The 72,089-nt window shown below is 36.2% G+C and overlaps 1 pseudogene; it reads left to right on the forward strand.

Moving 5' to 3' along the window:
- Positions 1–19,202: 19,202 nt before the first annotated feature.
- Positions 19,203–20,806, forward strand: LOC133048644 (elongation factor 1-alpha 1-like; annotated as a pseudogene).
- The last annotated feature ends 51,283 nt before the right edge of the window (positions 20,807–72,089 follow it).

The raw sequence follows: 72,089 nt of genomic DNA on the forward strand, positions 1-72,089 counted from the left end.
GACAAAAATCTCTCCTCACCTCAGGAAAATGGAGCTGGGATTAAAATGAGGGAATTCGATCCCCAAATTCCTCCTTCTCCAATAAGAATTCTGCCCCTTCATTTGCATGCCCCTCATAACAGGCTTGCCAAAGAAACCCAGAGCAGCAGCTTCTCACCTGTACACCCTATCTCCCTCTGAGGGCATATTCTTGGTTAAATAAATGCTTGCTTTATTTCCTTAACCTCCTTGCTTTGTCTTGGATGTCTTTGATAGTGAAGAAAGAACTTCAATTCACCAGGAACACAACCACTTTGGTTATAAGGGTTTTTATACTCTAGGCCAATTGCCCCAGAGCCATGTACCGGACAACTAAAGGCAGTTTCTATCTTCCTCCTCCAGAAATTACTCAAATTAGTCCATCCACAGGAAACCCACAAAACCCAACTAACCCCAGCCTACTTGTCATACACAGACGGTCCTGTACAGTTGCCCCTTGATGTTAGCCTATCCCTGAGTGCTTCCCGGGGATAGGGAGGCATATGCCTGCAATGCAGGAGACACGGGTTTGATCCCCGGGGAAGTGAATGGGTACCCTCTCCAGTATTCTTGCCTAGAGAATTCCATAGACAGAGGAGTCTGGTGGGCTACAGTCCATGCGGTCGCAAAGAGTTGGACTTGGCCAAGTGACTATCAGTATCCCTGGGTGCAATCCACTGTGTGTCCCTGCTTGTGTGTGTGTGGGTGATTAGTGGCTAAGTCATGTCTGACTCTGTGCAACCTCATGAACTGTACCTGGCCAGGCTTCTCTGTCCATGGGATTTTTCAGGCAAGAATACTGGAGAGGGTTGCTGTTTTTCCTATTCCAGGGGATCTTCTCCACCCAAGGATTGAACCTGCGTCCCTTGTGTCTCCTGAATTGACAGGCGGATTTTTTACCACTGCCCCACCTGGAAAGCCCTGTGGCCCTGCTTGGCAGCTTTCTTTCCTTTGAAACTGTAAGTTTCAAAAGGTTCTGTCTTTCATCTGTTCAGTGCCCCTGTCCTATCTCACTATCAAAAGAATCTTTACATCTTAAAAAAATGTATCACCCAATGTCTGCTTGTGGAATCAATTTACAGCTGATTAAGGAAGGACTGATATTGAAGCTGAAACTCCAATATTTTGGCCACCTAATGCTAAGAGCTGACTAATTTGAAAAGACTGTGATGTTGGGAAAGATTGAAGGCAGGAGAAGAAGGGGATGACAAAGGATGAGATGGTTAGATGGCATCATCGACTCAATGGACATGAGTTTGGGTAAACTCCGGGAGTTGGTGATGGACAGGGAGGCCTGGCTGCTGCGGTTCATGGGGTCCCAAAGAGTCGGACTCGACTGAGCGGCTGAACTGAACTGAATTGAACTGAAGCACCTACTTGTGATTTTCAATCCATGAGGCAAGTAGGACTCAAATTCCTAGGAGTATCAGGTATAACTACAGGGAATGTAGCCTTTGACAAGGAAGCATGGGATACCAGTGATCATTTTTCCAAGGGCAATGAGTTGGAAAAACCTTACCCTCTTACCATACAATCACTGCAGACATCACTACCCAAGACTGAAGGTTAGAAAGATTGACCAGTGCTTCAGGGTGTGCACAGTTTAACAAGAGCTTTCCATTGTGAAATCCTGCTGCTGCTTATTGTGGCTCCGGTGGAGTTCACTTTTGTGCATATCTTCCTGTGTGCGTGCCTTGTGTGTGTTCATGCTTCCAAGTGTGCTAAGTTGCTTCAGTTGTGTCTGACTCTTTGAGACCCCTGGCCTGTAGCCCGTCAGGCTCCTCTCTCCATGGGATTCTCCAGGCACGAATACTGGAGTGGGTTGCCACTTCCTCCTCCAGGGGATCTTCCTGAACCAGGAACTGAACATGCCTCTCTTATGTCTCCTGCATTGGCAGGCAGGTTCTTTACCATTAGCACCACCTGAGAAGGCCACAAATCTGCATATACATTTTTAAAGACTTCAAAATATTGTATTCAATGTTTTCAAGAGGTAGATTTTGTTTTCTTTTGGTTTTGTTCCTTTTCAATTGAAAAGGTTTTTCAGGATATTTCATTCATCTTATTGAGATAACTCATATCTGCTAACATAACTAATAATTTTACAATGCAAGAAGAATGGGACGGGCCAAGTATTCTATAATACACTGATCAAATCCTATTTTAAGATCATTGCCAAAATTGTATTGTGGTCCAATTACAATGTAAGATTAGGCTTTCTTAAGGAATTAGTTATATTTAGCAATATCAAATAGTAAATTTCAATGGGACATGGAGGCCTATCTAAATTTTTGATATGGTGATTTTAAAAAGTGGTACTTGTCCTGCTTCTGTGTTTCTACATCTTTTCTAAATGGCATGCCACTTGAACCATTAATAGAACCAAAGTTTCCAACATACAACATTTTTTATAACATGTAATGATACAGAAACTTTGTAAAGCATATAGAGAATGTATTGCACTTGAGAAACCTTACTTAAAATTACCTTTCACTTATAAGTCATTCGCCTCTGAGTATATTATACAAATATTTCTCTCAGTATGTGCATGTGTGTGTGCTTTTTTTTTTTTAGTTTTGCTTTCAACATAAACCAATCTACTTTTGGTTCTACTAATGACCATTATTTTGCTATAGGAACCCTGAAATAGACTCTCTTTACTAGATACAAATAAAAATGCAAAAGGAAAAATGTATTTACACAAGAAGTTTTGAATTGTTTCCATAACAATACTGGCAATAAATTGTCCTATATATAACACTGTATTTGTAGTACACCCATAAAATGTCTTGGTTACAAAACTCAATAGAGTGCTTGATTCCCTGCCAGCTGGCATCTGTTCCTAAGAAAACCCATTTTAACGTGCTATTGTCTACACACAATCATTTTTTAATGCACCCTAAAGCCCACTTTTATAACAAGTTTCATTCCTGAGGTTATTTCATTGGTGCTATATGCACTGGAAGTAATAAAAGAAAATTAGTGATGTAGACACAGAATGAAAAACAAAATTCATTTTGTTTATAAATTTTGCCCTGTTTGGTTGAGATAGATATTTATGCATGCTTTGTTGGATTCAGGTGTGAAGAGAACACATAATAGAGGCAAAATACCTTCACTTTTTATTTATTATTCAGTCTTTTTGAATTCAATCTTTTGAACACTTTCCCTGACCTCAGGTGTGGCATCAATAGTTTTATGATACTTAAAAAAATAGAAGTGCGCTTATCAGTGTGTTTGCAAGGATGATATTCTTGAATAAGTACAGATGTCTGGGATTTATAAGAGTGAACTGCTATTACTTTGTAATGTTGTAAACAAATATGAATGCAGCCTCTTTTCTTTCTTATCCACAAGTAATATGATTGCTAAATGGTCACTGGGTCATGATGCAAACCCTCTGCCAGAATTCACTTTTAGTGATTTGCTAATATTTTAAAACTGAATGAAACTGAAATTTCTTTCCTTCATAGATAATTTCAACATTTAAATGATCGTGATGTGTAATATTTTATTTCCAATATTAAAAAAAAAGAAACACACATACACACACCCCAGATATATAAACAAGCATGCTTTATAGGATGTAGTATAAATGAAGCTATATTTTTAATTCCAGTGCCCCTTAACATTTTTTGATGCATTTCTTCTTTCTCTTGTCCCTAGATGAAAATTTGTATAGCCCTCATTATTTTTATGCTCATTGTTAGGTAATTTAAAAGCTCTGTAATCCTTTAAGTTAGAGAACATAGTCTAACATTTAAACAATTACAAACGTCCAGACTCATAAAATAATCACTTCGTTTTTTATTCAAACCAAAACTTTTCTTCCCTCTCCTTTCAAATAACTTCTGTAGTCAGGAAGCACGACACCCTGAAGCATGAAAGAGGACTTTATTGACTTTTTCTTCTTTAACGCCAGATCTTTCTCCATCCCTATTAAGGATAGGACTGGGATAAGAGTTTAGTCTGATCAAAATCACTCTACGGTTACCGGTTTTGTAGTCTCTGACCTGGCACATACCTAAAAACTGACTCATTCTCTCAATAATTACTTTTTTTTTTTTCCATTTATTTTTATTAGTTGGAGGCTAATTACTTTACAATATTGTAGTGGTTTTGGCTGATTCATGTCAATAATTACTTTCGATGTTTCTTCTATTTTTGTTTTTGAATTACACCCCCTATAACTAGCGCTTTTTACCAGTTGTATCTATGATGACACTGTATTCATCCCCCCTACCACTGGTTCCTTACTCCTGTTGAATGCAGGAATCCAAAGATAACATTTCTCTCGGGCTTGTGTACTAAGTTGCTTCAGTCACGTCTAACTCATTGTGACCCATGGACTGGAGCCCACCAGCCTCCTCTGTCCATGCGATTCTCCAGGCAAGAATACTGGAGTGGGTTGACATTTCCTCCTCAGGGGATCTTCCTGACCCAGGGATGCAGCCCAGGGACTGAACCCATGTCTCCTGCAGCTCCTGCATTGTAGGTGGGATTCTTTACTTCTCTCTCAAGCCTGTTTCACTCCTTCAGGTGGTCCTCTTCTGTAGGATGAAACACTGCTGCTTCAGCGAGCTGTCCTCATTCTTGACTATATATGCCTCCTAAGAGTCACCAATATATCCATTATTCTAAGAATATCCATTGTCAGGTTTATCCGGGATTCACTTACCTACATAACAATATTTGGATTTTTAGGCTGGATACACAAATTCCTTTTTCTTTGCATAACTGCAATGATTTTGTTGAAGTTCCATTTCCAATGCCAAAGTAAGGACAGGCAACTATTCCTGATTTCTTGGTAGTTATCTGTACTTTCTCCTTCAAATATTCACTCTCTTGACCATTTTACATCCTCCACATACTTGGCTGAAGAACACATTAACTTCTTAAAAGTCACCTATTTTGAAGTACCTTCTTGGTGAATGATTAGAATATAACTATATTAATCATCAAATTCTAACTGTGATAGGAGTAGCTGCCTTCTAATATGGATTTATGTAACATAAGAATTAAGAACAGAGTGTGTATAGTAAGAGCTTCTTACATTGTGCTGTATTAAATGTGAAAACTGCTTCCAGATTTCTTGTCTTATTTAGGCCGGCAAATCAAGATCAGGTTGCTAGAACATAAAAAACATTAAAAAAGCATGTGCTCCAAATAATTGGTGATGAATATAGCCCAAAATTACTTCTGATTCCTATCTGCTGAATGGTTGAAATGATTCATAGTTAAAAACTCTGTTCTGAAAGTATGTGGTCAATCACTTTCTCTACAGCAGTATCTTTCAGACACTCTTTAGTGCTTATTCATTCTCTAATCTGTATAGATCTACAGAGTAAGATCTGTCAAATATTGCTTTGTACAATATTTATTTTTTCAATGATATAAGTATTAAATATGGTTTCAAAATGCATTGTACCCCTTGGAGATCATGATATCCTTTGAGGGAGTATCTTCTTATGAACATCAAAATTATGGAACATTTGAAATCTCTCCTCTTGTTGGGGAAGACCATTAGTTAATTGTGCATATAGGGTGTGTGCATTGATTGTTGGTAATTTTATTTAACGAAACTATGCTCTGACACATCCTAGAACTTACAGTTATAGATGGTATAAGGATTGCTTGTAGGAAACCCATACATATATTAAACAAACTTTTATCTCCACTATTGTATTGTTTTCATAATAATTCTTTCATGAAGTTTCACAGGGAACTATTTTTCTTTTTGGAAACAAAACTTTTAAAAATTTTAAGTTTTAAAAGTAACTGTTATATTGACTAATCCATATTGTTTTGTTTGGATTTATGAATATTGTAGATAATGCAACTTGTCAGGCTTCCTTATCTGCAGTGTATTCTAGAATATTCAGAATATAATTTTGAGAATTTGGGGATCACAGATAGAATGTACGTAAAATATAAAGACAATTTTTTTCTACCTCAATTCATTTTGGGGCTTATTTTATTTTCACAACTTGTGCTTTCCTTTGATCTTTCTTTTGTTTTCATCATTGCATGGAATGTATTTTTCACAATTTGCTATATATGCTTTATGGAATGCAATAGAATTGCTTTTAAAAAATACATTATATTATATTTGCATGCATGTGTATTCAGTCATGTTTGACTCTTTATGACCTCATGGACTCTAGCCTGGCAGGTGCTTCTGTCCATGGAATTTAGCACGCAAGAACACTGGAATGGGTTGCCATTTCCTACTCCAGGGGATCTTCCTGACCCAGGGGTTGCATTCAGGGACTGAACCCAGGTCTCTTGTGTCTCCTGCATTGACAGGTGTGTATATATATATATATTTACCACTGGGCCACCTGGGAGGCCCATTGTTCCATAAACGTGGTGTAAAATGAGAAATTATTAAGTTCCATATTATTATTACTGGAGCCAAATCCAAGAAACTCTAATTGTCTATAGTATTTTTTTTTCCAGATATACAGTTACAGATGAATTTCTGCAAACTTTTTGTTTTGACTATGCCACATTTATCTCCCATAAGTTGATGAAGTAATGGTTCCAAAACAACAAAATTAATACAGTTTTACAGAGTCAAGAGACCTGCAACTTATCTGCACCAAAACTCAGTCCAGTTGGAGTCTTCCATTTAGAAAAATGCAGTGGGTGTAATAATGGATTTTTGATCTCTGACCATATCTGAATAGGCTTCTTATGTTTAGAGAATTTTGTGAGGAAGCATGTGGGGCAGAGAATCTGTCCTTATGAGGGAACTAGCAGATACATCCATCTGTGTAAGAACAACGTCCAGTGTTTAGATTGTGTAGGATTTGTGCCCTTTGCCAAGTGTGTCCTGTGTAGGTAACTTGAACACTGTTTTTGTATGCATTAGTCCGTTTCTGTCTCTGCTCCCTACTGCATTTTCTGTGAGTTGCACAATAATTTTAAATTAAAATATTTACAGTGGATATTGTTGCCACAAATTAAAATCCTGGTTGACACAGTTGGTACTAACTAACCTGAGTCTCTCTTTTGTATAATTAAAAATATGATACAGAAACAGAAGTCAGAAGAATGAGAAGCAAGGGTGGAAAATTGGTGGAGCAGAGAGACAGAGCAGAACCACTGAAGAGAAGCAGAGACGATACCAGCTTCTGAAGTACAGCCAAGATGGTGGAGCCACAGGAGCGTCTGCAGCGCACCAGAGCTGCTCTTTGTCGAATCCTCTTAGGCAAGCAGCCATCCACTCCACTATTTCATCTGACCATTGGTTTCCATCATTTGGGTACTTCTGCTTCCTTGCATCCAGGAATATTCCTTTAGAGATCCCCCTTACCAGAATACAAGTTTTATGAAGTTCCATGAGAGCAGAGACCAAAACTGTATCTAGTTTTTTTGTTTTTTGTTTTTTTTTTTTTTTCTGCACTGCATATCTAATTTGTGGCCAGTATGTGGCTCATGGTAGACAACAAATATTTTTTGAAATATGTGATAATTAATAAATGAATTCACCTTAAAATATAACCAACAACAAATGACATTTACAAAAAGTAGACTACAAATAGGTCCAATCTCATTTTGTACTAGGTGCGTGCATGCACACACACACACACACACACACACACACAAACAATTACCCATCTCATGTTCTTTTCATTTTTACAATTTGAAATGATAAAAGTATTTCTGATAGCTGGCTAGGGAACGTCAGACACATTTAGTTATTCAGATTAGCAAACTTCCCTCCTGAAAGAGTTGTCTTTCCCTCTCTTCTTCTTTTTTTATTTTTATAGAAATGAAAGTCTTTCTAAAGAAATGTGCACATCATTAAAACATCTATTAGCACCTGGTATTGTTTATCATTTCAATTTTCCATCTCCTGCTGCATTAGCTCTAGATTGAGACAATGCTTTTTTGGTATCTGCTTATGGAGCTTTCCTTCCACTGTTTTCAACAGATCTCTTTTCCCTATGAGGTTTTCTTTGCTTAATAACACCCTGTAAGTACTTAATGTGGCATTATGATTGGTTACAAAGTTATCCTGAACAATGCTTGACCTGCTTAGTTCTGTAGATCACTGTTGATTTAAAGTGACAGACTAAATTCTCTACATTAGCCTGCACCACATTTTTAATGCACCAATAAAACAGAATTACTTCAAAGTAAACACTTTTTTTTTTCAGTGTCTCTATAACAGTAAGCAAAATACAAATATCAGAGTACTTTTTTAAGGAACAAATATATCTAAGAACCAAATTGTACATCACAGAAATCTACTATCTTACATAATATTTTGCAGAGAAAAAGAAACACATTTGGTCTCATACCAGATTTACAGATTTCAAATTATCTAAAATCATTAGAAATAACATTATTTGGTTTTGGTGAAGACCATACATGTTTTTTAAATCTCTTTTGAAAGGAGTGCAAGTTCTTTACAGTGTAGTATAGTCTATCTAAAATTTTCAAACCAAAAGCATCTCTACATTATTTCAAATCAGAAAAGTTCCAAGAGAGCTAACTCCACAAACTGCTGGATTTCCTGTATCATTGTTCACTTTTAAATTAAATTCTTAGGGAAACTGCTGTTGATGGCAGATGGGGATATTTATTCTTTTGAATTTATAATACTGTTTCTTCTTCTCCTTAATGTCATTCCTTACAAACCTAATCCATGTAATCCAGTACATGCACTAAATTTAGGTGGATGATACATTTTAACTGAAATTTAAGGAAATGATGAGCTCTAAATATTTTACAATTTAGTTAAATCTTCAGCCTCATTTGTTATTTATATGTTCAAATATTGAAATATTATCTACTTTTCATGTGTTTGTTAGCCATCTGTATGTCTTCCTGGGAGAAATGTCTGTTTAGTTCTTTGGCCCATTTTTTGATTGGGTCATTTATTTTTCTGGAATTGAGCTGCAGGAGTTGCTTGTATATTTTTGAGATTAATCCTTTGTCTGTTTCTTCATTTGCTATTATTTTCTCCCATTTCTCCAAAGAAGACATACAGATGGCTAACAAACACATGAAAAGATGCTCAACATCACTCATTATTAGAGAAATGCAAATCAAAACCACAATGAGGGACCATTACACGCCAGTCAGGATGGCTGCTATCTAAAAGTCTACAAGCAATAAATGCTGGAGAGGGTGTGGAGAAAAGGGAACCCTCTTACACTGTTGGTGGGAATGTAAACTAGTACAGCCACTATGGAAAACAGTGTGGAGATTCCTTAAAAAACTGGAAGTAGAACTGCCATATGACCCAGCAATCCCACTTCTGGGCATACACACTGAGGAAACCAGATCTGAAAGAGACACGTGCACCCCAATGTTCATCGCAGCACTGTTTATAATAGCCAGGACATGGAAACAACCTAGATGCCCATCAGCAGATGAATGGATAAGGAAGCTGTGGTACATATACACCATGGAATATTACTCAGCCGTTAAAAAGAATTCATTTGAATCAGTCCTAATGAGATGGATGAAACTGGAGCCCATTATACAGAGTGAAGTAAGCCAGAAAGATAAAGAACATTACAGCATACTAACACATATATATGGAATTTAGAAAGATGGTAACGATAACCCTATATGCAAAATAGAAAAAGAGACACAGAAATACAGAACAGACTTTTGAACTCTGTGGGAGAAGGTGAGGGTGGGATGTTTCAAAAGAACAGCATGTATACCATCTATGGTGAAACAGATCGCCAGCCCAGGTCGGATGCATGAGACAAGTGCTCGGGCCTGGTGCCCTGGGAAGACCCAGAGGAATCGGGTGGAGAGGGAGGTAGGAGGGGGGATCGGGATGGGGAATACGTGTAAATCTATGGCTGATTCATATCAATGTATGACAAAACCCACTGAAATGTTGTGAAGTAATTAGCCTCCAACTAATAAAAAAATAAAAAAAAAAAAAAAGAAAAAAAAAAGAAATATTATCTACTGCCTCATCATCATTTCTGTTGTCATATTCCTTTTTCTGGACCCCATGACTATTTTCTACAACTTAGGAATTTTGATTCTTTTCTTTGTAATTGCTCTCTCTCCGACCAAAATCCAGGTCTGATCATCTGTTCATTGATACATTTTAAAATATTTTATTAATGCCACTCCATTTCAGGTTTATATTTACTTTTAGAACTTTTCCTGTGTAGTAAATTTATTTTATTTTTTTCCTAAAGATGCATGAATCGTTGTCAGGAATAAAGTTCTTTTGATTAAATCATTACCTTGAAAATGACCTGTTTCAAGAACTCAGCAGATGTGCCTTGGATGCTCTTTCAGATTGCCTTAACCTTTCTGCTCTCACAGGAGTAGCTATTCAATAGTCTACTTATTTTCTCTGAAATGAATGACCCTCTCCATCCATACAACATCCATTAATTCTACAAACGTGGACTGAGTTCCTATGTTCAACCATTCTAGTTAGATGGATAAGTTGTGTGCCACGCTTTACTACAATTACTTGTGTACATGTATATTTTTTGCATGATTGTGAATGCTGCAAGTCAAGGAGCCATGTTTTTCTTTTTATATACAGTTCCAAAGACATATTACACAAAGGTCATTCGGAAGAATGGCTTAATACATAATTAATTTTCACAGAATAAGAGTGATATTTAGCACATTGCACTAGATATACTCAGAAATCTCTATTCAAAGCCACATGTCCTATAGAAAAAAAATGTGAAGAAAGAAACGTATATATGGGGTTAGGTTACATATAAGGTAAAATAGTGAAGATAAAGTGACTAACAAACCACCTATTGTAATAATTTTTCCTTTCACAATATATACTATCAATCAGTGTATGGTTCATTTTTCTCTGTTTCTAGATTATTACCTATGATATGCTTTTTAGTCTGTGTACAAGTTTACATAAGTCTGTATTTCCCCTTAAATCTTTTATCAAAACCTCAAAACTAATAATATATGCTGCATAACTCAGGGCCTCGCAGATAGCACTAGTAGTAAAAACCTGCCTCCAATGCAGGAAGTGTGAGAGATGTGGGTTCAGTCCCCGGGTTCGGAAGATCCCCTGGAGGAGGGCATGGCAACCCACTCCAGTATTCTTGCCTGGAATATCCCATGGACAGAGGATCCTGGCAGGCTATAGTCCATAGGGTCGTAAAGAGTTGGACATAACTGACTAGACTTAACACACACACAAATGCAGCATAACTCAGATACACAATTTCAACAGGCTCAGTTAGTATGGGAGAGTACAGAATTTACCACAGATTCTGCACATCCCTTTATTTATTCACAGCTCTACTATCACTTTCCCATCTGTCCCATCAAGAAGTAAAGTCTAATTTTTCACCCTTCCTAACTGGGCTTCACCATCTGCCTTGCTATCATCCAAAGGGACATTAGCAAGTGAGACCCAAGTAGAGGTTAGAAAATGTTTGTGCATTGGTTCTTGCTTTTCTACTACTATTTGGAATCCTGTGTTTGCTCATGTAAAGAAAAGTCTAGGATTGCCTGTTGGAGAATGAGAGCCACATGGAGCAGACAGAGGCTCTCCTTTCTGAACTCTTCTAGGCCAAGCAGTCTGCCTGCAGTTATGTATGAGCAAGACCCTCTCGAATCATCAACCACATAGCAGCCGAGGAATAAGAAATATCTATAAATTGCAGAATTAAGGGAAATAAAATAGCTTTAAGCAGATAGTTTTCTTGATTTTACTTATTTCCCTCAAGAAATCTAATAAATTCAATTAGAAAGCGGACAATCCAAGAATTAAGCAAAACAGTACAATTGAAATTAATCCGTCTTATTTTGCTCCTGGTTCACTTATGATATTGGAAGATACTATAGCATTCTCCAATGGCATCAGGTTTTGTATTAGATGTTAAATATTATTGTGAAGTTCATTCTATAAGAGAAATAGACATTTTATGCAGAGTATTGCTGGTAACAAAATCTTTGATGAAGAATGATATTAGTCTTTTCATGTCTTTGAGAGTTCGGTCTTAACTTTTTAAAAGCTTTTTTAAAAATGGTAGCCTAGATAAGGGTTGAGGAATGTTTATTTTTCTCAGTTACCAAAGTTTTTGCTTGCTATTGCACTTAAATATTATTCTAATTAAATGGAAATTCAAAATAAAGATAGTAATGGCAAAGGCACTTAAATTTTTGCTACACAGCAACCAAGTCCTGTGCTAACTGATTTATAAATCTGGCTAATTTAATTGTTACAGAAGTTATTAACTTCAAAATTTACACATAAAGATTATGATTAAGTAATTTATCAAAGGTCATGCCATCATTGAGAGGTATAGCTAGGATTTGAATGTTGCCTGTTTATTTTAAAACTTGTGCTTTTAAATGTAATGATATGTCCTGGATTCTGTTTACAGTAAACTTGTTATTAAGTGAATTCTAAAGTAATAAGCATATCTTTCTTCCTTTCCTGAATATACAGAGAATATATTTTTTTTCCTTTGGTCAGAGATGTTTTATGGACTGCAGCATAGTATATCACAGGGCTACATGTAGCCTAAGACTTGTCTGTGATGACTCAAATGTCCTCAGATGTCCCTTTTCTGAGAAGTTTTCAAAGATGATGCACTTAAAAGTCATACGCATGCCTAACAAAAATTTCCCACACAAGGACCATCTTGGTGCCCATTACTCTTATTTGACATTCTTTGTCTGGATTTCACTCATTACTATTTGGGGCTTCCCAGGTAGTTCAGTGGTAAAGAATCCACCTGCCAATGTAGGAAATGCAGATTCAATCCCTGGGTTGAGAAGAGCCACTGCAAAAGGAAATGGCAACCCACTCCAGTATCCTTGCCTGGAGAATCCCATGGACAGAGGAGGCTGGTGGGCTACAGTCCATGGGATCACAAAAGAATTAGACACAACTTAGCAACTAAACAACAACAACATCCATTGCTATTTATGTTGATAACAATAGTGTTTAATATGTAGGAAATATATCAGTGTTATACTATTTTCATTACTGTTGGGAAATTAACTGGAAAATCAGAAAACTAAAATATAGCTTAGAGACTTGCCCAGGGTTACTCATAAGTAAATATTAGAGCTGAAACTTAAACCAATCTCTGTGACCAAATAAATTTTCTTCTGATTCTTTCTAGAAAAAAAAAAGTCAGTTTAACAAACAGTGGTTGATGCATGTTGATTGTGGGATGGCTTATAGAGTTACCAAGTCATATTTTGAAGCTTAATTCTTCTATTTATTTTCTGTGTTTATTAGTTGTTATGTGTTATGTTAAACTCTTTGAATCTCTTGATTATATTTTCTTACAAAATAAGACTATTAAATACCTATCTTGCAGGCTTAAAAAGTGTATGTAGAACAACATAAAATTCTGACACAACAGAGCCTTGTTAATGGTAATTGTTACTATCAATAAACCATATTTGACAAATATACTTTCTTTGAACTTCTGAAAAATAAATAAGAGAGAATCCATCATTGAAAACAGTGACAAACTTTATTTTCTTGGGCTCCAAAATCACTGCAGATGGTGACTGCAGCTACAAGATTAAAAGATGCTTGCTCCTTGGAATAAAAGCTATGATAAACCTAGACAGCATATTAAAAAGCAGAGACATTACTTTGCCGACAAAGGTCCATATAATCAAAGCTATGGTTTTTCCAGTAGTCACATATGGCTATGAGAGTTGGACCATAAAGAAGGCTGAACACTGAAGAATTGGTGCTTTTGAGCTGTGACATTGGAGAAGACTCTTGAGAGTCCCTTAGACTCAAGATCAAACCAGTCAATCCTAAAGGAAATCAATCCTGAATATTCATTAGAATGACTGAAGCTGAAGCTCCAATACTTTGGCCACCTGATGCAAAGAGCCAACTCATTAGAAAAGACCCTGATGCTATGAGAGATTGAAGGCAGGAAGAGAAGAGGATGTGGCAGAGGATAAGATGATTGGATGGCATCCCTGATTCAAAGGACATGAGTTTGAACAAGCTCTGGGAGATGGTGAAGGACAGGGAAGCCTGGCATGCTGGAGTCCATGAGGTCACAAAGAGTCAGAAATGGCTGAGTGACTCAACAACAACAACAACAAAAACAAATCCATCACTCTTTACTATAAAGAGCTGTTTTTCTTATTGTTTAGTTGTTCAGTCCTGTCCAACTCTTTGTCACCCCATGGACTCCAGCACCCCAGGCGTCCCTGTCTTCACAGTTTGTTGTGATCTACAAAGTTCAAGTTTTTGCATAGTCAATAGGGCAAAAGTAGATGTTTTTCTTGAATTTTCTTGCTTTTCCTATGATCCAACAGATGTTGGCAATTTGATCTCTGATTCCTCTGCCTTTTCTAAATCCAGTTTGTACATCTGAAGTTCTTGGTTCACAAACTTTTGAAACCTAGCTTGAAGTATTTTGAGCATTACTTTACTAGTGTGTGAAAGGAGTGCATTGTGTGGTACATAATATGGCATTGTCTTTCTTTGGGATTGGAATGAAAACTCACCTTTTCCAGGCCTGTGGCCTCTGCTGAGTTTTCCAAATTTGTTGGTGCATTGAGTGCAGCACTTTAGGATCAGGATTTGAAATAACTCAGTTGGAATTCCATCACCTTCTCTAACTTTGTTCATAGTGATACTTCCTAAGGTCCACTTGACTTTGCGACTCCAGGACATCTGGCTCTAGGTGAGTGATCACACCATCGTGGTTAACTGGGTAATTAGGATCTTTTTTGTATAGTTCTTCTGTGTATTCTTGCCACCTCTTCTTGATATCTTCTGCTTCTCTTAGGTCCACAGTGTTTCTGTCCTTAACTGAGCCTATCTTTGTGTAAAGTGTTCCCTTGGTATTTCTAATTTTCTTGAAGAGATCTCTAGTCTTTCCCATTCTATTGTTTTCCTCTCTTTCTTTGCTTTATGGAAAAACCATAAAGAAGAGAAGAAAGAATTATTCCTGGAAATTTGTTTGCTCCTAGTATTAAATACTTTGGCCACCTGATGTGAAGAGCCAACTCACTGGAATGACAAGGAAACCTGGCATGCTGCAGTCATGGGGTTACAAAGAGTCAGACATCACTGAATGATGAGCAAAAACAGTGTCTTGAGAACACAAGATCTTGTATTTGTAGTGGAAACCTTTCATGGATCACATACAGGTTGAGAAGAGGTTATTCTTCAAGTTTAAAATTAACTGTCTTACATTGTTCAGGAGGCATGGTGATGCTCTTAAAGCATGCTCTTATAGATTAAAATCCATTTTATATTCAGTAGAAATATAGCCACTATGATCCAAATCAATTAAGTAGTGTTCATTACTGTCTTAGATTGAATGATAAGAATAGCAGTTGAAATATAATATCTACTCTTATAACCCTAATAGAGTGTTTAAATCTAATAATTTGTCTATCAGCCTACAAAATACACACTCTAGTATTCTTGCCTGGAAAATCCCATGCACAGAGGAGCCTGACAAAATACCCCTCAAAACTTTTACATACGCTATCATAACATCAAAAGTTCCACTCTTTGTATTAATTAATTTTACCTGATTGACTGACTGACTTTTGGAACCACATGGGTTGAATTTCAAGCAAATCATTCATTGGTTGAGAATTAGATCTTGTTGAAGTAGTTTTTAAAGTCCAGCATTAAATACTCTACTTCTTCCACTAACTTTACAGACAAGGGAATTCACTCATGTACATCTTGCAAATATGAAATTATTTGTACCAGGTCACACAGTATAAAAAGGGCATAGTTAGGATGCACATGTGCTCAGTTGTGTCTGACTCTTTGTGACCCCATGTACTGTAGCCCACCAGGCTCTTCTGGCCATGGGACTTTCCAGTCAAGAATGCTGGAGTGGGTTGACATTTTCATCTCCAGGGGATCTTCCTGGCCAAGGGATTAAACCTGTGTTTTCTGTGTCTCCTGTATTGGCAGGTGGATTCTTTACCACTGAGCCATGTGGGGAGCCGATAGTTAGGATAAGAAAGTGTAAACTATCTTATATTTCAGAATTGAACAAGTTGTTAAAATTTGTTATAAGAGAATATTAAATTCTATTAGAAGTTGCTAGAATTCTAAATTAAGAATCCTGTTTTTAAAATGTCAAAAATGTAATTATATATATACATATATATGCATATATATATTGAATAGGTTGCCTTGGAAATGAACAGAGATCATTCTGTCGTTTTTGAGATTGCACCCAAGTACTGCATTTCAGACTCTTTTGTTGACTATGATGGCCACTCCATTTCTTCTAAGGGATTCCTGCTCACAGTAGTAGATATAATGATTTGAGTTAGATTTACCCATTCCAGTCCATCTTAGTTCACTGATTCCTAGAATGTCAATGTTCACTCTTGCCATCTCCTGTTCGACCACTTCCAGTTTGCCTTGATTCATGAACCTAACATTCCAGGTTCCTATGCAATATTGCTCTTTACAGCATTGGACCTTGCTTCTACCACCAGTCACATCCACAACTGGGTATTGTTTTTGCTTTGGCTCCATCCCTTCATTCTTTCTGGAGTTATTTCTCCACTGATCTCCAATAGTGTCTTGGGCACCTACCGACCTGGGAAGTTCATCTTTCAGTGTCCTATCTTTTTGCCTTTTCATACTGTTCATGGGGTTCTCAAGGCAAGAATACTGAGGTGGTTTGCCATACCCTTCTCCAGTGGACCACATTCTATCAGACCTCTCCACCATGACCTGTCCATCTTTGGTGGATGAATATGACATGGCTTAGTTTCATTGAGTTAGACAAGCTGTGGTCCATATGATCAGATTGGCTAGTTGTCATTGACTGTGGTTTCAGTCTGTCTGCCATCTGATGCCCTCTCTCAGCGCCTACCATCTTACTTGGGTTTCTTTTACCTTGCACGTGGGGTATCTCTTCACGGCTGCTCCTTATCTTGGACATGGGGTACCTCCTCTCGGCCACTGCCCCTGAGTTTGGGTGTGGAGTGGCTCCTCTTGTCCGCTGCTCCTGACCTTGGACGTGGGGTAGCTCCTCACATCCTCACATTTAGAACTAACACCTCACGTAAGACATTAGGGTAATTCTACATGTAGCTCCTTGCATTTAGAACTAACACCCAAAAAAGATGTCCTTTTCATTATAGGGGACTGAAATGCAAAAGTAGAAAGTAAAGAAATAAACGGAGTAACAGGCAAATCTGGCCTTGGAGTACAGAATGAAGGAGGGCAAAGGCTAACAGAGTTTTGCCAAGAGAACACACTGGTCATAGCAAACACCCTCTTCCAATGACACAAGAGAAGACTCTACACATGGAAATCACCAGATGGTTAACAATCAAAATCAGATTGATTATATTCTTTTCAGCCAAAGGTGAAGAAGCTCTATACAGTCAGCAAAAACAAGACTGGGAGCTGACTGTGGCTCAGATCATGAACTCCTTATTTCCAAATTCAGACTTAAATTGAAGAAAGTGGGGAAAACCACTAGACAATTCAGGTAAGACCTAAATCAAATTCCCAACGAGTATACAGTAAAAGTGAGAAATAGATTTAAGGGACTAGATCTGATAGAGAAAGTGCCTGATGAACTATGGGTGGAGGTTCATGACATTGTACGAGAGACAGGGATCAAGACCATCCTCAAGGGAAAAATTCAGAAAAGCAAAATGGGTGTCTCAGGAGGACTTACAAATAGCTGTGAAAAGAAGATAAGCAAAAGCAAAGGAGAAAAGAAAAGATATATCCATTTGAAAGCAGAGTTCCAAAGAATAGCAAGGAGAGATAAGAAAGCCTTCCTCAGCAATCAATGCAAAGAAATAGAGGAAAACAATAGAATAGGGAAGACTAGAGATCTCTTCAAGAAAATTAGAGATACCAAGGGAACATTTCATGCAAAGATGGGCTCAGTAAAGGACAGAAGTGGTATGGACCTAGCATAAGCAGAAGGTATAAGAAGAGGTAGCAAGAATACACAGAAGAACTATACAAAACAGATCGTCACGACCCAGATAATCATGATGGTGTGATCACTCACCTAGAGCCAGACATCCTGGAATGTGAAGTCAAGTGGGCCTTAGGAAGTATCACGATGAATAAAGCTAGTGGAGGTGATGGAATTCCAGTTAAGCTATTTCAAATCCTGAAAGATGATGCTGTGAAAGTGCTGCACTCAATATGCCAGCAAATTTGGAAAACTCAGCAGTGGCCACAGGACTGGAAAAGGTCAGTTTTCATTCTAATCCCAAAGAAAGGCAATCCCAAAGAATGCTCAAACTACCGCACAATTGCATTCATCTCACATGCTAGTAAAGTGATGCTCAAAATTCTCTAAGCCAGGCTTCAGCAATACATGAACTGAGAACTTCCAGATGTTCAAGCTGGTTTTAGAAAAGGCAGTGGAACCAGAGATCAAATTGCCAACGTCTACTGGATCATCAAAAAAGCAAGAGAGTTCCAGAAAAACATCTATTTCTGCTTTATCAACTATGCCAAAGCCTTTGACTGTGTGGATCACAATAAATTGTGGGAAATTCTGAAAGAGATGGGAATACCAGACCACCCGACCTGCCTCTTGAGAAACCTGTATGCAAGTCAGGAAGCAACAGTTAGAACTGGACAGGGAACAACAGACTGGTTCCAAATAGGAAAAGGAGTACATCAAGGCTGTATATTGTCATCCTGCTTATTAAACTTATATGCAGAATACATAATGAGAAACGCTGGGCTGGAAGAAGCACAAGCTGGAATCAAGATTGCCGGGAGAAATATCAATAACCTCAGATATGCAGATGACACCACCCTTATGGCAGAAAGTGAAGAACTAAAAAGCCTCTTGATGAAAGTGAAAGAGGAGAATGAAAAAGTTGGCTTAAAGTTCAACATTCAAAAAACTAGGATCATGGCATCTGGTCCCATCACTTCATGGCAAATAGATGGGGAAACAGTGGCTGACTATTTTGGGGGGCTCCAAAATCACTGCAGATGGTGATTGCAGCCATGAAATTTAAGAGATGTTTACTCCTTGGAAGGAAAGTTATGACCAACCTAGATAGCATATTAAAAAGCAGAGACGTTACTTTGCCAGAAAAGGCCCATCTAGTCAAGGCTATGGTTTTTCCAGTGGTCATGTACAGATGTGAGAGTTGGACTATAAAGAAAGCTGAGCTGTCTCGCAACGGGTTTGCAGCCAGGATACAGGTGTCGTGAAAACCACCATTAAACCTAAGCCAAAATGGGAAAGGAGAAGACCCACATTAACATCATTGTCATTGGGCACGTAGATTCAGAGAAGTCTAACACGACTGGCCATCTGATCTACAAATGTGGTGGGATCGACAAAAGAACAATTGAAACATTCGAGAAGGAGGCTGCTGAGATGGGAAAGGGCTCCTTAAAATATGCCTGGGTCTTGGACAAACTGAAAGCTGAACGTGAGCGTGGTATCACCACTGATATCTCCCTGGGGAAATTTGAGACCAGCAAGTATTATGTTACCAGCATTGATGCCCCAAGACACAAAGACTTCATAAAAACATGATTACAGGCACATCCAAGGCTGACTGTGCTGTCCTGATTGGTGCTGCTGGTGTTGGTGAATTTGAAGCCAGTATCTCTAAGAATGGGCAGACCCATCAGCATGCCCTTCTGGCTTACACTCTGGGTGGGAAACAACTAATTGTTGGAATTAACAAAATGGAGTCCACTGAGCCACCCTATAGCCAGAAGAGATACGAGGAAATTGTTAAGGAAGTCAGTACCTACATTAAGAAAATTGGCTACAACCCCGACACAGTAGCATTTGTGCCAATTTCTGGCTGGAATGTGACAACATGCTGGAGCCAAGTGCTAACATGCCATGGTTTAAGGGATGGAAAGTCACCCGTAAGGACGGCAATGCCAGTGGAACCACTCTGCTTGAAGCTCTGGACTGCACCCTGCCACCAACTCACCCAACTGACAAACCCTTGCATTTGCCTCTCCAGGATGTCCATAAAATTGGTGGTATTGGTACTGTCCCTATGGGTCGCGTGGAGACTGGTGTTCTCAAACCTGGCATGGTGGTCACCTTTCCTCCAGTCAATGTAACAACTGAAGTGAAGTCTGTAGAAATGCACCATGAAGCATTGAGGGAAGCCCTTCCTGGGGACAGTGTGGGCTTCAATGTCAAGAACGTGTCTGTCAAAGATGTCCATCGTGGCAATGTGGCTGGTGACAGCAAAAATGATCCACCCATGGAAGCTGCTGGCTTCACAGCTCAGGTGATTTTGAACCATCCAGGCCAAATCAGCGCTGGATATGCACCTGTGCTGGATTGTCACACAGCTCACATTGCTTGCAAGTTTGCTGAGCTGAAGGAGAAGATTGATTGTCGTTCTGGGAAAAAGCTGGAAGATGGCCCTGAATTCTTGAAATCTGGTGATGCTGCCATCGTTGATATGGTTCCTGGCAAGCCCATGTGTGTCAAGAGCTTCTCTGATTATCCTCCCCTGGGCCATTTTGCTGTGCGTGACATGAGACAGACAGTCACTGTGGGTGTCATCAAGCAGTGGACAAGAAGGCAGCTGGAGCTGGCAAGGTCACCAAGACTGCCCAGAAAGCTCAGAAGGCTAAATGAATATTATCTCCAATACCTGCCACCCCAGTCTTAATCAGTGGTAGAAGAACGGTCTCAGAACTGTTTGTCTCAATTGGCCATTTAAGTGTAATAATAAAGACTGGTTAATGATAACAATGCATCGTAAAACCTTCAGAAGGAAAGGAGAATGTTTTTGTGGACCATATGTTTTGTGTGTGGCAGTTTAAGTTATTAGTTTTTAAAATCAGTACTTTTTAATGAAAACTTGACCAAAAATCTGTCCCAGAATTTGAGACCCATTAAAAAAAGTTTAATGAAGAAAAAAAAAAAGAAAGAAAGAAAGCTGAACGCCAAAGAATTGATGCTTTTGAACTGTGTTGTTGGAGAAGACTCTTGAGAGTCCCTTGGACTGCAAGGAGATCCAACCAGTCCATCCTAGAGGAAATCGGTCCTGGATGTTCATTTGAAGGACTGATGTTGAAGCTGAAACTGCAATATTTTGGCCACCTGATGCGAAAAGCTGTCTCATTTGAAAAGACCCTGATGTTGGGAAAGATTGAAGGCAGGAGGAGAAGGGGACGACAAAGGATGAGATGGTTGGATAGCATCACCAACTCAATGGACATGAGTTTGGGTAAACTCCAGGAGTTGGTGATGGATAGGGAGGCCTGGCATGCTACAGTTCATGGGGTCACAAATAGTCGGACACGACTGAGTGACTGAACTGAACTGAACTGATACATAAATATAAATATATATATATATATATATACACCCATATAGTGACTGCTTCAATAACAAGATCACTCTTAACTGTATCAAATACCTAATCTTTGTTTCTATTGACTACTAATGATTCTGTTTTTCTTTTATATTATTTCACTGCAATAAATTAGGTTTTAAAATTAATTTTAGAATTCATTTACTTTTCTACTATCTATTTTGTTACCAGTTACATCAGGACTCCAAGACATTTCAGTGTTGTTTTTTCCATTCAGTGTGTTTCAGTTTCATAAAGAACTCAGTTACAATATGTTGGGGTTCTATGATTTGTATTCCTCTTTCCAGTTTGGTAACTCTTTTCTAGGACAGTTGCCCCTTATTCTTAGTTCCTGTTTCCATTAGTAAATGTGCTGCCACTCTTGGCATTGTTACTGCTTATGGGATTGAGCCCATCTCATTTTCAGGGCATGTATAATCAATGATACCCTGCAACCAGACATTGTCATTTTTCATGAAAAAAAGGAAGACATAATCCTGGTGTTCTGAGGTGAGGAACACAAAAATGATTATCCTCTGTGGGTTATCTTCCTTTGGGGAGTTTTCAAAGTAGTGTTGCTTATGTCTCAATATCCAACAGGGGTTTTATTTTATTATGATGCTTCCCTCATATTTTGTTCATAATGCAATAAATCTCCTAGGAGAAAACTCAGCTAAAAGAAGACGCTCAAACAAGCTTAGACCAGTTATCTTGGATGCAGAGCAGAGGAATAATTATGGAAAAAAGCATGACATATATTATTCTATAGACCACCTGTCTAATCCTTCTGGGAGCTGAGTCTGAGTTCAAGCAATGTAATGACTGCTCAGGGATGAAAGCTAGGGATATCCTTTGTTGCATATGTATCCTCTTGCTAGTTTTTATTTCTTTTTAAAAGAATATAATTTAGATTAGTAGAATAAACACTGTGGGTTAAGTACAACTGTATATGAATACACACACACATGCACAGTGTACAAGGAATTATTTTAAGTCATGAATTTTAAAAAGGACTTCCTCAGAGAGATGAGAACAGATTTATAACCAGCTGGTGGCAGGTTATATTTGGCATATGGAACCTAGATTTAGTTATCACCCTCAAAGCCCATGCATACCATTCTAATAACACTATTGTGCATGTAAGACAAATGGTTGGGAATTCCTTTAACCAATACCCAGGTGATGAGACAAGGTCAAATGTCATCACAATGCACTGAAGTGGCTAAGGTTTGAGTCCCTATCTAGCTTCTCTGAGGCAGCCAGGGCTGTCAGTGCTGCGGGGGAAGCCTATGGTATTTCCAAAGATGTGAAAACAGCAAGGTGTTTTTCTGTATTTTTGTATGCTAGTATAGACATATGGTTTTGTTAAATGAAATAGATGAAAGATGTTAAGTCCTGAGAGCCAGACCACTGGGGTACAATGAGGTAATTGTCTTCTCTTAGAAAAGAGGTACTGATACATCCTCTGTGCCTTCATTTTTAAAGGAACATTTTGTTCTTAGATGAATAGATAAAGAGTCAGCTGAATAGATAAGAGTTCTTCTGAGTCAAGACTCTTTACCACATCAACTCAGGTTCCCTATCTCCCACCTCAGTAGCACTTATCATCAAGAAAATATATTTCTTCTCTAGCTGGCAGGGAATTCCATTATTTTATATTGTCCTCTCTGACAAATCGTTACCCTACCCACTCCGTCTTCTGCTTATCTCTCGGAAAGATTCCCCTCATTGATTCTTTCTGAATTCTGGCTTAGCCTATAGCTGACTGGGTCAGAGATCAATTTCTGATCCAACCCAGGCCAATAACATTATGTCTTATAAATTTGAATTTGGGATACAGAAAATTCCATTTATTTCTAAATAATAAAATCTGAGATTTACTTTAAAAGTGAGACGAAAATGGCCATACTGGGTGTTTGTTTAAGTTCAACAGAGAATGAACTGCTTCAGTTCCTCCTGAGCACTTGATGTATATAGAAGCATGATAGTCCTCTTTTAGTTTTGAAACACACCCTTTTTATTTTATCTACAAGGCTATATATTGTCACCCTGCTTATTTAAATTATATGCAGAGTGTATCATGCAAAATACCAGGCTGGATGAAGCACAAGCTGGAATCAAGATTGCCAGGAGAAATATAAATAAACTCAGATATGCAGATGACACCATCCTTATGGGAGAAAGTGAAGAGGAACTAAAAAGCCTCTTAATGAAGGTGAAAGAGGAGAGTATAAAAAGCTGGCTTCAAACTCAACATTCAAAAAACTAAGATCATGACATCTGGTCCCATCACTTCATGGCAAATAGATGGGGAAGCAATGGAAACAGTGACAGACTTTATTTTCTTGGGCTCCAAAACTACCGCAGATGGTAACTGTAGTCATGAAATTAAAATTCGCTTGCTCCTTGGAAGAAAAGCTATGACAAACCTAGACAGCATATCAAAAAGCAGAGACATTACTTTGCCAACAAAGGCCCATCTAGTCAAACCTATGATTTTTACAGGAGGCATGTATAGATGTGAGAGTAAGACCATAAAGAAAGGATTTATGGAAGGAATGATGCTTTTGAACTGTGGTGTTGGAGAATATTCTTGAGAGTCCCGTGGACTGCAAGGAGATCCAACCAGTCGATCATAAAGGATATCAGTCCTGAATATTTATTGGAAGGACTGATGCTGAAGCTGAAGCTCCAATACTTTGGCCACCTAATGTGAAGAACTGACTTACTGAAAAAGACCCTGATGCCAGGAAAGTTTGAAGGCAGGAGGAGAAGGGGACAACAGAGGATGAAATGGTTGGATGGCATCACCGACTCAATGGCCATGAGTTTGAGCAGGCTCTGGGAGTTGGTAATGGACAGGGAAGCCTGGCATGCTGCAGTCCATGGGGTCGCAGAGTTAGACATGACTGAGCGACTGAACTAAACTGAACTGAACCTTACTTCAGGTGGGTTCTCTTTCTTGCAATCAAATATTTGCTAAACAATACTTGTGGAGAAAGGATCTATTTAGGGAATAGATATTCAGAGTGACCAGCTGAAACAAGCCTTCTCCTACAACAAAGATTCTGCTCTTAGTTATTTCACAATGGACTTGTTTTACTACAAATGTGAAGACAGAGTTGTATCCTGGCCCCAGTACATCAATAAGAATTGTAGTATGAGGGGAAGCAGATGCCTTTAAACTTTATTCCATTTTGACCATTATATGTGGAGTCAAGTTTATTTATGTTTTATAATTTTTCTGTACAATTTATCTTTTAAAAATGCATTTGAATCCAAATGGTATTTTCTCACCATTACAGATTTTTAATATTTGAACACTAGGATTTCATTGTTGACTAAGATATGTTATATAAAAACCTCATGTCATTTCCCACATGGGCCTGATTTTTAGATATATCTCCCCTTTGGGCTTCCCTGGTAGCTCAGACAATTCAGGATACTCAGGTTTGACCTGTGGGTCAGGAAGATCACCTGGAGAAGGGTATGGCAACCCACTCCAGTATTCTTGCCTGGAGAATTCCATGGACAGAGGAGCCTAGTGGGCTATGGTCCACGGGATTGCAAAGAGTTGGACACAACTGAGTGACTAACACTTTCACATTTTAGTCCAGGTTTGGTTAATTCACTATAATTTGGGGTTTTTTAGGTGACACTAGTGGTAAAGAACCTGCCTGCCAATGTAGGAAATGTAAGAGAGGTGGGTTCAATCCCCTGGAGGAGGGCATGGAAACCCACTCCAGTATTCTTACCTGGAAAATCCCATGGACAGAGGAGCCTGGCAAGGTACACTCCATGGGGTTGCATCGAGTTGGAAACAACTGAAGCGAATTAGCATGCACACAAGAAACAGTGGCCTACTATTTTGATCCCCTCTCACTCATAGTTCTATTACCAGGAGGGTTCTTTGGATTTGTTCTGTTTTTGTTTTTGTTTTCAGCTAGCTGCACAGTTCAGTGAAACAAAAGATTCATATTCTACCTATTTTCAATCATTTGAAATAAAACATTTTTTATAGAGAAAATACATATGAAATTCTGTTAGCGACTGCCCCAGCTAGGAAAGACAAAAACTTCCCTGAAAAGAGTCTTGTGTAAATAAAGCCAGGACCATATTCTTGCAAAGCAAAGTTCAAATATTAACTACTAATTTATAATTCATTTCTAATTTCTAATTCATTAAGAATTATTTCTAATTCATTAAGAATTAGAAATTTTATTGCCGAAAACTCTGCAAATACTACAAGAAGTTTTTCAAAAACATTTTTAAAAGAAAATGAAAACTGTCTTTGTGCACAATTCAAAAGAGTGGCTCTTCCAAATACTCTAATATTTTTCATTTCATTGCACTTCTTTTGGGAGAAAAGGACACTGTGACAACCATTTTTTTAATTCTTAAGAAAGGGTTCTTTAACTTTTTTTGTCATAAAATTAACTATTTCAAGAGGAAGTAAGAGGATGTGAACTTCACCTTCACTGACCAAAAGAAAAAAACTACACGAGGAACAACCCTCAGTGAAAAGTAATTGGAAACTAGCAACAGAACTCCTGCATAACAAGGCTTTAAGAAAGATAAACACATAACCAAGTAGGAAAGAATGAAAAGCAACTGAGTTGGGACCTCTGCTTGTGAGAGGGAATGCAAAGGAAAAGGGCGATCTCAGGGGTGGGCTCCCACCCTGGGGAGTGAACACACCAACTAGGCATTCTAGTCCTGGGGGCTGATGTAGAGGAGACAAGCCCCCATGGATGGTTGTAGGATCATAGGGACAGACAGAAAGGCTAGAGAAGCTTTTCACTTGTGAGGAGCATCCCAGTGCTGGATTGACCCTGAGGCAGGGAAGAGAGAGGTCTGCCCTAGACATCCCCCATGATCACATGGGGTGTACAATGGAGAAAAACAGTATCTTCAATTAGTGGTACTGGGAAAACTTCACAGCTACATGTAAATGCATGTAGGACACTGCCTAACACCGTACACAAAAATAAATTCAAAATAGATTAAAAATCTAAATGTAAGCCTGATATAATAAAACTTTTGGAGGAAAACATAAGTAGAACACTCTTTGACATAAATCACAGAAGTATCTTTTGGTCCGCCTCCTAGAGTAATGAAAATAAAAACAAAAATAAACAAATGGGACCTTGTTAAACTTAAAAGAGTTTGTACAGCAAAGGAAACCATAGACGAAAAGAAAGGACAATGCTCAGAATGGGAGAAAATATTTGCAAATGAAACAATCAACAAAGGATTAATATACTAAACATACAAACAACTCATGCACCTCAACATTAAACAAACAAACCAACCAACCAAAAAAAGGGAAGGGGGGCAGAAGATCTAAATAGATATTTCTCCAAAGAAGACATATAGTCATGTAGTCGGTGCTAACTTCAGGGTTTTAATCTGTTGCACCTGTCACTTCCAAAGCGGTTCCCTCTGTTTATTTTAGCTTCTTCTGTTTGCAGGTCTCTTCAGTGTCTAATTTCCGCCCTGGCACAAGGGGGCAAAGGTGGTCATTTATTTAGGCTGCTTGTTTAGTCATGCTGTGAGGAGGCAGGAACACTGGAAACAAGTATCACTGGCGTGAGTGGGGAGTGCTTGCAGTGTCTCCGCCACACTGGGTTTGCCCCGCTCAGGGCACCTGCGCTTTCCCAGTCTACACTGCTCAGGCTCCAGGTTGCTCGCAGTGAATCTGTCTGAGGCGGGCCCTGGGTTGCATGCACTTCCCAGGTCTAAGCCGCTCAGGTTCAGGTCTCGGGTTCTCCACAAAGGCACAGACTCTGTTGGGCCTGCATTTTGTGCCCTTCCCAGGTCCGAGCAGCTCAGGTGACCAGGTGTTTGGAAAGCGCAGTCTCTCCTGGTGGGGAGTGCGTCTTCTCATCTCCCCAGTCCCAGCCACTGGGTTTCCTGGGTGGCAGCATGTGCACCCATCTCAGGTGTGCCATGTGTCTCTTCTGGGGAGCTGATCTCTGGCTGTGACATTCCCGGCAGATACCAACCGTCCTGAATCCCAAGAAATCTTGGTTAGCATCTGGAAGCCTTCTTGCAGTTTGGTAGAGCATGCCTCTCTGGGGCCGAGATTGCCCCTTTCCTGCTCTGGCTGCGTCGCACCCCCCACCCTCTGCCTGCCTCCCTGTCTCCGGCAGGGGATGGGCCAGTCTGCAGCCTGCTAGCTCTCCTCAGTCTGCAGCCTGCTAGCTGTCCTCTGGTATTCTCTCAGTCCTTTGCTCTGTGAGCATGCCTGGCAGTGCCTTAGGTTAGGACTTTTCATGGGATAGTTCTCTCTTTCTTTCTTTTCTCTCTCTCTGGCAATCCCGCAGTCTGGGTTGCTATCTCAAGTTGGTTCCCTCAGATTGCCCTCAGGTTATTCAGACCCAGTCCTTATCCTAAGCAAGGCAGCCCCCGCCTCCCTGTTCAGCCCCTGCTTGCTGGTGGCAGATGTTAGCACTGGTAGTTGCGGTTAGGCATGCAATCTGTGGGTTTTATTTATTTATTTATCTTCCTGGTTATGTTGCCCTCTGAGATTCCGAAACTCCCCACAGACCCGCTGGTGAGAGTGTTTCCTGATGTTTGGAAATTTCTCCTCTTTTAAGACTCCCTTCCTGGGACGGATCTCCATCCTTACCTCTTTGTCTCTCTTTGTCTCTTTTATATTTTGTCCTACCTCCTTTCGAAGACAATGGGCTGCCTTTCTTCGTGCCTAATGTCCTCTGTCAGCATTCAGAAGTTGTTTTGTGGAATTTGATCAGTGTTCAAATGTTCTTTCGATGAATTTGTGGGGGAGAAAGTGGTCTCCCCGTCCTATTCCTCTGCCATCTTAGGATCACCCTCCCTAAAAACTAATTTAGAAGATAACTTGGAAATACTAACTTTTATGTGAACTTTACTGATTCATTTGACCTAACTGATATGGAATTTTAAGATATATAGCTTCTGAACCCAACCCTAAAATAGTAGCTGTATTTTACTACAGAAATTTACTGCATATCAGAGTAATGTTCCATAGTAAATGCATTAATGGATATATGAAAATTCTTACAGAGGTGTGATAGTGATTTTGTACCTTGACAACTTTAGAGCGTTCTGACACATGTGTATGTCCTAGTTTTTTTGTTTTTGTTTTTTTAATCCTCACATCAATTTTAACGGAGATGAATAGATTTGAGGAAAGAAGAACATTTTGCTCTCTCCTTATCTCTCTTCTAAATGAGTCAACAGACCATAAAATTAATGAATAGGTCGAGTTGCTTTATACTGTATTATTAATAAAGATTTTTGTAATGCCTTTAATTTAAAATATATCTAGCCAGCCAGATATGTTTTAGGTACTTTCTATAAGAATAGCATATAATAGCATGTTGGAAAATGCTGAAACATCCACCTTTTCTTGCCTGGTTTTATAGACAAGAATAAATCATATGCTTTAAGATCAAGGGAAATGTGTATATTTGAACATCTTTCTGATGGTTTTAAACAATAACTTATGACTCTGTAGTGTTTGCATGGCAGTAATAGACAGAGGCTAGATAAATTAAAAAATAATACCTCGTGATGTACCAGAAACTAGTGAAACAAACAGACTCTACTCATATACACTCAGTCACTAGCATCTATAAGAACAAAATCGATAACAGTTCAAAGGGTAAAAAAAACATTACTTTTAAGTAATAGCATATATAATAAAACTGTGGCTTCATTACTGCTGGATATCTACTGATATAACCAACTAAGAAGAAGATAGTAAGACAGAGATAGTATTTTTGTTTTGCAGTCTTTAAAAAAATACAGAATAAATATAACTGCTCATTTTCAATGAAACTTTTATTTTCATGATTCCTAGAAAAATATTTATACAATTGTGTCATCTAATAAATAAGCATACTATGATATAGGTATATAGCAGAATTTATTATATGATCTCTCACTAAAATAAAATTTATCATTAAACCAATAGACACCAAACTGAAATAATGTGTTTTCAAAACAAACATTGGTTATTCTGAGTCATAGAGTTCAAATGTATAATAGGATATGAAAAGAACAAAGCACAAAAATGTATGTGTGTGTATGTATATATATATAGTGATATCAACTTACAGAAAAATATACCAAAATTTTAAGTGTCAAAATATGTCAAATATAGCAAGTGTTTGGTGAAATTATTTATGGTTTTAATTTATTTGTGCCGCATTAGTCATCATTTTTATAACTATTTACCATAAACCATAAACTGAAATTTACATTTGGATTCATTTTTTCTATCTGGACTATACAACCAAAACTCACAAAAATAACATTGAAAACTTGGCACCATAGCAAATACCTAAAACACCAAAATTCAGTGAGACTTAATATCTAATTACGTCTCATTTTCTTGGCATTACTGTATAACTATTTTGACTTCTCCAATGAATTAATGGTCCTTCCAGGTGGCGCTAGTGATAAAGAACCCACCTACCAATGCAGGAGACATAAGAGATGGGCAGGGCAGGGGTGGGGGTCCATCTCTAGGTCAAGAAGATCCCTTGGAGGAGGACATGGCAAGGACTTCCATACTCTTTCTAGGAGAATCCCATGGACAGAGGTGCCTAGCAGGTTACAGGCCAAAGGGTTGCAAAGAGTTGGACATGACTGAAGTGACTTAGCATGCATGCATGATGAATTAATATTATATCATAAAATAGAACAAGAAGTAATTAAAAGATATGTCGATCATAATTCACAGGCTTTTTTGTTTTGTTGTGTTTTCTAATATGTTTTGGTGTTTTCAAATTATGTTATACAAATAAATAAAAGAAAACTCAGTCAATATATTTGCTAAAATAAAACAAAATAAAATCATCATGGTTTTCTTTTTATTCAAGGAATCATAAATAGCATTAGTTTGAGGATGTTTTATTAATGACCATGATCTAGTAATGAGAAACTAACCATTTCAATATTTAACAAAAATTAAAAGCTGATACCACTCAAAGCTTTTCTCAACAAAAAATGTGTAGGGCATAGTGAACAAAAAGTAAGATTTTGATTGAAGGTACTTGGGACAAGTTTCTACTCTGACACTTAGAATCTGCACAGTGTTTATCTATTTTCTTCAACCTTCTCTATACCATTATCTTAAATTACAAGTCAGTGTGAAAAATTGTTCATTTGTTTCCTAGGACTGCTGCAAGAAATGATCACCAAAAAAAAAAAAAAAATTCCTCACAGTTTTGAAGATTAGAAGTCTGAAATCAAGCTGTAGTCAGGACCATGCTCTTTCTGAAAGCTCTAGGAGATAATCTGTTTCATGCTTTTTTTAAATCTTCTAACATTACAGACAATCACCAGGGTTCCTTAATTTGTACAGACATCATTCCTATCTATCTGTGTCTTCATATGATGTGTCCATCTCTGTCTCCTCTCCTCTTCTTATAAGGACACCAGTCATACTGGATGAAGGCCCATCCTACTCCATAAGCCTTCATATTAATTTACATCTTAATTACATTTGCAAAGACCCTGTTTCCAAATAAAATCACACTCACAGGTATCAGCTACAACCAGACATGAAGCAACTGACTAGCTCAAAATTGGGAAAGGAGTATGACAAGGTTGTATACTGTCACCCTGCTTGTTAACTTATATGTAGAATACATTATGTGAAATGAAGGCTGGATGAAACACATGGTTGAATTAAGAGTGCCAGGTGAAATATCAACAACCTCAGATATATAGATGATATCTCTCTAATGGCAGAAAATGAAGAGTAACTAAAGAGCCTCTTGATGAGTGTGAAAGAAGAGAGTGGAAAAGCTGGCTTAAAACTCAACATTCAAGGTATAAAATTTGAGTGATGTTAAAAAAAAAAAAAAAAACACCAAAAAAAAAAAAAAAAAACCCTCAACATTGAAAAAGATAACTTCATGGTGTTCAGTCCCATCACTTCATGGCAAATAGAAGGGGAAAAAGTAGAAGCAGTGACAGACTTTAGTTTCATGGGCTCCAAAATCATTGCAGATGGTGACTGTAACCATGAAATTAAAAGACTCTTGCTTTTTGGAAAGAAAACTTCAACAAACCTAGACAGCCTATTAAAAAGCAGAGACATCACTTTGCCAATAGAGGTTTGTAAAGTCAAAGTTATGGTTTTTCAGGTAATCATGTACAGATGTGAGAGTTGGACCATAAAGAAGACTGAGTGCCAAAGAGTTGATGCTTTCAAATTGTGTTGCTGGAGAAGATTCTTCAGATTTCCTTGGTTTGTAAGAAGATCAAACCAGTCAATCCTAAAGAAAATCAACCCTGAATATTCACTGGAAATACTTTGGCCACATGATCAGAAGAGCCCACTCACTGGAAAAGACCATGATACTGAGAAAGACTGAAGGAGAAAGGAGATGGGGGTGGAAGAGGATGAGATGGTTATATAGCACCACAAACTCAATGGACATAAATGTGAGCAAACTCTGGGAGATAGTGAAGGACATTGGAGACTGTCTTGCTGCAGTCCATGGGTTCGCAAAGAGTCGGACTTGACTTAGCGACTGAACAAACAACACAGATATCAGGAGTGAGAACTTAAAAATAACTTTTGATTTTTTTTTTTTTTTTTTTTTTACAAAGGTTGGTTTTATTGTGGGGAACACAATCACCTAACAAAATTACCGAACTCAAAAGTTTTTAGAAAAATTCGATTATGCTCAGATTCGCAAAGATATATACATTGTGGCCACACAATGTTAGTTGTGTTTTCCCTTTATTGACTCTGTAGATTATGTGAATAATGGTGATAATTCAATATAGTCAATAGAATGTCCTTGAACTTTCCCACATTGCCCCTGCTTCTAAATTATTTAAGGATAAAGTATGAAAGTCTTTGAAATTGAATGCTGGGTGTTACCTAGTGCACACTTCCCTACTAGCTGATTCTATAAATCTCACACTTTTTATTGCTTTGGAGCTAGTTTGCAACTCTTCAAATTGTAGAAAACTACTAGTTATACCAATGAAATGATTGTCTATAGTGACACAAATAAATTTTGTCAGACGGAGATGTAAACCATCTCATCCATAAGCAATTATTGTCTATTAAATTCACTTCAACCTTTTTGTCTGCTTCTGGGATTCTCACTTGATTTTTTTTTTTTTTTTTAATATCTTGCTGCTTCTTCCTTTAGTTAATGAGTTAAATAAAAATCTTTGTGCTCATTTTACAAGACAGTTATGATTTTCCCTTTAAAAATTCTTTAATATTCCATGTCATTTATGAAAAGGCTTTGATGAATAAAGAGATGAAAAGAGCCAGTCATTTAAGATCTCACCATTTCTCAACATGACATGTAGTACCTGAGTGAAAATGAACCGAACCCAAAAGCCTCATAACTTTTGATTTAAAGGGCGATTCATAGGAAAAAGCCAAGAAGTAATTTCTTGGCAAAGAAAAATAATGTTATATACTTAAGGACTTCTTAAAGTAACAAGATTAAAGATTGTTTTACAGTAAGACTTAATGCCCTGGAGTTCAGCAACCAAATTGCTGATCTGATCCATATCACTTTAAAAGTGAAGCTTCAGAGCTAAGAGGAGTTTTTGCTTTAGTTAAGGACTAGTTAAAGAGCTTTAGTCATTATAAAAACAAAGGAGGGAAATCTACTTGGGAGAAACTGTACACTGGTATCTGAAAAGTATTTAGAGGAAGACATATATTTTTCTTTTGTGTAAGGAAATACTATGAAAGCTAGGCAGTTGTGCTGGTTGCACAATGTTGTAAGTGTATATTTCATGCCACTGAATTATATACTTAAAACAGGAAAATGGTAAACATGTTATAATATTTTTACCATAACAAAAAATCAATCAATTACAGAAGTAAGGATCTGTTTATAATTTCTCAATTTGTTCCATTCAACTATGTGTCTATCTTTGCACCAATACTATACCTTTCTGTTTTAAATAAGAATTGTGCCTTTATTTACACTATTGCATTTTATTATACCATAAGTCTTTTAGAAAAATAGTTAATACCTGTTCCAAAGGTCATCTTAAAACAACAAAATAAGATACTATAACAGGTAAATCAGCAGAGTTCAGTAGAACGGAGAATAAAGCAAGAGAATCCTAGTATCTCTCTTGCCACTGGTACAGAAAACTAACATTTAATATCCACATCTATGATTTGACATGCTAATTTTCTGCTGTAAATGATGAAAAAAATTAAAACTTAGATTGGCTAGTAAACTTGAAATGTTTATAACCTGTTGAAGTTTACTTTTTAATTCTATTTATTTTTGTATCTAATAGTATAGACTCAAAGTGGTATAAGACTGGTGGATCTAGTATTACTGGAAGCTCTGTTTGAAATTCCTTTTGACTCTAGAGTTTGTATCAGACTAGAAATCTCAAAGAAGTAGGTAACTGATAGAAAAACATTATTTTGGTTTCTGTTGCTTCCTGATTACTCAAGTTTCATCTGATTCTATTTTGTTTTATATACACCTTTTCTAGAGAACTTCTTTCAATGCATTTTAAGTAAGGAATTTTATTGCAATAAGTAAATATCTAAGCACTTACTACTTGCTAGTCATTGTTCTAGATGGGACTAGTCCTTATAAGATCCTAAGAAATAATATTCATTTTATAAATGAATAAAATAAGACTTAGAAACAAAAATTCATAAGACTCAAATTAAATCATTTTCTCATGGTTTGTAAAGGTAGAATCAGGATTCAAATAAGGTGTTTTTTTTTTTTTTTTTTTTTTTTGAGACCCTGGGTTCCTGTTTTCTTAATTACTTTAGAATTAAGCACAGTGCATGGCACTTTACAGGCAGAATGAAGGATTTCAGACTGTCAATTCTAAGATCAAACTAGTTTCCAAGATAACTGTTGAACTCCTTAGAACTTTTACCTGTCCCAGCCTCTATTATACAAATGATTAATTTTTCCCATACATTTTACAATAAATATAGGCCACATAACTGCTTGTTCCTGAGAAGATACTATAAAATATTCTGGGGAAATCTCTAGGTTCCACATGGACCCATGCAAGGCTATTTAGTTTATTTTGCTGGTCATGCTATGTGGTATGATTTTTAAGTATAAATCTCAAGTGCTTAATTAATCCTAAAAGCTTTTGAATAGCAAAGTAAACCAATGGCAAAATGAAAAGACAACCTACTGAATGGGAAAAATATATGCAAGTGACATGACTGATAAGGGGTTAGTATCAAAATATGTGAACAACTTAAAAGACAAACAAACAAAAATGGGCAGAAGACAAGACATTTTCCAAGAAGACATACAAATGCAAACAGGCACATGAAAAGATGATCAACATCACTGATCAGAGAAACGCAAATTAAAACCACAATGAGATATCACCTCACATCTGTCAGAATCAGTCCAGTTCAGTTCAGTCGCTCAGTCGTGTCCAAGTCTTTGTGACCCATGGACCACAGCATACCAGGCCTCTCTGTCCATCACCAACTCCTGGAGTTGTCATTGCTTTCCTTCCAAGGAACAAGCGTCCTTTAATTTCATGGCTGCAGTCACCATCTGCAGTGATTTTGGAGCCCAAGAAAATAAAAATAATGGAAAATTGTTTCCATTGTTTCCCCATCTCTTTGCCAGAAGTGATGGGACTGGATGTCATGGCCTTAGTTTTTTGAATGTTGAGTTTGAAGCCAGCTTTTCACTCTTCTCTTTCACCTTCATCAAGAGGCTTTTTAATTCCTCTTCATTTTCTATCATAATGGTGATGTCACAAGCAAGTTAAAAAAAAAAAAAATCACAGGTCCCAAACCAAAGGTTGTTCCAGACTAAACTGGGCATTTTCTAGAGTAAGTTTAGACAGCTGAGCCGAGCACACGATCACTACTATGCAGTTAAACTCTACGTCCTTTAATTGTACTTAAACCAATTTATGCTTTGATATAATTTTATCTGTTAATGTAATTTTAAGCCTTTTATGCTTTTCTAGAATTCCTTTCTGAGATGCACACATTTTTACCAAACACTACTGCCTAGGCATCTTTTTTAGGAAGCTGATGTATTAAAAGGCCATTGTAATTCCTGAAGAAGTGTATGTACAGTAAGGCAAGCAGATATTAAAGGGTGAAGGAGTCTTCTGGCCCTTCTCCAGTTTATTTAGTTATTTTTATATTGCATTAACACTAGAAGGGTAAGAAATTTAAATAAATTTCAGAAAATACTATAACATGTGCTAGTATGGAACATTCTCCAACTTTGTGAAGTTTGCACTTGTTAAACAAAAAGCATTAAAATAAATAATGTTCTAAGTATGAAAATAAAAACTCTAGTTACTTAATAATTTAGCCATTCTTGCCATCGAACACACTACTTTACCCTACTTTTGATTTTGAGAGGAAAGACAAAACAGTGAAAATAAATAGAGAATAATTTAATTTCATTCATATTTCTTCAGTTTGTTAAACTTGCAATTTAGACAATATTCATTTACTCAAAGAAAGGTGATCTACAAAGTCATCTGATTTTAAGTGGCATATTTACAATGTTGAGAAATCAAATATTCTGAAATTACTTCCTTGAAAGAAAAACTTGATTATCACTGTGGGAACATTGAGGTCCCTAGGGTAAAGGCAGAAAAGAACTTTCCATACAGATCAATATCTAATTTATTTGGCTATTAGGAAACTCTCAGCTTTGACCTATTTTATCTAAAAAGGTGAGACAAATAAGACAAGTCTATACACCATATTAACAAATATCCTAACAAAGGTTAGGATACAGAGAAGAATGAAGAGACATTCAATATATACAAGTCATCAAAATTATGGATATCTAGTCAAAAAAGCATTGTAAAAATGTCCTGAACTCATCTCCTTCAATGGACACAACAAATGTACAACTACATATGGCATAATTTCCTCTGAAAAAATTGAAAGCTGGATGAACAGAGCCTCTACAGTTAAGAATAAAAGGATAGAGAGTAGGATAGGCAAAGATGCAGTCTTGCCAAATATAAAATACAGCCCAGGCACAGTGATCCACAAATGGGAAGGAATGCAAAGATAAAAAAACATTTCCTAGAGGAGTAAATGGTTTGTGCTCTACATCACACACCCCAACCCCTACATCTGGTAAAGAAGTGGCCAGCTGCACCAAAACTGACTTTGAAAAACCAACAGGCAGTACATCCAGAAAAGCCTAGAAGTGAGAATCTGCTCTTAAAGGCCTTCAGCACTGACTTAATCATCCCAGGACTCAAAGAAAAAACACTAGATTGAAAAGCATCTATTTCATATGAGAAGGAGACCACTTACTGATTTTTACAGCATATACTGTAGAGGCAGGAAACTATTGTAACTCTTTCCAGGAATGGAGACTCTGGGAGAATTAATCTTTGCGATTTCATTTTGCACTGTTAACACCATCATTGGTGAGCACTCTCTTGGAACTCTTTCTCTAAACTGACAGAGCTGGTGGAAATGGCCTGCTGAAAGTTCCCTAGCAGTTGCACATTAGTTGTGTGCTATAGCCAGCTAACTTCAGCCCTTCCACATGGCAGCAGCAGCTCCACCTAAGCAGGTAGCCATGTACAACCCACAGAGGAGATGCCCTTGAGTATCAATCTCTGGTGGCCACGGAGGATCATGTATCAGGGCTCCACTGGACAATGTCCACACAAGTCTCCTCCATCAATTCTGAGAGAGATAATTGATTCAAATAACAGAAAGGCACGGGTCAGGCCAAAGGAGACAGAGGAATGTATTCCAAATGAAAGAATCAGAGTAACCTCAGAAAAAGGCTCTAATGAAAAGGAAATAAGAAGTCCACCAATAAAGAGTTCAGAATAATGGTAGTAAAGATGTTCACCCAACTCAGGAATAAAATAGATGAACATGGGGAGATATTCAACAAATAGAAAATATAAGAATGTTCCAAAGAGAAATTATAGGCTGAGGATACAATAACAACCAAAAGATATGCTAGAAAGTTTCAGTGGGATACTAGATGAAGCAGAAGACTAGATCAGCAAACTGGAAGACAAAACAACAGGTTTCACTCAGACAACCCAAAATGAAAAGAAAAATTTTTGAAGTGAAGATAATTTAAGGGAAATATGGTACAACATCAAGTGGACTAACATTTGCAATCTAGGGGCTCCAGAAGGATAAGAGAGAGAAAGGGCCAAAAAACTTAGTTGAATACATAATGGCTAAAAAATTTCATTTTTTGGAGAAGAAATCAGACTATTAAATGATCCAGTTATTCCAATACTGGATATTTATCCAAAAATTATGAAAACACTAATTCAAAAATTGAGATGCACCCTATGTTTACTACAGTGGTATGTATGATACCCAAGATATGGGAACAATCTAAATATCCATGAATAGAGCACTGGATAAAGAAGATACAGTTTATATACCCAGAGGAAAACTACTCAGCCATACAAAAGAATGAAATCCAATTCTATGATGATGGATGGTAACTAGACTTTTGGTGATGATCACTTGGTAGTCTCCACAGATATCAAATTATAATGTTGCATACCTAAACTTATATACTTAATATACAGTTTTATCTCAAGAAAAAATATTATATCTTATATGAATGGTTTTGATATTTACTGAAAATTAGTTTTATGATTATCTCTTAAATTTCTATAGTTCTAAATAATGGTTTCCAGAGTATCTTTAAATTTCCCTGCATGTACAGAAAAAGTCACTAAGATTGTACTTAATCTATCATTCCACTCTTTATTACTCATTTTATTGTGTGAATATTTTTACTGGAAAATGTGAATATATAAATTTTAATTAAATAAAAATTGCATAATAATATAACACATCTAAGAGAAAAATGAAAGGACATAAGTATCCTTTCTCTTACCTGCCAAAATTAAACTTTTATATATAGATATAGTTCTATGTGAATTCTATTTGATATCTTTAATGTATTATAAGTCAAAATTATTTAACTGGAATATAATAAAATACAGCATTAAAAAAGAGTATCACTATGAAATTTCATTCATTCTAGAAATTTTAGAATTCCATATAAATTAGTCTACTAATATTATTCACTAGACACATGTTACTAGATAAAATGCAGAGAATTCTGATTACAATGTTTCATATCTCATTAAAAAAGTAGTGTCTCATGAAAAAGTCTCCTCACATGGTTTATGGAGCTACATTCTCTTCTGGATCACTTTCTACATCTAGTGATTCCTCTTTTGAACTTCTTTAAGATTAATCTTCCTCTATTCAGCTTTCAAAGCTAGAATTCCTAAATGCTAGATCCTGAACCATCTTCTCTACTCATTTTATATTTAGGATATACCATTTATGTTGTTTCTTATGGTAAATTTAAAATGCGTCACCTACCTAGCTCTCTCATTCAAGCTCCTGTCTGAGGTTTAAAATTACTTTATAAATCAGAATGGATCAATCAAAGGAAATTCAGGCTAAAGAAATCTAAAACTTAAATCACAACCTTCCCTTTATGTCCGTTTTTCAGTGTTTCTTGACTCAGGAAATGACACCATCATACTTCTCATTCATTAACTCCCAAACTTAAGAATTTTCCTTGGCACTTCATTCTCCTATGAGTTCTTCATTGAGTCTATTTTATCCCTTCAATAAGTCTAGACTTATTTTTCCACTAACATCATCATTAGATACAAGTTTCAAACAACTTTAATCTCTTTATTTCAAACATGTACAAAGCCAATTGGTCCATTCATTGACTTTTCTTTTTCCTTCAACTCCACACATACACTGTACTTTTTTTCTCTGTGACCTTAACTTAATGACCTTTACAACCTCATCTTATATCACACTTCTCCTAGCTTTCCATCCTCTAGCCATACAAGCTTTCTTTTTGTTCCATAATGCTTCATGTTTTTGTTAATTAGAGGGCTAAGTACTTGGGATGTCTGCTAGAATATTATGATTCATTCTCAGCTTTAAGTGGTATATTCCTAGAAATCTTTTAGTTGGAGAACAACTGACACATTTCATTCCTTGGGAAGTCTTTCCTGAACCACCTTCTCCACTCTAACACTAATTCTAATATCATGTCAAGTTCTCCAGCACTTGTATAAAGACATATTTATATACGGAAAACTTAATGAAGTAATTACTTTGCATTTATTGCTGGGTTTATGTGTTAAACACTTGCCTCCAATTCAAGTTTAGGCTCCATAAGGGTGGGGGACTTGTCGGCTTTGAGTCAAGATTGTAGACTTACAGCCAGCATAGCCTTGCATATATCGAAAATATTTGACAAATGCACAGATATTGAAAAAACATTTTATATTCAATACACTACTTGTTTAAAAGGTTTAAAAATAAATATAGGTAAGTATGTCTATCCTAAGATATCTACATATCTTAAGATATTTTCATAAAAATATATAAATAATGTTTAAACTACCAAATAATTGCACTCAGCTCACAAAATAACAAAGTAATGCTCAAAATTCTCCAACTTAGGCTTCAACAGTATTTGAACTGGGAACTTCCAGATGTTCAAGCTGGATTTAGAAAAGCCAGAGGACCCAGAGATCAAATTGCCAACCTCTGTTGGATCATTGAAAAAGCAAGAGAGTTTCAGAAAAATATTTTCTTGTGCTTCATTGACTACACTAAAGCCTTTGATGTGTGGATCACAATAAACTGTGGAAAATTCTTTGAGATGGGAGTATCAGACCACCTTACCTGTCTCCTGAGAAATCTGTATGCAGGTCAAGAAGCAACATTTAGAATCAGACATGGAACAACAAACTGGTTCCAAATTGGGAAAGAAGTATGATGGGGCTGTAATTATTAACTTGCTTATTTAACTTATGTGTAGAGTACATCATGCGAAATGCCAGAATGATGAAGCACAAGCTAAAATCAAGATTTCAGGGAGAAATATCAATAACCTCAGATATGCAGATGACATCACCCTTATGGCAGAAAGCAAAGAGGAACTAAAGAGTCTCTTGATGAAGGTGAAATAGGAGAGTGAAAAAGCTAGCTTAAAACTTAACATTCAAAAAAGATCATAGCATCCTGTCCCATCACTTCATGGCAAATAGATGGGGAAACTGGAAACAGTGACAGACTTTATTTTCTTGGACTCCAAAGTCACTGCAGATGGTGACTGTAAACATGAAATTAAAAGATGCTTGCTCCAGGCTATGACAAACCTAGACAGCATATTAAAAAACAGAGATATTACTTTACCGACAAAGGTCTATATAGTCAAAGCTATGGTTTTTCAAGTTGTCATGTATAGATATGAGAGTTGTACCATAAAGAAAGCTGAGCACCAAAGGATTGATGCTTTTGAACTGTGGTGTTACAGAAGGCTCTTGAGAGTCCCTTGGACTGCAAGGATCTACCAGTTAATCCTAAAGGAAATCAGTCCTGAATATTCATTGGAAGGACTGATGCTGAAGCTGATGCTCCAATACTTTGGCCACCTGATGCAAAGAACTGACTCATTAGAAATGATCTGATGCTGGCAAAGATTGAAGGCAGAAGGAGAAGGGGACGACAGAGGATGAGATGGTTGGATGGTGTCCCTGGCTCAATGGATATGAATTTGAGCAAGCTCTGGGAGTTGAGGGACAGGAAAGCCTGGCATGCTGCAGTCCATGGGGTTGCAAACACTCGGATGTGACTGAGCTACTAAACTGAAATGATCATGTTTCTAAAGAGTTAATGTTCTTTATATTAAAATAGGAATATGATAAGAAAGTCCATAATATCACTATTGTCTAGCACTCTTCCAGAATTGCTAGACTATGCATTTAGAAAAGATAATGAAATAATATATAAACATTAAAAATTTGGGGAATATAAAAATCATTTTAATTTCAGAGAATGAGTTTATATCCTAAAAATCTAACTGAATAGAATAAAAAAATAAATTAAAATTGTTTTTATATTTTAGAAATAAAAGTTAATTTATGAAGAAAGATCAAGTTTTATTACATAAGAGTTGTAAATACAAAAGGAACAAACGTATCATGTGGGGATTGTAAAGCATACAGTATTTAAGATTAACTTTAACAATAAAAGAAGAGGAATGATAAAATAATTTTAAATCTATTGACTGAGAGAGAAGAAGTTTTAAATTAATATTAAAGTTATTTGTCCTTGGGTGAAAGTGTTAGTCACTCAGTCATGTCTGACCCTTTGAGACCACATGGACTGTATCTGACCAGGCTCCTCAGTCCATGGAATTCTGCAGGCAAGAATACTGGAGTGTGTAGCCATTTCCTTCTACAGGTGATCTTCCTGACCCAGAGATCAAACCCTGGTCTCTTGTATTGCAGGCAGATTCTTTACCATCTGACTCACCAGGGAAGCCCAAAGTCCTTGGGTAGGAAACTATTTTCTTAAAGCATATCTTAAAAAGTAAATAAAATGAATGCATTTCCTTTCAGCAATCAGGAAAAAGCCAAGCAGATGCAAAATATATTGTAAAGTTTTTCTAAAAATGAGATATTGCTTTCGAAATAGACTGAAAAAACAATGGAGACAGGAGAAAGCCCCACAATAATCTGGGAATTTAATATATTTAAATGAATGAGCAAATATTTTGGTAATATTTGATTTCCATAAAACAAAAATAGTATGTCTAGTAAACAATATTATTTAGAAAAAATAAATAGCTCAATGTCAATATGCCAGCAAATTTGGAAAACTCAGCAGTGGCCACAGGACTGGAAAAGGTCAGTTTTCATTCCAATCCCAAAGAAAGGCAATGCCAAGGAATGCTCAAATTACTGCACAATTGCACTCATCTCACATGCTAGCAAAGTAATGCACAAAATTCTCCAAGCCAGACTTCAGCAATACATGAATCATGAACTTCCAGATGTTCAAATTTTAGAAAAGGCAGAGGAACCAGAGATCAAATGGCCAACATCTGCTGGATTATCAAAAAAGCAAGAGAGTTCCAGAAAAACATCTATTTTGGCTTTTATTGACTATGCCAAAGCCTTTGACTGCATGGATCAAAACAAGCTGTGGAATATTCTGAAAGAGATGGGACTACCAGACCACCTGACCTGCCCCTTAAGAAATCTTTTCGCAGGTCAAGAAGCAACAGTTAGAACTGGACATGGAACAACAGACTGGTTCCAAATAGAAAAAGGAGTACATCAAGGCTGTATATTGTCACCCTGCTTATTTAACTTATATGCAGAGTACATCATGAGAAACGCTGGATTGGAAGAAGCACAAGCTGGAATCAAGATTGCTGGGAAAAATATCAATAATCTCAGATATGCAGATGATATCACCCTTATGGCAGAAATTGAAGAAGAACTAAAAAGCCTCTTGATGAAAGTAAAAGAGAATGAAAAGTTGGCTTAAAGCTTAACATTCAGAAAACTAAGATCATGGCATCCGGTCCCATCACTTCATGGGAAATAGATGGGGAAACAGTGGAAACAGTGTCAGACTTTATTTTTCTGGGCTCCAAAATCACTGCAGATGGTGATTGCAGCCATGAAATTAAAAGACGTCTACTCCTTGGAAGGAAAGTTATGACCAAACTAGACAGCATATTAAAAAGCAGAAACATTACTTTGCCAAAAAAGGTCCGTCTAGTCAAGGCTATGGTTTTTCCAGTGGTCATGTATGGATGTGAGAGTTGGACTATAAAGAAAGCTGAGTGCCAGAGAATCAATGCTTTTGAACTGTGGTGTTGGAGAAGACTCTTGAGAGTCCCTTGGACTGCAAGGAGATCCAACCAGTCCATCCTAAAGGAGATCAGTCCTGAGTGTTCATTGGAAAGACTGATGCTGAAGCTGAAACTCCAATACTTTGGCCACCTGATGCGAAGAGCTGACTCATTTGAAAAGTCCCTGATGCTGGGTAAGACTGAGGTAAGGAGAAGAAGGGGATGACAGAGGATGAGATGGTTGGATGGCATCACCAAGTCAATGGACATGAGTTTGGGTAAACTCCGGGAGTTGGTGATGGACAGGGAGGCCTGACATGCTGTAATCTGTGGGGTAGCAAAGATTTGGACATGACTGAGTGACTGAACTGAACTGAAATAGCTCACATGCAAAAAATAAATTTACTTTATTACTACATATCTGTAAGAGAAGTGAGATACTATCCAAAACTGACTATGAAGAGACATTACCCCCATTAATAATCAGATAAATGCAATTTAAAAGAAACAGTTGGATGCATTTTTTAACAAATCATAGTTGGAATGTTTTAAAGAATGAATCATTTCTCCCTGAACTAAAATGTGGGGAAAGGGCAATCTCATATTAGTGTGAAAAGAAGCTGCCTCTGGGTGATGCAGCTTCAAAATGAGGGTCTAAGTTTAAAATATGCATAGTCTTTGACAGATATTTTATTTCTAGAAATTCATCCTGAGGAGATAATTGGACAAGAACGTGAAAATATATTTATAAGAAAGTATTATTGCAGAATTTAAACAGGAAAAAAAAGATAAATAGCAGAATAATAGAATACACCATAAAAGTACATCCATATATTGAAACATATTCCTTAAAGATAATGAAATCTATAGGACATTATACCTATTTTCATGGTATAATGTCTCTCGTTTTCTTTCTTTTTCTTTTTTTTAATAAAAAATAGTTTACAAGACTTAGCATATGCAATCAACACGAATAAAACATCATATTTGTTTTAGTACATTATGTGATATTTTACGAAACTTGACATTTGCAAGTGCACATTTCTTATGGTTCAAGTTCCATAAGTCATTTTGCCTATGAATGAAGGTCTTATCCAGGAAGCTTAGCCTGTGTCAGGAGGGTTGCTTCAAAGAGGTGAGAATATTTGGAGACTAACTGCCTAAATAACTGAAAATAACACAAGCCTGTGTGACTGCTTGTTTAGGGATGAATGCCTCATAAATTAAAATTACATATGGTAGAAACCTAATCAGTACTTCCAGTTCTGATCTCCAAGGTGAAAGTCACTAGGCTGGATGGTTTAAAATTCAGGCATTGATTTAAAACGCAGTCACTTTGCATATGACCATTTTGTGGAAGTCCTCATTGAGCATTAAGGTTTATATACTTAATGATGGTAAACGTCTCTCAAGGGAATGCTACTGGGCTAGAGAATTTGTGCCTGGTATTACATCTGGGTGGTACTATTTTTAATGTTTTAAATTATTCCTGGCATTTCAGTTTATGTTTTACATTTCATAAAAGAACACAATTATTTCTGAATCAGCACATTAAATGTATTTTCATTTTAATATCTTTTTTTTTATGAGGCAGAAAATAAATATAAAGCCCCCAAACGTAGAAAAAGTCACATTTAATGAGGTTTTAAAGCCAAAATATCCTTAGGGTTGATACCTTTCAACATATCATGTGCATAAGATGTGACAAAACTTCTTAACTAATAGAAAAGACATTATCCATTGTCTTAAAATAACCTATGAAATATTTTAAAGAGAAATTTGCAGTAAGACAAATTAACTATAGAATATGTTCTACAGGGAGATCAAAGAGCTGTGCAAGCATACTGACAAATACATTTCTTTTATCTAAAAAATATGTTTACTCAAGTGCTAATAAAACCTCTATTCCTGAGAATCAGTATTGTTAAAAATGTCAGTGTAAATGAGAAACATTCATAGATATTTAAACATTGGAATCATTCAATTTTTTAATAAATTCTTATTACAAATTTAGTATAGAGTTGATAAAATAATAATATCTAATTTGCATAAATTAATGTTTATAAGCTCTTGTGAAAGCAAAAAATAATTTAAGGCATTGGTTCTTGTACTCCTTCATGGAACTATTAGGTCTCTGCTTGTAAGTGGCAATGGAAAAAGATTGTCTTAAATATGACCACTGAATTGAGTTATTTGGAATTAAAACTGTCATCCTCCTAATATGTTAGTTCACTATGTGACCTTTACAAAACTGCATGTTTTTATCTCAAAAAAGAATGGTCCCTAGAATTAATTTTATGTTGCTTCCTATGGGATGTTTAAATTATATTTGTACCCTCTTTGATTTCTTCTATGTTTAATATATTTCACATCTTAAATACTTTTTTAAAAAACATACATTGTTGACAACCGTCCTGTATTAACTCTCAAACTTCACTGAAAGGTCTTTGCAGGTTAACTATCTTTCCTCATCTGCTGTATATTTAATCCCAATAATTAGATTGCTTTGCCTCTCAATCTATTAAAATGCACCCTTTGTATAGTTTCAGGTAATACTATTAAAGCTGTTCAACAGAGTGAGTTAGAAGTCTTTCTAGGGCCCAAACTCAGCTACACATCATACAAAATACTTAAGTTTGGTTACTTTAGTTAAGGGGCTTCCAGGTGGGTTCAGCTGGTAAAGAATCTGCCTACAATGCAGGAGACACAGGATATGTGGGTTAGATTCCCGGGTTGGGAAGATCCCCTGGAAAAGGAAATGACAACTCACTCCAGTATTCTTGCCTTAAAAAAATCCCTTGAACAGAGCAGCCTGGTGGGCTACATTTCAAAGAGTCGCAAAGAGCTGGACATGACTGAGCAACTAAGCATGCATGCCTGCCCGCATGCACTTCAGTTTAATTCATACAGTCTCCTTTAAAATATCTATAAAATGGAAATAAAATATTTCTCAAGTGGGATTTTTGTCATAATTACATAATAAAATGTATGAAAAGTTCCTGGGCAGGGATTGACAAAGAGTAAATAATTTTCTATATTGCCATCCATGTTGTTTTCTCTGTTATTACTGCACTGTTTGTCTCCTAGGATGCTTTCTTTTTTTCTTAATGTCCCTACTTTAAAGACATCTTATAAGTTTTATTCCCAGGCTTCCTTTTTCCTATGTGTTTTCCTACTCTCAAGGTCAAACATGAACAGCTGTAATACTAAGTACAGTTTACCCTTGAACAATGCATGGATTGTGGGCAGTGATCTACCAATGCAGTCATGTAAAACTTACATTTGGTCCTTCATATCCATAGCTCCACAGAAACAAATTTAAACAACCATGGACTCAACTGGCATGAATGATATAGTACTGTAGTATTTATTACCGAAAAAATTCATGGAGAAGTCAGCTTGTGCATTTCAAGCCTATGTTGTTTAAGAGTCAACTGCATGTACTTCTATCTTTGTTTTTTTATCAACAATCTGGGTCTAAATATTAATATTTTATTGTTTTCAAAGCATTTCACATTAGAAGAACTAAAATTTCTTCAAAGAGATTCTCCAGCTTAGATTTACACTGTCCAAAGCCCTTTGGAAATGTCAACCTTGTCTAAGAGAATTAGGGAATTTCTTGACTAATTGTGAAGTCAACTATTCTAAAAACTGCTTATTGTTCAACAGGAAAGCAAAAATAACTGGTTAAATTGGGTACTGTGATCATCTGCTGAAGTGTGAAAAAGATTTTGCAGAGTTTCTGTCATCTAAGGAGAGTCAATTAGTACCTAAACTATAATTATATAACTAAAATATGGTTGTATATTTATAGATTTAGATTAGATTAGATTAAGTTAAATCTACTTTAAAGATTTACAGAGCATACAATCACTGATCAAATTTGAATTACCATATTAGGTTGAAAACAAGATCAGAATATTTAAATGAAAATAAATAATAATGTGTGAAAACAGTGGCTACATATAAAAACAAAATTTTACTTAACTATTTAGTTGATTTTAAATGGGTATGTGACACTCAGCAAAATAGAGCTCAGAGAGTTAACACCATTTGAAATTCATAGTTTCCATTCAGTGAAATGAGGCAAATCTGCACTTGAGCTTCCAAAATGTAAAAAGAACATATGCCTTGAAATTGCATAGGAACAATATTGTATAGCAACCTGGAATGTTAGGTCCATGAATCAAGGTAAATTGAAAGTAGTCAAATTGGAGATGGCAAGAGTGAACATCAACATTTCAGGAGTCAGTGAACTTAAATGGACAGAAATGGGTGAATTAAATTCAGATGACCATTATACCTACAACTGTGGGCAAGAATCCTTAGAAGAAATGGAGTATCACTCATAGTCAACAGGAATCTGAAATGCAGTATGTGGGTGCAATCTCAGAAATGACAGAATGATCTTTGTTCATTTCCAGGGCAAACCATTCAACATCACAGTAATCCAAGTCTAAGTCCCAACCACTAATGCCAAAGAGGCTGAAGTTGAACGGTTCAATGATAATTTACAAGAGCTTCTAGAACTAACATCAAAAAAGATGTCCTTTTCACCGTAGGGGACTGGAATGCAAAAGTAGGAAGTCAAGAGATACCTGGAGTAACATGCACGATTGGTCTTGGAGTACAGAATGAAGCAGGGCAAAGGCTAACAGAGTTTTGCCAAGAGAATGCCTGGTCATAGCAAACATCCTCTTCAAACAACACAAGGGATGACTCTACATATGGACATCACCAGACAGTCAATACTGAAATCAGATTGATTATATTCTTTACAGTTGAAGATGGAGAAGCTCTATACAGTCAGCAAAAACAAGACTGGGAGATGACTGTGGTTCAGATCATGAAACCATTATTGCAAAATTCAGACTTAAATTGAAGAAAGTAGGGAAAACCACTAGACCATTCAGATAAGACCTAAATCAACTCCTCTATGACTATACAGTGGATGTGACCGACAGACTCAAGGGATTAGATCTGATAGAAAGAGTGCCTGAAGAACTATGGACAGAGGTTCATGATATGGTATAGGAGGCAGTAATCAAGACCAACCCCAAGAAAACGAAATGCAAAAAAACAAAATGGTTGTCCGAAGAGGCCTTAAAATAGCTGAGAAAAGAAGACAAACAAAAGGAAAAGGAGGTATATCTTTTGGAAAGATATACCCATCTGAATGCAGAGTTCCAAAGAATAGCAAGGAGAGATATGAAAGCCTTCCTCAGTGATCAATGCAAAGAAATAGATAAACAATAGAATGGGACAGACTGGAGATCTCTCCAAGAAAATTTGAGATACCAAGGAAATATTTCATGCAAAGATAGGCACAATAAAGATAGAAACCGTATGGACCTAAAAGAAGCAGAAGATACTAAGAAGCGATGGCAAGAATACACGGAAGAACTGTACAAAAAAGATCTTAATGACCCAGATAATCACAATGGTGTGATCACTCTCCTAGAGCCACACATCCTGGAATGCAAAGTCAAGTGGGCCTTAGAAAGCATCACTACGAACAAAGCTAGTGGAGGTAATGGAATTCCAGTTGAGCTATTTCAAATCCTAAAAGATGATGCTGTGAAAGTGCTGCACTCAATATACCAGCATATTTGGAAAACTCAGCAGTGGCCACAAAACAGGAAAAGGTCAGTTTTTATTCCAATCCCAAAGAAAGGCAATGCCAAAGTATTTTCAAACTACAGCACTATTGCACTCATCTCACTTGCTAGCAAGGTAATGCTCAAAATTCTCAAAGCAGTTCCAGATGTTCAAGCTGGATTAGAAAAGGCAGAGGAACCAGAGATCAAATTGCCAACATCTTTTTTATCCTAGAAAAATCAAGAGTGTTCCAGAAATACATCTGTTCTTGTTTTATGGACTATGCCATAGCATTTGACTGTGTGGATCAAAACAAGCTGTGGAAAATCCTTCAAGAGACAGCAATACCAGACCACCTTACCTGCCTCCTGAGAAATCAGTATGCAGGTCAAGAAGCAACAGTTAGAACCAGATATGGAACAATGGACTGGTTCGAAATTGGGAGAGGATGATGGCAAGGCTGTATAATATCACCCTCCTTATTTAACTTATATGCATAGTACATCATGCAAAATGCCAGGCTGGTTGAAGCACAAGCTGGAATCAAGATTGCTGGGAGAAATATAAATAACCTCAGATATGCAGATAACACCACCCTTATGTCAGAAAGCAAAGAGTAACTAAAGAGCCTCTTGATCAAAGTGAAAGAGGAAAGTGAAAAAGCTGGCTTAAAACTTAATATTCAAAAAACTAAGATCTGGTCCCGTCACTTCATGCAAATAGATGAGGAAACAATGGAAACAGTGACAGACTTTATTTTGGGGCCTCAAAAATCACTCTAGATGGTACAGCAGCCATGAAATTAAAAGATGCTTGCTCCTTGGAAGAAAAGCTATGACCAATCTAGACAATGTATTAAAACGCAGAGGCATTACTTTGCCTACAAAGGTATGTTTTAGTCAAAACTACAGTTTTTCCACTGGTTTTGTATGGATGTGAGAGTTGGACTATAAAGAAAGCTGAGCACTGAAGAACTGATGCTTTTGAACTGTGGTGTTGGAGAAGACTCTTGAGAGTCCCTTGGACTGCAAGGAGATCCAACCAGTCAGCCCTAAAGGAAATCAGTCCTTAATATTCATTGGATGGACTGATGCTGAAGCTGAAGCTCCAATACTTTGGCCACCTGATGAGAAGACCTGACTCATTTGAAAAGATTCTGATGCTGGGAAAGATTTAAGGCAGGAGGAAAAGGGGACAACAGAAAATGAGATGGTTGGATGGCATCCCCGACGCTATGGACATGAGTTTCAGCAAGCTCTGGGAGTTGGTGATGGACAGTGAAGCCTGGCATGCTGCAGTCCATGGGGTCGCAAAGAGTTGGACACAACTGTTTGACTGAACTGAACTGAACTTATGCCTTGAAAAGATAGAAAAAAATACACTACTCATACTCCGTTAAGTTTTTAAACTAAGAATGTCAAATATTTTCATTAACAACATTTCTAGCTCTTACTTCCTATGGTGCAGAGAGAACTTCATCAAAACCTTTGAATGTTTATAATAAAATAGTGTATGTAAAGATATTCTTAAATTCTTTGCACAGTGTAAAACATTTTTGAGTGCCTTAAGACCACCAATACATGATAAACGGAAATTCACTTCAATTCCTACTTTCACATAAAATCTCTACATAAATGAGAAATAACATTATTTAATGTAACCTTAATAATGAGATGTTCTTGTGCTCAGTCACTTCAGTCATTTCTGATTCTTTGCATCCCTATGGACTGTAGCCCACCAGGCTCTTCTGTCCATGGGATTCTTTAGGCAAGAATATTGGAATGGGTTGCTGTGCCCTCCTCCAGGGTATTTTCCCAACTCCGGGATTGAGTTCAAGTCCCTTCCATCTCCTTCCCTTCTATCTCCTTCATTGACAGGCAGGTTCTTTACTACTAGCCCCAATTATGAGATAGTATATTTGAAAAATTACATATTACTAGAGGAAAAAGCACTCTGAGTTTTTGAATCATAATAAAGGAGGCATAGGTAGATCTGAGCACACCAGAACAAGTAGAGGGTAAGCAAGAATGGTAGGGGAATTAGACATACAGTACAGACAATTTAATGGAATTAAGACCAGTATTCAAGACACCACAATCTCTCTCCATGCATTCATATGTAAGTATCAGGTAAATAAATGAAAGATTATTTGCTTATTTGCTATAAAATAAAATCCCTAGAGTAGGATCACAGTTTGTAAATGTATTTTTGAGGGGGCAAAGGAGTGTTGATGTGATGATATCTACAGACATCCACTGACTGGACAGTGGTACTATCATGCCATTAGTCAGAGAAAATAAGATGATTGGTAATCATGAAATAAAAGTATTCCATTTGTCATTTGAGAGAAATGAAAATATACCTTTTCTGGCATATATCTTGCCCTAATGTTTGAGGCAAGTACCACTAAGCCTTTATCAACTGCATACTTCCAAGTTAATGTAGCAGATAGAATTGCATTTAGCTCAATTTGAAGTTTTTCACCCATGTTACCACAGGAATTGAATTAGCAGATACATTTACAATTCATTTTTTAAGCTTTTCAAGGATTAAGTGATAAATTTACAAAAGTTATTGCAAAAAAGAAAAACAGAAAAGTTCTCAATTTATTTTCTGATGTTAGGAAAATTCTAATGCAAAATAAGACAAAAAAGGTATTACAAGGAAAGAAAACTAAAACTCAACATCATTATTAACACGCATAACCATTCTTCACAAGCTACCTGCAAATCCAATCTAGCTATATGAAGTAAATACATTGTGATGAATTATGTTTCTTCACGAAAACACAAAGTAGGTTTGAATTTGGAAAGTCTGTGTAACTCATTATCAGAGTAAAATAGAAAAAAAAAAAAGCAGGATCATCTCAATAGATTAAAATAAAAGTATTTGGCAATATTCACACTCATTCATGGTAAAAACCTTTAGCAAACAGAAATGGAAGGAAGTGTTCTTCATTTAATTAAGGGAATATTTTTAAAACCCACAGCCAACATCTTGATGAGAGACTGAATATATTACCTTTAAGACTGGGACCAAGGCAAGGAAGCCTTAATCAATACTTCTGTTCAGACTTGTACAGGGGAATCTAGGCAGTTTGAATAGGCAAATACATGCAAATAAAAGTAATAAAGATGAGAAAGGAAGAACCAACACTAATTATTTAGCAACAGCATCATTGTATATGGAGACACCCCGGTAGAATCAACAGAAATCTAAAACAAATAAGTTCATTAGGATCAAGACATGCAAGAAAAACATAAGATTAAGCCATCAAAGAAAAAAAATGAATGGTTAGTCATTAATAATTAAAATATAAAATTAAAATATCATTAAAAATAGCTTAAAATAAAATACTGGCAATGGTTTAAAATAAAATTAAACTCCTTGTCTTGAAATCTATGAAATATTGTTGACAAAAATTTGCAGAAGCCTAAATATTTGAAGAGATATACTATACTCATGGATAAGATCCTTCAACAATGTTTCATAGATTCAATGCACTTGTAATCTAAATTCTAATAGAATGTTTTGAAAAAATTAACAAGTTCATTTTAGACTTGATAAGGAAATGTAAAAGACCTAGAATATCTTTAAAATTATATAATAAAAAAAAATAGAGTATTTAAACCACTTCATTTGAAGTCTTGGTACAAAATTTCATTAAGACAGTGCAGTTATCATTTAAAATATAAAAATAAACTATTGAAGCTGCATAGCTTCCAAAAATAGAACCATGCAATGACATTGAATTGCTTTTCCACGGAGTCATTAAATAATGAATCCTGTACACACTTTATTAAATGCAAGGAGTTCAACTGAAAGGGCCCATACTGTATGCATATAAAGTTCAAGAACAATCAAAATTAGTTTAATGTGACAAAAATTAGAAAGTGGTTGCAGAATCAAAACAAAATAAATAAATAGATAGAAAGGGACATGGCAAAATTTTCTTATTTTACTTGGTGGTACATGGGTACAGAAAAACATCAAAGCTCATCAAACTGAACACTTAGCATCTTTATCTTCTGTTCTATGTTAACTACATTTCAACAAAATAAGTAGAAAATAGGTTCATAAGGATAACAATATGAATGTGCAGAAAGTATAGTACCAATGGCCTGAATGTTCTTTTGCAAATTACTTGAGATGCATATGAAGAAGCCAAAGGCCTGATAATGATTTTTTCTTGCAAATTCTCCTAAGAGATTTGAATTTAATCCTGTAAGCTTGAGACAAAATTGGAGGATTTTATATAAAAAAGTGAGCTGATGGGTTTAACCTCTTAGAAAGATCACTTAGGCATCTGACATGGTAGGACAAAACAGCACGGTACATTAATTAGTACTGTCAGTTGGCTACTATGATAAGAAATAATGAGGACCTGAATCTGAGAAGCACCAGTGGCAATGTAAAGTGAAAGGAGATATTCAGATTCTAAAGAATGAAAGTTGCATGTAATTAGTTGGGCAGCTGTCAAAACTACACTTTGGGTTTCTGGCCATAGCAGAGGTTTCAACAGAATAGGAAATGTAAGAGAAAGTGCTTCTCTGGAGGAGATAACAATTTGTTTAATTTGGCATGTTGAAATTGGTATGTCTGAGAACCATGTAGGTTTAAAAAAACAAAACAAAGCCTAGCAAATAATAATTCAGTGAATTTTTGCCTTTGGATAAGAGTTATGCTTGGGTTATATCACTCAGAGTCCTAAACATACAGGTGTAAAAGCATACATAGAAAGGTATGGAGTTTTACAGACATTATCAATCACCTTCAACCACACCTCTTACTGAACAAGTTCAACTGATTACTATTTGCAGCAAAGTATTACACACATCATGGGGAACCATAGGCCACCTCAGTAAGTGGATGTTATAAAAGACTTATTAAAATATTTGAACTTGTGTTATGTTAGTAAGGAAACAATTAATGAAAGCAGTGTTTTCCTCGGCATGAGATGCTATTAGGCAATAAAGGAAAAACTATGGCATCTTAAAAAAAAAAAAAAATCTATAGGGAAGGGAGATTAGAGCACACCTAAACTGAATTGGTAAAGGAACAGTCAGTGACTTATTTTAGCCAGGTTTACTTGACATTTTCTGGCAGAGAACACTCCAGTTTTATCTGTATTCGGACACCACTATGAGTGTGGTTACTTTTGTCTTGAAACAGTATGGTCACGGAATAGCCTTATCCGACATTGCTGTTCTATGAAATAGTTTCTGCTCAGCAAGAGAATACCAGGACCTAACTGAGAGTGCCAAACTGTAGAAATACTGGCGTCTGAATGACATTACCAGCCCAACTCCTGCATATCAGGGACTGGTTTATCTTTCTCAATATGAAACACAACTATGTAGATGGCAACTGGGATTGAAGGAGGGCCAGATCAGAATTTTCAGGAATATTAGCAACTTAAATTTGTTGTTGTTCAGTCACTAAGTTGTGTCCGACTTTTTGCGATCCCATGAACTTGTAGTACACCAGGATCCTCTGTCCTCCGCTATCTCCCTGAGTTTGCTCAAATTCATGTCCATTGAATTGGTGATAAATTTTTAAGAGAAAAAATTTTAAGAGAAGGTATAATTGAAGAGATTGGAGAAAAAACATAAAGTTTTAAGGAAAAAGATGATGGAATCATAGGAAACAAAGAAATCTTTCAAGAATGGGGCTGGTAACTAGAGAACCATGCGTGTGTTGTTAGTTGCTCAGTCTATGTCCAACTCTTTGAACGTCATCAGCTTTAGCCCACTAGGTTCCTGTCTCCAGGGATTTCTCAGGAAAGAATACTGGAATGGGTTGTCATTTCCTACTCGAGGGAATCCTTTTGGCCCAGGGATCAAGCCCACGTTTCTGGTGTCTCTTGCTTGGCAGGCAGATTCTTTACCGCTGACACCTGGGAAGCCCCCAAGAGAGCCAAGCTGAGCTGTGCTGTACTTAGCTGTTCAGTCATGTCTGACTCTTTGCAACTCCAGGGACTGTAGCCCTCCAGGCTCCTCTGTCCATGGGGATTCTCTAGGCTAGAATACTGGAGTAGGTTGCCATGCCCTCCTCTAGGGGATCTTCCCAACCCAGGTCTTCTGCATTGTAGGCAGATTCTGTACTGTCTGAGCCATGAGAGAAGCCCAAGAAAACTGAAGTGGATAGTTTATCCCTTCTCCAGGGGATCTTCCCGACTCAGGAATTGAACTGGGTTCTCCTGCATTGCAGGCAGATTCTTCACCAGCTGAGCTACCTGGGAAGCCCAAAGGAGCCATATGCACTGTTTAATGGCTAAAAACTTGCTAGGATATATTGTAAGTTTCAGTTATCTTTTAAACATCAGTTTCAGTGGGAAAGAAGGTGTTTGTGAGGATGGGTAGACTCTTGAAAACATGGAGGCATACTTATGAAAGCACATTTAAATAATTAGTTCACAATAGTCATCATATAGTCATAGAGTTATCTATGAAACCATTTTTCCTTTAACTTTTTATAACGTTAAAGAGTTATTAACCATCTTTACATGTCCTTGCAAAAGTGACCAGATTACTAAGATACAAGAAAATAAAAACTATACTTTTGTATAAGTGAGATTCTTGCCTATACAGGCTACGGAATACATTTGTTAAGAACAGACATGATTTAAATAATTTAAAATTGAACGAATGTTAAATAAGTCGGTTAAATCTAATAAAGTGGTAAAGCATCCTAGGCCAGAGTTACTGTTGTTCATCTATATTAATTAGGAGATAAAGTCCAAGGCAGTTTAAAAAAAAAAAAAAAAGGATTACATCTGAGATCAAAGGACAGCCTGTAAAAGAAATTCTGGTTTTCCATATGCTATTTAGCTCCACATTTGCATAGAATTTATAACACCGGTTTCCATCTGTTTATTGTGATCACAGGGAAATCATGCTAGATACTTGTATTTCTACATTCCATGGTCAGATAAAAAATCCAATATCTAGTTAATCTAAGTACACTAGAAAACTCACACCAAATCATTCTGATCTGTAATTCTAACCCTACCCTAAATTAAATTGCTATTGTATAACATGGGCTTCCCTGGTGGTTCAGATGGTTTCCCTGGTGCTTCTCAATTGCAATGTGGGAGACCTGGGTTAGATCCCTAGGTTGGGAAGATCCCCTGGAGGAGGGCACAGCAACCCACTCCAGTATTCTTGTCTGAGAATCCCATGGACAGAGAAGCCTGTATAAGGATTTAACACCCTGAGAAAGTATATAAGTATGGTAAATCAGATCTATAGCTCTAGTATTTTTTATAAACTTAGGAAACAAATTTGGATGTTTGGTATTTAAACTATGTAAAATGATAACATTAAAAATTACAATTATTTTTATTCCAACTAATAATACTTGTTAATTTATTTTAGACTAGTGATGTTAAGAAAAAAATTTATCTAACTTTTAAAACACAGAGTGTTCATGAAAACTTATAGATGACTACATTTATTCATTTAATTTGTGAGATTTATTAGGACTAAGTATTTGAGTACAATGGGCTTTCCAGATGGAGCTAGTGGTAAAGAACCCACCTGCCAAAGGAGAAGACATAGAGACGTGGGTTCTATCCTTGGGTTGGAAAGATACCCTGGAGGAGCGCATGGCAACCGATTTCAGTATTCAACCCATTCAAGAATTCCATGGACAGAGGGGCCTGGTGAGCTACAGTCCACAGGGTCACAAAGAGTTGGAGAGTACTAAAGCAACTTAACACACACGCACATATTTGAGTACAATATGTTTATTAGACAGAGTGCTTAAAATAAAATGCACATACACATTTGATAATATTTAGGGAAACAAACTGATTTTCAAAATACTTAAAATAGCATTTGTTGTTTGGCAGCTGAAGTTCAGAAAAAGACATTTATAAATGTATTTCATGATACTTAGTGAAACAATCAGCTACATAGTCAAATTCTCTTAAAAACAAACTGTACAAAATGTATACATAATAAGAATTAAAATGACTTTTCTAGTTAAAATAATACTAGTGTTTGAAATTTTTTATTTACAAAATGTTATATTAATTTTTAAAAATCATGTAATCCCAAGTGGTCTTCTGTACATCCTCAGAGAACTGGATATTTCACACTGACAAGTACCAATCACATCCCTCCAATTAATAAATTGAAGGTGCAAGTCAGCATGGCCGCTAGCAAAATAATATTTGAATAATGAAAAACTATTCTTTTGAAATTTGACTACATATATTTTTTTCTACTAGTGTAATGTATTTGTGGAGTATGTCTCACTTCTATACTTTTTTCTTTTGAGATATTTTATACAAAATAAATTATCTCTCAGCTTAAATGAGAATAGAATGCCAACAAACCTATGATGCAAATTTAAATTAACTTATACAACATCTTAAGATTTTTTGTGAAAAACAGCAAAGATACAATATCTTCTCTTTCCAGTGGAAGACTTAGGGAAAAAATAATCCCTTAAAGTAGTGTTTAAAAATTATTGATTCCATGAAAAAATTATTGGTTGTATGACAGAGCTTATCAGTACATAGTTAGAAGAGAGGATATGTGAAAAAAAATGTGAGAAAGACTTTTCTAGAGGTCAAACCAGTCATTTGATTAAAGAGATATAATTTATGCAGTGCAAATCAGAGCATGAGGAAGATACTAGTGTTTAATTGGAAGGAATAGCTGATTATATTTTTATATATTTAACTCATCCTAATAATAAAGTTCTCATATGATTAGATGTATATTAAAATATATTTAAGTAAAATTAAAATGTGCTCAGTGACACTATTTTTCTAAGCTTTACTGAGATATAATTAACATATATCATTACACAAGTTTCAGTGATACAATGTGAATACACACACACACACACACACCGTGAAATGATTACCACAATAATATTAGTTAACACATCCATTATCTTACATAGTTACCATTTTGTCTGTTTAGAAAGTGAAGAATACATAATGAGCTTCTTGATGAAAGTGAAAGAGGAGAGTGGAAAAGCTGGCTTAACACTCAGCATTCAAAAAACTATGATCACTGCATCCAGTCTCATCATTTCACAGCAAATACATGGGGAAACAATGGAAACAGTGACAGACTTTATTTTCTTGGGATCCAAAATCACTGCAGATGGTGACTGCAGCCAAGAAATTAAAAGACACTTGCTCCTTGGAAGAAAAGCTATGACCAATCTTGACAGCATGTTAAAAACAGAGACATTACTTTGTTGACAAAGGTCCATATAGTAGGTTATTGTTTTTTCCAGTAGTCATGTATGGATGTGAGAGTTGGACTGTAAAGAAAGCTGAGCACTGAAGAACTGATGCTTTTGAACTGTGGTGTTGGAGAAGACTCTTGAGAGTCCCTTGGACGGCAAGGAGATCAAATCAGTCAGTCCTAAAGGAAATCAGTCCTGAATATTCATTGGATGGATTGATGCTGAAGCTGAAGGTCCAATACTTTGGCCATCTAATGTGAAGAACAGACTCATTGGAAAAAGTCCTGATGCTGGGAAAGATTGAAGGCAGGAGGAGAAGGGGACGACAGAGGATGAGATGGTTGGGTGGCATCCTCGACTCCAAGGACATGAGTTTGAGCAAGCTCTGGGAGTTGGTGATGGACAGTGAAGCCTGGCGTGCTGCACTCCATGGGGTTGCAAAGAGTCAGACACGACTGAACTGAACTCAGTAACTTTCAAGTATACAACACAGTGAAGGCTTCCCAGATGGCTCAGTGGTAGAGAATCCACCTGCCAATGCAGGAGATGCAGGAGATGTGGTTTCCATCCCTGGGTCTGAAAGATCCCCTGGAGAACAAAATGGCAACCCGCTCCAGTATTCTTGCCTGAAAATCCCACAAACTGAGGAGCCTGAGGGCTACAGCTCATGGGGTTGCAAAGAGTAAGACATGACTGAGCAACTGTTTTCTCAAACATGCACAGACAGCACAGTATTGCCAAGTAAAGTTACTATGCTGCACATTAGATCCTCAGAATTCATTCATCTGATAACTGAATGCATATATTCTTTGACCAGTAATAACCATTTCATTCACCCTGCTCCTGGCAAGCACTAATGTAATTTCTGTATTTTTTTTTTTTAAGATTCCACTCATAAGTGAGATCATGCAGTATTATTTATTTCTGCCTCACACCCAGTATTAAATCCAAGTAGGTTTTGTTTTCCATTTCCTGCTAAGAAAAAAACACATTCAATGAAATTATAAATCTAGTTCTGTCACCAAAAAGTCTGGCTAAAATACTTGGTACAGGTAAGTAGGATACTTGGAAGTTGAAAAATTGATATGTCTTCATCTGAGCTGCTACTAAATTTTTGTTCATTTCCACAGCTATCTAGATCTTGGGAGATTCATCTCCTAGATTTTTCTTATCAAAAGTTTTAATATCAGATCCTTTCTGGAAATAGACACAGAACTGTTATCTAAACACATAAACAGTCTCTAATGATGAGTAGTCTACTTTGAGACATGCAATGTTTTTTCCTCTCAAAAACTAGGGAGTCTTTGTTGACCACATTTCCTACATATTAATAAAAGAAGACATCCAGTATTTAGTATGTCAGTTTGTATTTTTAAAGGAACTCTGCTTTTTTTTTTAATTGGAGTACAGTTGATTTACAATGTTGTGTTAGTTTCTGCTTTACAACGAGCTGAACATAAGCATTTTATTCACTACATCTTCAAACTACGTCTCCAGATATTTTTAAATAAAAAGAACTACTTAAATTATAAAATTTAAATGCAGAATCTCAATATTTTACCTTTTTTGTGTTTTTCCATTATGAGATAAACTAAAATTAAAACAGTATCAGAATGGAGAATGATAAGCATGGGAACTCTATATATCAGTTATATTTTTGATCCTATGCTGTGATTTTATATTTAAAAAAATCTAATACACATGTGCAAGTACATGCATGTCCACCCATACTTCCATTTCACCCTAAAAATTTTGTGCAAACTTTGTAGGGTGTTTGTATAAATAGAAACAGTGTCACAACTAAACACTTATAATATGTCACAACAATTTAGTTCAATATAAGTGACCAAATTATCTTGAACATTTTATATTTTCTTCACATAATGACAATTAAAATAAAGGTTTTATTAAGAGCTGGAATGATAGGGCAGGTCAGAAGCATGAACCACGAAGGCAACAAACAATTACAAGAACAGATATATTATGTTCTTCTCTGAAGATAGCCTTGTCAAGTAAATTTAAACTCAATGCACTACATACATTGTCCATATGCCCTTTTAAAAATAATTATCTCTTCTGAAACTATATTTTCATTTTGGACACTGGGTTAACATTTTTAACATTTTATTCATCTGTCTCTATTTGACACTCACTGATGAAAACTCATTTGTAAGTGCTTAATTCCAAACTTTTCAAGGTAATGCTGTCTACTCACTAAACTTGAAGCCTCTTCAACTCAAGTGTGTGTTACATAGACCTGTCTTTAACCCTCCCTTTTCTATCTCCATCCTATATAGTCTTAGTTGGACTTGATCATGCCTATTGACTGGTACTGATGAATATTGCTATAATCTAGTGTGAGTGTACCAAATAGCTATCAAATCTCCATTTAAAAGTTGCAAACTGTCTTTGGTAGATTAGTTGTTTATACAACTACCATGTAATGAGCCCTTCTTTCATTCTATTTTATATGTCACAATGTATATATAATATGTGTATGCTTAGCCACTAAGTCATGCCCGACTCATTGTGATCAATGGATGGTAGCCCGCCAGGTTCCTCTGTCCATGGGGATTCTCCAGTAAGAATACTGGAGTGGGTTGCCATGCCCTCCTCCAGGGGATCTTTCTAACCCAGGGATCGAACCCAGATCTCCCACATTGTTGGCAGATCCTTTACCATCTGAACCATGAGGGAAGCCTGTATATATAATATACAATCTATTAACAGTGCAAAATCTAGATTTGTAGAATTTCAATTTATATCTATGGATATCAATAATTCAAATCACATAAGGTCAAGCATACAGATTTATTATTCTCCTATACAAAGGCAATTCTTATCTTATTGAAAATGAAATTATAATCCAAGAGTAAACTGAAATCAAAGGAATAGTCTTCTTTTGAAATAACATTTCAATCAAAAGTTGATGTAGAAGGTATTTTAGGTGTGAGAGTACGTGATGAATTTGTTTATATATACATACATGTATATATAAACAAATAGAGATATATGATTTATTTAATAAAGAAAATGATCATAAATCTGGATTTTTTAGTCTGATAAAATATTTAACATAAACTTGAAGTTACAAAATAGAATTATTTAAGGAAAGAATTTCTTAAATATTTTAACCAAGTAAAGCTTTTAAAAATAACATATGTATATGTATACAACACTACATACACACATATTTGACTATTGTATTTCTAAAACTGAAACAGGCTGGGTATTATTCATTCTCAGAGACCAAGGAAATGACACTAATTCAGCAATTTTATTTAGCCTTTGAGCACTATCAATGAGGCATCATAAATCTCTTATTTACTTTCATTCACCAAATACTGTTGTATTTTGAATTGTAAATATTGTTAAGACTTGGGAACATAAATATTCACAGTTTAGTAGAAAGTGAGGCAAACAAATAAATGTTATTGCCCATAAATACTATAAGTAAGGCTACACACAAATGAAGAATGTGGTAGAAAAGAGTGAGCTGAATGGCTTTACTTGTGGGAAATCAAAGAAAACAGTTGAAACTATATTCCAGGTGAAATTATGAAATATGAGTATGTAATAAGCTCAAAGGAAAGGGTATTCTAGATGTTCAGGGAATAGAAAATTGTATAGTATGGCAAAGTAAACTGGGAAAACAAGGAAGCTGGTAGCAGAAAATGCTTGACAGAAATATAGACACCAGATTAAGTATAACCTCATCTGGTGTTATTTACTACATATGGACAGAAGACTGATACTTATTATATATGTAAATGAAATTCATTACATATATTTAAAAAGGAAATAAAAATTGCATTTTGGTTTTGTTCCTATCATATTAGCAGTATATTTGAGGATAGATGTGGCTGATATGTGCAAATATAGCCATATAACTTGTTTTAAAAGTTATGAAAAATAAATGTCAAAGAAAGTGGAAAGGGCACCCAGTTGTGGATATGTCTGGTGGTGAAAGTAAAGTTCAATGTTATAAAAAACTATATTGCATAGGAACCTGGAATGTTAGGTCCATGAATCAAGGTAAATTCCTAGCGGTCAAAAAGGAAATGGCAAGAGTGAACATCGACATTTTAGGAATCAGTGAACTAAACTGGATGGGAAAGTTTGGATTAAATTCAGATGATCATTGTATCTATTACTGTGGGGAAGAATTCTTTAGAAGAAGTGGAGTAGCCCTCATAGTCAACAAAAGAATCTGAAATGCAGTACATGGGTGCAATCTCAAAAACAACAGAAGGATCCTGGTTCATTTCCAAGGCAAATGATTCAACATCACAGTAATCCAACTCTATGTCAAACATTAATGCCAAACAAGCTGAAGTTGAATGGTTCTACGAAGATTTATAAGATTTATAGAACAAACAAACACAAACAAAAAGTGTCCTAAGCATCAAGGGGATGAGAAAGCAAGAGTAGGAAGTCAAGAGACACCCAGAGTAACAAGGCATGTTTAACCTTGGGATACAAAATGACCACAAGTTTAACCTTGGGGTACAAAAAGGTGAATAGAGTTTTGCTAAGAGAACTCACTGGTCATAGCAAACACCCTCTTTCAACAACACAAGAGATGACTGTATACATGGGCACCACCAAATGGTAAATACTGAAATCAGATTGATTATATTATTTGCAGCCAAAGATGGAGGAGCTCTATATAGTCAGCAAAAACAAGACCTGAAGCTGAATGTGGCTCAGATCATGAGCTCTTTATTACCAAATTCAGACTTAAATTGAAGAAAGTAGGAACAATCACTAGACCATTTAGGAATGATCTAAATCAAATTCCTTACAATTATACAGTGGAAATGACAAATAAATTCAAGGGATAAATCTGGTAAACATTGTGCCTGAAGAACTATGGACAGAGTTTTGCAACATTGCACAGGAGGAGGTGACCAAAAACATCTGCAAGAATAAGAAATGCAGCAAGGCAAAATGGTTATCTGAGGAGGCTTTTCAAATAGCTGTGAAAAGAAGACAAGCAAAAGGAAAAGGAGAAAAGGAAAGATACACTCATCTCAATGCATAGTTCCAAAGAATGGCAAGGAGAGATAAGAAAGCATTCTTAAGTGAACAAACAAAAGAAATGGAGGAAAACAATAAAATGGGAAAGACTGGAGATCTCTTCAAGAAAACTAGAGATACCAAGGGAACATTTCATGCAATGATGAGCACAATAAAGGACAGAAATATTCTGGACCAAACAGAAGCAGAAAATACTAAGAAGAGGTGGCAAGAACACACAGAAGAACGGTACAAAAAAGGTCTTAATGACCCAGATAACCACGATGGTGTGATCACTCACATAGAGACAGATATCCAGGGTGTGAAGTCAGATTGGCCTTAGGACGCATTGCTATGAACAAAGCTAGTTGAGTGATGGAATTCCAGTTGAGCCATTTCAAATCTTAAAAGATGTTGGTGTTAAAGTGCTGCCCTCAATATGCCAGCAAATTTGGAAAACTCAGCAGTGGCCACAGGACTGGAAAAGGTCAGTTTTCATTCTAATCCCAAAGAAGGGCAATGCCAATGAATGTTCAAGCCACCACACAATTGCAGTCATTTCACTTGCTATCACATAATGTTCAAAATCCTTCAAGATTTCAGCAGTACGTGTACCAAGAATGTTCAGATGTACAAGCTGGATTTAGAAAAGGCAAAGGAACCAGGACTGAAATTGCCAACATCAATTGGATCATAGAAAAATAAAGGGAATTTCAGAAGAAGAAGAAAAAACAAAAACAAAAAACAGCACATCTACTTATGCTTCATTGACTATGCTAACGCCTTTGTGTGGATCACAACAAACTGTGGAAAACTCTTTAAAAGATGGGAATATCAGACAACCTTCCCTGCCTCCTGGAAACCTGTATGCATGTCATGAAGCAGCATTGAGAACTGGACAGAGAACAATCAATTGGTTGAAACTTGGGAAATAAGTGTATCTAGGCTGTATATTGTCATCCTGCTTATTTAATTGATATGCAGAATACATCATGGGAAACACCAGGCTGGATGAAGTACAAGCTGAAATCAAGATTGCTGGGAGAAATATTTATAACCTCCCAGCATGCAGTATGCAGATGACACTATGTAACAGCAGAAAGAGAAGAGGAACTAAAAAGCCTCTTGATGAAGGTAAAAAGAGAAGAGTAGAAAAGCTGGCTTAAAACTCAACATTCAAAAAACTAAGATCATGGCATCTGGTCCCATCAATTCATGGCAAATAGATGGGGAACAAATGGAAACAGTGACAGACTTTATTTTCTTGCCTCCAACATCACTGTGGAAGTTGACTGTAGCCATGAGATTAAAAGACACTTGCTCCTTGGAAGGAAAGCTATGACAAATACAGACAGCATGTTAAAAAGAAGAGACATTGCTTTGTTGATAAAGGTTCATATAGTCAAAGCTGTTGTTTTTCCAGTAGTTATGTATGGATGTGGGAGTTGGACCATAAAGAAGGCTAAGCACCAAAGAACTGATACTTTTGAACTGTGATGCTAGATAAGAACTCTTGAGAGTCCCCTGGACAGCAAGGAGATTAGATCAGTCAATCCTAAAAGAAATCAACCCTAAATATTCATTGGAAGGACTGATGCTAAAGCTAAAGCTCCAAGACTTTTGCCACCTGTGTTACATGTTCTTGTGTTACTAGCTCTAGAGCCAACTCATTGTAAAATACCCTGATGCTGGCAAAGATTGAGGGCAGGAGGAAAAGCAGGTAACAGGAGATGAGATGGTGAGATGGCATCACTGACTCAATGGACCTGAGTTTGGGGAGACTCCAGGAACTAGTGAATGACAGGGAAGCCTGGCATGCTGTATTCCATGGGAGCTAAAAGAGTTAGACATGACTGAAGGACTGAACAACAACAACAAAACATGAAAAGTAAAATAAAAGTGAAAAAAAAATCAGACATGTAACAGTCATTTAAGATATTAATTTATAGGTTTCCACAAATGTATAGAGACTAAAGCAAGAAGAGGGGAAAAAAAGACACACTTTTTAACACCCTTATTGAAAACCAGGTGGCCCTATATGCTTGTTTCTGGGCTCTCTATTCTATTCCATTAGTCTATGCCTGTCTTTCTGCCAGTACTAATTTGTTTTAATTACCATAGCTTTGTAATATATTTTTAAATAAGGAAGTGTGATGCCTCCAGCTTTAATTTGCTTAATATTGCTTTGTTTACTTTTGTTTCTTATGATATCATAAAAATTTTAGGATTGATTTTCCTATTCTGCAAAAATGTCATTGTGGTACTGATAAAAATTACATTGGATCTATAGATAGTTTTGGTAGTATGAAAATTTTAATAATATTAATCCTTTCAATTCATGAATATTAAAAATCTTTCCACTTATTTGTGTCTTCCTTCATTTTTTCCCCATTAATGGTATGTAGTTTTCAGTGCATGTCTTTATGCTCATTCTTAAGTTTATCCAGCTGTATTTTATTCTTTTTGATGCGATGGTGAATGGGGAAAGGATAGTCTCCCCATCTGATGTTTTGAAACCTGGATATTCACAAGCAAAATAATGAAATAAACCCTTACCATAACAATACACAAAGTCAACTCAAAATGGAATAAAGATTTAAATGTAATGTCCAAAACTGTTAGAATAAAACATAGGGGACTATCTTTACAACATTGGTCTACATAATAACTTTCTGTATGTGACCCCAAAAACACAAGATACAAAAACCAACAATATACAAGTTGGAGTTCATGAAAAATTTTCTACATGGCAAAGGAAAGGAACAACAAATGAGAGGCAGTCTACAGAAGGGGAGAAAATATTTGCGTATTACATATATGCTAAGGGGATAACATCCAAAATATGTAAGGAGCCATTATAACTCAACAGCAGAAAAGAAGCAAATATGCTGATTAAAAAAGTACTTGAATAGAAATTTCTCCAAAGAAGACATGCAAATGGCCAAAATATATGTGAAAAGATGCTTAGCTTAAGTAATCATTAGGGAAATGTAGATCAAAACAGCAAAGAGATATTAAACATTTTAAAAGAGAAATGTTGAGAAGGATGTAGAGAAATCGAAATCCTTATAAGACATTGGTGGGGATATAAAATGTTGCGGCCACTAGAGAAAAAATACTGTAAATATTCTTCTAAAAGTTAAAAATAGATTACTATATCATCCAACAATCCCACTTCTGGGTATAATCCAAAGTAATTTAAAGCTGATTTCTGTAGAATACCTGCATTCCCATGTTTATTACAGCATTATTCACAATGGCTAAGATGTGGAAACAACTAACATCTACCATGGATGAATTGGTTAAATAAATATAGTATAGACATACAAAGGAATTATTCAGCCTTAAAAAAATAAGGAAACATTGCCATATGCAACTATATGGATAAACTTGATGGACATTATGCTAAGCGAAATAAGCCCATCACAGAAGGGCAAATATTGCATGATTCCACTTATATAAGGTACTTAGCGATAGTCAAACTCCTAGAATCAGAGAATAGAATGGTGGTTGCTAGGGGCTAGATGGAAGGGTGAGAGTTGCTATTTAATAGGCATAAAGTTTCAGTTACACAAGATGAATAAGTTGTAGAGATCTACTGTATAACATTGTTTCTATAGTTAAAACACTACATTGGGCAACTAAAATTTTGTTAAGAGGATACACCTCAGGTCAAGTGTTATCATACTTTAAAATAAAAAACCAAAACATCATTTGAGACATATGCATGCTTATGTTCCCTCTGAACTCTAGTTAAATTAGGTAAAATTCACAATAATACATGTACATGCATACTGACAAAGAGAACACAAAGATGTCAACAAAATCTGAGGCTGGGGGATTGAAGGACAAATGTTAAAAGAAAAAAATTCATGACAGCAGACAAGGCTGAATTCTATGTAATAAAAGAGGGAAAGCAATAATTTTGTTAGAGGAACTCCAGATATTCAGTGAATCTAGGATTCAGATGTCTAAGAAGGAAACCGTGTTAATGAAACTGAAAACAGGACTATTTAAACACTATGTTAAGTAAGTTTAGGAAGCCTGCACCAGCCTGAGCAACCAGGTAATTGCCCCTTCAGCAGAAGACTTGAGATTTAATATCTGTAGAGAATGAACATCAAAGGATTTGGATTTACAAAAACAAGGCAGACTGAGAGGAGACATGATGTTATGAACTAAAACCAGTTGAATTCAATAAAACTTGAACAAATTGACCAATCTGGTGTTCATCTATTTTCCAAAATAATATCCCAAATTCTGATTAATTTGCTTTGCTTAAAACTGCTAAGAAGAATATTGGACTAAAACATAAGATAATGATAAAGTATATATTTGTTTTTAGAAAAAATATATATTAAAATTCCTGTGTTAAGTAGAAATATTCATGATAGTTGAAGTCTATTACACATACACACTAAAAATACTAAAGGATATGAACCTAAATAGAGGTGAAATAACCAAATTTGGAATGGGTTTGCTGGTTCTCAAAAATGAGTGCTGTGGTAATCACAGTTGATTTCAACCTACACATAAAATACCATTAAGTAAACTTGAAGATGTTGCAAATGGTTAATATGTCATGCTTAATGAGAATTGAAAGGAAGCAATCATTATACTTCTAAGACAATAATGAAAAGTCAGTCAAATGCAGAAACCAGAGACAGAGATGTTTATGTAATAGGAATCCTTATTAACTTATTCAAAGATTTATGGAGATGATCATTCATGCATCAAAGACTATATAATTCAGTTTACAAATGATTATAAGACTGTCTTCTTTGAGTTAGACTTACCAAACCTCTTGGAAAAACTAATTATACCATTAACAACTCAATTTTAAACTAGTATTTTGGATGAATTCCTTTGGAAGAGGTAGTAGTTATGTGGCTTTTTTTATGTTAATGTTTGTTATGTTAATGTTATGTTTGTTATGTTATGTTAATGTTATGTTATGTTGCATTGCCCTCTCTTATGACTTCTTTTCTTGATGACCTTAGATCAATGAAAAGACATGAGGTTAAGCCAAAAAAATATCCAAAATCAAATGACATGGTATAAATATAACAGAGTGTTCAGAAATATTTTATTTAGTTTTAACTCAGGTAATAATTAAAATTGGAGAAGGAAATGGCAATCCACTTCAGAATTCTTGCCTGGAGAATTCCATGGACAGAGGAGTGCAGCAGGCTAGGGTCCATGGAGTCGCAAGACTCGGACATGGCTTAGTGACTAAACCACCACCACCACCAATAACTGAAATATGGTAGGCCAAATTAATTCTCACTCCTGGAACAAAAGAATTATTCATCTGATAAAATACGTTCACAAACAAACACAGGGTGAATTTATCCCCATTATTGGCTTTCACTTCATAATTTTCTACAAATTATACTAAATGATTTCCTGTAATTTGTACCTTAGCATTATGAAAGCAACTTTTCAATAGCTATTAAGATAGAAAAATACCTAATTCGGCGTAAATTAACTCTTCAGTGTTGTTTATATGTAAAAGGAATTTTGCTCGTTTTTCTAATTGAAGGAAAAATAGTAAATAGAAATTGTTGTCTCATAAAACATTGTATGAATAAAAACCCAGCAAGCTAAATATTATGTATGAATATCAAGAAAAAATTTAATGTAATTTTATAAACATTTGGTACTTTCTGATTTTTTCAAATTAAAAATAGCTATTTGTTAGATACGGTGCCTTCTTGTAAATGTCTCATTATCTGCATACAAATAAAAAACATTCCATTCACCTGAGCCTTATACACTACTGATTTCTATTTAGCCTCTATTCAGTTATAACTACATATATGTCTACACAATAATTTGACTCTCCAAATGAAATACCATCTACCACCATTAAGCTAAATGCTAATTTTATTTCTAAAACAGAAAGATACTAAATAAAATCAGCTATTCCAATGAAATCTCTAATAACAAATTCCAGTCACCTTTTCTGAGATATGGACAATTTTATCCTAAAATTTAAAATAAATGGAGATGCTCTAGTATGTCCAAAGCTATTTTATGAAAATGAAAGAAAATGGATGGATTAGAATGGATAAATAAAAATGTAGTAGTAGTAGCAGTAGTCATAGTATTTTTGGAGCTATAGAAAAACAGAACAATGGAAATAGCCATAGATTAACATGTAAAACACCAATCTTCAGTAAAGTTGCCAGGTTAATGGGGACACACATCTCACCATACATAAGCATTGACCTAACATTCATATTATAACTGTGACACATCTAGAAGAAAATAACACAAACTCTGTATCTCACTTACGGGCAAAGATTTCTCAAACACTACACAGTTGCACATACAATTAAAAATAATAATAGATTATTTATTTGTACTTTAAAACACATGTACAAAAATGAAAAAATAGCACCAAATGAGAAAAATTATTTGGATACATACATCTGGTAAATAATCCTTAAGTATCATACATAAAGAACTTTTGTAACTCATTAATAGGATGACAAATATAATATCAGCAAAATTTTGGAGACTTCACATAAATACCTAAGAAGGCATTAGAATGTAGAGCAAGAGCAAATCTCATGCACTGCTAAAAGAGAATTTAAATTATACAAACACTGGATAACACTGGTATTCTCTTATGAATTTCAATGTGCACTAGTCAAAAGAGCTTGATCTTTACCAAGAGATATGAAAACACAAGGCCATAGAAAAAATTCACAAGAAACTTTACAGCAGCATTAATTGCAAAAGCCAAAAACTATAAACAACTCAAATACCTTTCAATAAGGAAATTGATAAGCAAACGTGATATCCTCATGTAATGCATCTGGTCCCGTCACTTCAAGGCAAATAGATGGGGAAACAGTGGAAACAGTGTCAGACTTTATTTTTAGGGGCTCCAAAATCACTGCAGATGGTGATTGCAGTCATGAAATTAAAAGACGCTTACTCCTTGGAAGGAAAGTTATGACCAACCTAGAAGGCATATTAAAAAGCAGAGACATTACTTTGCCAACAAAGGTCCGTCTAGTCAAGGCTATGGTTTTTCCAGTGGTCATGTATGGATGTGAGAGTTGGACTGTGAAGAAAGCTGAGCGCCAAAGAATTGATGCTTTTGAACTGTGGTGTTGGAGAAGATTCTTGAGAGTGCCTTGGACTGCAAGGAGATCCAACCAGTCCATCCTAAAGATCAGTCCTGGGTGTTCATTGGAAGGATTGATGTTGAAGCTGAAACTCCAATACTTTGGCCACCTGATGCGAAGAGCTGACTCATTGGAAAAGACCCTGATGCTGGGAAAGATTGAGGACAGGAGGAGAAGGGGACGACAGAGGATGAGATGGTTGGATGGCATCACTGACTCAATGGATATGGGTTTGGGTGGACTCCAGGTGTTGGTGATGGACAGGGAGGCCTGGAGTGCTGAAGTTCATGGGGTCGCAAAGAGTCGGACATGACTGAGTGACTGAACTGAACTGAAGAAGGAACTAATGACAACAACATTGATAGATCTCAAAATTATTACCTCAGATAATTACAAAGAAGCTAGATACCAAAATGTACATACAATTTACATAAAATTCTAGATAATGCAAAATAATATGCAGAGACAGAGAGGAATACACTGATTATCTGGTACTAAGGCAGGAGGCAGATGCCCCTTCCCCAGGGTAAAGTGATTGGAGATTCATTCCCTGTGGATGGGAATAGCAGGACAATAAAGGGAGGAGGCTGGCTCCTTCCCAGACCACCTATTACTTATTCTTGAAGTCAGGAGATCTCCCAAACCACATGTGTGCAGAAAGGCTCCTTGCAGGTCAAAGGGGCAGTTATGTCAAGGAATGTTTCCTACCCATACTCCGTTTTGGTAAAATTCATTTTGGCTAAGAGATGCATGCACACACATGGGAGGATCCTGATATATACCAAATAAGGACTTTGAGCCAGACAAATCAAAATGATTGACCAAAGGAAACCCAGAAGAAATGTCCCATAAAAGTAAATCAAACTTCCCATAAGGGCATGACTCAATGACTTTCTCTCTTTCCCCGAGTCTGCCCTGTGCCTAGTCATATGTACTATACTCGTTTTCTCTCAATAAATACTTATTTCACTGCTTTTCATCTTTGTGGGAATTTTTTTCTGCAAAGCTGAAATGCCAGGGCTCTTGTCACTGACCACTGGTCTAGTGCTCAGGATCTAGTGCATTCACCACTGTGATCCAGCCCAATCTCTGGCTGGGAACCCAAGCCCTGCTCTGAGTCATTGCACGCTGAGGCCACGTGAGCTCTGTACCAAAGGTGTGTGGAAATTTTCTCCTTCAATTATGCTGTGGGTATATGTTTATCAACACTCATCAAATTTTACACTTTAAAATAGTGCAAATTGATGTTTAAAAAAAGATCACAGGAGATATCAAGTAAGAAGATGGTATAGTCTTAAGCTTTTAATACTTTTAATATTTTGTATTTGGTAATAACATTGTTATATATTATTTGCAATAAAAATTCAATGTTTACTAAGAAATGTAAATGAAAATGGATACATCTATTATTTTAAAAAGATGTCATAATTTTAATTTATTATTTTGACAATATTAGTTGATAATCCTTTATTTCTAAAAGTAACTAGACTGAGAAATGTTTTTTATCTTTAGCTTCTCTGTGCTTAGTAAGATAAAATTGGTTATATTGGTAATTAATAAGGATGTCTTAAACAGTTTAGTTTTGAGTATATATTTCAGGGCCAGAGCCAAGACTAAGAAAATTATGCATATGTATAAGGTGTATGGAGACAACATGTGAACTCTTGCAAAATTGGTTATTTTTGGCTTTTAGTACTAGTGGTCTATCTCTAAATGCAGATCCCTGAGGATAATACTGTCCGAGAACACTTTCACATTTGGCCCTCCATATTTGTGGGTTCCACATCCTCAGGTTCAACCAAACTTGCATAGAACATATTTGGAGAAACAATTCCAGAAATTCCCCAAAGTTAATACTTGAATTTGCCATGCTCCAGCAACTTTCTACATAGCATTTACATGATATTTAAAACTATTTACATAGTATTTACATTGTACTAGGTATTATAAGTAATCAAAAGATGATTTCAAAGTAGATGGGAGGATGTGTGTGGGTTGTATGCAAAAAATGCATCCTTTATTTAAGGAACTTGAGCATCTGTGGATTTGGGTCCTGGAACAAATCCCCTGCAGATACCAAGGGATGACTGTATCTGAATGACCTTTTTTTAAAACCTCTTTACTATTTGTTTAAACATTTATTTAGTGTGAGAATAAA

This window comes from Dama dama, chromosome 29 (genome assembly GCF_033118175.1).
Source record: "Dama dama isolate Ldn47 chromosome 29, ASM3311817v1, whole genome shotgun sequence".
NCBI classification, from domain to species: domain Eukaryota; kingdom Metazoa; phylum Chordata; class Mammalia; order Artiodactyla; family Cervidae; genus Dama; species Dama dama.